The 72,089-nt window shown below is 46.3% G+C and overlaps 1 protein-coding gene across 1 annotated transcript; it reads left to right on the top strand.

Moving 5' to 3' along the window:
• The first annotated feature begins 14,763 nt into the window (after nucleotides 1-14,763).
• Nucleotides 14,764-58,341, top strand: pitpnaa (phosphatidylinositol transfer protein, alpha a). The gene is made up of 12 exons (XM_080211044.1): nucleotides 14,764-14,783; nucleotides 14,923-14,953; nucleotides 30,242-30,387; nucleotides 35,885-35,976; nucleotides 38,850-38,857; nucleotides 47,780-47,854; nucleotides 48,503-48,586; nucleotides 51,665-51,742; nucleotides 52,248-52,358; nucleotides 55,118-55,240; nucleotides 56,674-56,742; nucleotides 57,273-58,341. The coding sequence occupies exons 1-11, from the start codon at nucleotides 14,764-14,766 to the stop codon at nucleotides 56,719-56,721; spliced, it is 816 nt and encodes a 271-aa protein (XP_080067170.1). The 3' UTR covers nucleotides 56,722-56,742; nucleotides 57,273-58,341.
• Nucleotides 58,342-72,089: the final 13,748 nt, after the last annotated feature.

Genomic DNA, 72,089 nt, shown 5'->3' with positions numbered 1-72,089 from the left:
GCAGAAGGTCAGGGGACATGGAGTTGGGGGTAGGGTGTTAGCGTGGATAGAGGATTGGTTGTCAAATAGGAGGCAGAGAGTGGGGGTCAATGGGTGCTATTCGGATTGGCGGTTGGTGACTAGTGGGGTGCCCCAGGGGTCGGTGCTGGGGCCTCAGCTATTTACCATTTATATAGATGATCTGGAGGAGGGAACCGAGTGCAGGGTGTTGAAATTTGCTGATGACACCAAGATTGGGGGAAAGGCAAATTGTGCGGAGGGTGTGGAGAGTCTGCAGAAGGATCTAGATAGGCTGGGCGAATGGGCCAGGAAATGGCAAATGGAATTTAATGTTGGCAAGTGTGAGGTGGTCCACTTTGGTAGGAAGAATGGTAGGAAGGACTATTACTTACGTGGCGAAAAACTGCAGCAGGCGACGGTGCAGATGGACCTCGGGGTCCTTGTGCATGAGTCGCAAAAACCCAGCTTGCAGGTGCAGCAGGTGGTCAGGAAGGCGAATGGGATGCTGGCCTTCATAGCGAGGGGGATTGAATATAAAAGTAGGGAGGTCTTGCTGCAGCTGTATAGGGCATTGGTGAGGCCGCAGCTGGAGTACTGTGTGCAGTTTTGGGCGCCGCACCTGCGCAAGGATATTTTGGCCCTGGAGGGAGTGCAGAGGAGGTTTACTAGGCTGATACCGGAGTTGAGGGGATTGAGCTATGAGGAGAGGCTGAATAAACTATGCTTGTACTCGTTAGAGTTTAGAAGAATGAGGGGAGATCTCATTGAGACGTATAAGATGATGAATGGGTTGGATAGGATAGAGGTGGAGAGACTCTTCCCGCTCAAAAAAGACAGTAGGACTAGGGGGCACAGCCTCAAGATAAAGGGGAGGCGGTTTAGAACGGAGTTGAGGAGGAACTTCTTCACTCAAAGGGTGGTGAATCTCTGGAATTCTCTGCCCGTTGAAGTGGTGGAGGCTGCCTCGCTAAATATTTTTAAGAAGCGGGTTGATGGGTTCTTGATAAGAGAGGGGATTAAGGGTTATGGGGAGAGGGCGGGAAAGTGGAACTGAGCCACAACAGATCAGCCATGATCTTATTGAATGGCGGGGCAGGCTCGAAGGGCTAGATGGCCTACTCCTGCTCCTATTTCTTATGTTCTTATGTTCTTATCTGCTTTCACTACCTGCCCTGGCAACAAGTTCTAGGCACCCACCACTCTCTGTAAAAAAATCTGCCTCGTACATTACATCTCTTTTAAAACTTGCTGCTCGCACCTTAAACCTGTGCCCCCAGTAATTGACTCTTCCACCTTGGGAAAAAGCTTCTGACTATCCACTCTGTCCACACCTCTCATGATCTTGTAGACTTCTATCAGGTCTCCCCTCAACCTCCATCGCTCCAGTGAGAACAAACCAAGTTTCTCCAATCTCTCCTCATACCTAATGCCCTCCATACCAGGCAACATCCTGGTAAATCTTTTCTGTACCCTCTCCAAAGCCGCCTCATCCTTCTGGTAGTGTGGCGACCAGAATTGAACACTATATTCCAAGTGCAGCCTAACTAAGGTTCTATAAAGCATCAACATGACTTGCCAATTTTTAAACTCAATACCCTAGGCGATAAGGCATGCTTGTCTTCATGCCTTCTTGACTACTCCACCTGCATTGCCACTTTCAGTGAACTGTGTATCTGTGTACCCAGATCTCTTTACCTATCAATACTCTTAAGTGTTCTGCCATTTACTGTATATTTCCTATCTGTATTAGACCTTCCAAAATGCATTACCTCACATTCGGATTAAACTCCATCTGCTATCTCTCCGCCCAAGACTCCAACTGATCTATATCCTGCTGTATCCTCATCGCTATCTGCAAATCCACCAACCTTTGTGTCATCTGCAAACTTACTAATCAATCTAGTTACATTTTCCTCCAAATTATTTATGTACATAACAAACAGCAAAGGTCCCAGCACTGATCCCTGAGGAATGCCACTGTCACAGCTCTCCATTCAGAAATGTGCCCTTCCGCTGCTGTCCTCTGTCATCTTTAACTGAGCCAGTTTTGTATCCACGTAGCCAGCTCACCTCTGATTCCATGCGACTTCGCCTTCTACACCAGTCTGCCATGAGGGGCCTTGTCAAAGACCTTACTGAAGTCCACATAGACAACACCCACTACCCTACCCTCATTAATCATCTTCGTGACTTCCTCGAAAAACTCGATCAAGCTCATGAGACACGACCTCCCCTTCATGAAACCATGTTGCCTCTCACTAATACGTCCACTTATTTCTAAGTGGGAATAAATCCTGTCTCGAAGAATCCTCTCCAATAATTTCCCGACCACTGATGTAAGGCTTAGCGGCCTGTAATTACCTGGATTATTCTTGCTACCCTTCTTAAGCAAAGGAGCAACACTGGCCATTCTCCAATCCTCTGGGACCTCCCCTGTAGCCAGTGAGGATACAAAGATTTTTCTCAAGGCACCAGCAACTTCCCCCCCCTCAATATTCTGGGGTATATCCCATCAGGCCCCGGAGACTTGTTCACCTTGCTGTTTCTCAAGAAACTTAATACCACCACCTTTTTGATCTCAGCATGACTCAAACTATCTACCCATCCTTTCCCAGACTCGTTATTCACCAACTCCTTCTCTTTGGTGAATACTGATACAAAGTACTAGTTTAATACCTCACCCATTTCCTCTGACTCCACGTATAGATTTCCTCCCCTGTCCTTGAGTGGACCAACGCTCTCCCCGGCTACCCCCTTGCTTTTTATATATGTGTAAAAAGCCTTGGGATTTTCCTTAATTCTTCTGGCCAATGCTTTCTCATGACCCCTTTTAGCCCTTCTTACTACTTAAATTTCTTTCTACTTTCCTTGTATTCCACACTTGCTTCGTATGTTCCCAGCCTCTTAACCTTGACAAATGCTTCCCTTTCCTTTGGGCTCAAAATATCTCTCGTTATCCAAGATCCCCAAAACTTGCCATACTAATCGTTCATCCTTATGGGAATGTGCCAGCCCTGAATCCCTATCAATTTACACTTGAAAGCCTCCCTCGTGTCGGATGTTGATTTGCCCTCAAACATCTGACCGCAATCTACATTCTTCAGCTCCTGCCTAATATTGTTGTAATTAGACTTTCCCCAATTTAGCACCTTTTAGTCCTGTACCTCAGTGTTATTCAGAGACAGACCTGTCCCCACCAGTACTGTACCCCAGTGTTATACAGAGACAGACCTGTCCCCCAGTGTTATACAGAGACAGACTTGTCAACACCAGTACTGTACCCCAGTGTTATGCAGTGAGACCATCTCCACTCGTACTGTACCCGTGTTATACAGTGAGACAATCCCCACCAGTACTGTACCTCAGTGTTATACAGTGACAGACCTGTCCCCACCAGTACTGTATCCCAGTGTTATACAGTGACAGACTCGTCAACACCAGTACTGCACCCCAGTGTTATACAGTGAGACCATCTCCACTTGTATTGTACCCGTTATACAGTGAGACAATCCCCACCAGTACTGTACCCCAGTGTTATACAGTGACAGACCTGTCCCCATCAGTACTGTATCCCAGTGTTATACAGTGACAGACCTGTCCCCATCAGTACTGTGCCTCAATGTTCATAGATCATAGAATCCCTACTGTGTAGAAGAAAGCCATTCAGCCTATTGAGTCTACACTGACCACAGTCCCATCCTGTAACTCCGCGTATTAACTCTGTTAATCCCCTTACACTAGCGTCAGTTTAGCATGGCCAATCAACCTAACCCCCACATCTTTGAAGTGCAGGACGAAACCACAGCACCCAGAGGTGCTGGGACTGTGCAGCTCCTGCCCTAGACACACCCAGTTTTGGAAGGAACAGTTCTATTATGCTGTTGTGTTTGAGCCCATTCCAGGACAGTGAATAATCCATCCGCCCACTGCTGAACGTCTAACACAACCACAGCAATTTGTTGATCAAACATTGCTGTTCCACAAAGGGACACTCACTTTGTGCTGTTGTTCTTGGTAAACCTTACAGGTGTACACACCGCCTCAGTGTTGTTGCATACTTGTAAAGAAAAGACTTTGCCCCATGTTCTTTGCAGATTGTTTAAAATGTTTTTTTGTACAACTCTTTCCAGAGTGACTTTAATATATTGAAACATCCCAACATGTTTCATGGGAATCAGTTATCAAACTATGTGGAGGCTTTGGAGAGGGCACAAAAGATTTGTCAGGATGTTGCCTGATACGGAGGGCATTAACTATGAGGAGAAGTTGGAGAAACATGATTTGTTTTTACTGGAACAACGGAGGTTGAGGGGTGACCTGATAGAAGTCTACAAGATTGAGAGGCAAGGACAGAGTGGATAGTCAGAAGCTTTTTCCCAGGATGAAAGAGTCAATTTCTAGAGGGGCAAGGTTTAAAGGAGACGTACAAGGCAAGTTTTTTTACACAGAGGATAGTGGATGCTGGAACTCCTTGCCAGGGGAGGTAGTGGAAACAGATATGATAATGACTTTTAAGGGGCATCTGGACAACTACGTGTATAGGATGGGAATAGAGGGCTATGGTCCCTGGAAGGATGGGGAGTTTTACTTCAGTCAGGCAGCATGGTTGGCGCAAGCTTGGAGGGGCCGAAGGGCCTGTTCCTGTGCTGTAATTTTCTTTGTTCTTTGTTGTTAAATGTGACTCTGGGTGATGTTCAGAGATATTAGGACAGGTAACTGGAAGCTTGGTCAAAGAGATCGGTCTTAGATAATTGCAGTTTAGTATCACATCGTCTCTTTTTACTTCTCTCTTTACTTCCTCATTTCCCCCAACCCCCCCGCCACCTCTCCTGGTAAGACTTTAAGCAGAGGCATTGCCCAGCTAACCCCTCGTGGGTACCCAAGGGCGTTCTGTGGATGATGAGTAGTGGAATTCTCCCTGGTGTCCTGGCCAATATTTCTCCCTCTGTCAACATCACAAATCAGCAATGGTCTGGTGGTTGTTGCGTTGCTGTTTGTGGGAGCTTGGATATATGGTAAGGTGCCAACATTTCAAAATGGACCTCATTGGCCGTCAAAGTTTTTTAATATTCATCCAGTGGGACATGGGCATCGCTGGCTGGGCCAGCATTTATTGCCCATCCCTAGTTGCCCTTGGAGGGCAGTTGAGAGTCAGCCACATTGCTGTGGCTCTGGAGTCACATGTAGGCCAGACTGGATTTCCTTCCCTGAAGACGTCAGTAAACCAGATGCGTTTTTACGACAATCATCAATGGTTTCATGGTCATCAGTAGATTCTTAATTCCAGATTTTGTTTTTAATTGAATTCAAATTCCACCAGCTGCTGTGATGGGATTCGAACCTGGGCCCCCAGAACATTAGCTGAGTTTCTGGATTAATAGTCTAGTGATAATATCATGAGGCCATCATGTCCCCTTACTTTGGGAAATGCTGAGATTGTGAAAGGTGAAGTGAACCTTTGTCTTTGAAGGCAGCAATGACCTTCTTCCCCCTCGTGGTACTGACCACACCCAAGTGGAGCTGGTTATCCAGCCACTATACACCAGCTCCTAGTGACCTCTGAGGCTGACTGCGGTGGGCAATGGTTTGCGTGTTTGCTTTAAACCCACATGTACAAGGAAAGCTCTGGATTCTACATTATAATGCTTCATTCAGAAGCTGTTACAGGATTGGTACTCTGCTGTTATGTGCCACTGGTTACAGCGTTGACAGGGAAGACTGAAATTTTGCCAAGGTCTTGATGTTGAGTCATGCACAGAATCTGTGCTGTGAAATTCTTGATGTCTGCTCTCCCCGTTTCTCCTGTATTGGAAGCTAAGTTGTGTTTTCTCAATGTTGCCTGTGTGTTGAAAGAGGTTCTGTTGCTACTTTGATTGCAGCCAGAACATGGTCAATATTAGTATTGATAATATATTATTATATTCCCTACTGCCATTCTAACCCTACCCTGAGACTGAGAGAGATGCAGCACCTCCACACAACCAATCTCTTTGCAAATCCACACCTCTGAGTCACACACAGCATCTTGCTATTAACCCCTGCACTGACAATCTCTGTCCTGTATAATCACTGCTTCACTCATTCCTGTTCTTCCTTTCTCTACCTTGAAATAAAGACAGTTCAAAAGCACATTGAGTTCCAATCTTAACTGCATTTTTCCAACCTGTCATAGAATCCCGACAGTGCAGAAGGAGGCCATTTGGCCCATCGAGTCTGCACCGACCACAGTCCCGCCTAGGTCCTATCCCCATAACCCCATGCGTTTACCCAAGCTAGTCCCCCTGACACTAAGGGGCAATTTCACATGGCCAATCCACCTAACCCACACATCTTTGGACTGTGGGAGGAAACCGGAGCACCCGGAGGAAACCCACGCAGATACGGGAGAATGTGCAAACTCCAGTGACAGTGATCCGAGCTGGGAATTGAACCCATGCCCCAGCGCTGTGAGGCAGCAGTGCTAACCACCATGCCACTCGTGCATAAAGGATTTGATAGTAGAGAGGGTTGGGGCTGGGGAGACTCTCCGTTGGTTGGAGTCATATCTGGTACAAAGGAAGATGGTTGTGGTAGTTGGAGGTCAATTATCTCAGTGCCAGGACATCACTGCAGGAGTCCCTCGGGGTTAGTGTCCTAGACCCAACCATCTTCAGCTGCTTCACCAATGACCTTCCCTCCATCATAAGGTCAGAAGTGGAGACCAGCAACCATATTCAGTACCATTTCGGAGTCTTCAGTTACTGAAGCAGTCTATGTCCAAATGCAGCAAGACCTGGACAATAACTAGCTTCAGTTAATAACTGGCAAGTAATATTCATGCCTCACAAATGCCAGGCAGCTACCATCACCAACAAGAAAGGGTCTAACCATCATCTCTTGGTATTAAATGCCTTTACCATCGCTGAATCCCCCACTATCAACATCCTGGGGGTTCCCATTGACCAGAAACTGAACTAGACTAGCCAAAGAAATATTGTGGTGGCTAGAGCAGGTCAAACGCTGGGAATCCTGTGGAGAGTAACTCACTTCCTGAGTCCCCAAAGCCTGTCCATGAGGCACAGTCAGGAGTATGATGGAATACTCTCCTGTGGCCTGGCTGGGTACAGCTCCCACAGCACTCAAGAAGCTCCACACCATCCAGTAGCTGCTTGCTTGGTACCACATCCAACACCTTCATCCACTCCCTCCATCACCAACATTCAGTACACACTGCTATTACTATCTACAAGATGCACTGCCGCAACTCACCAAGACTCTTTAGGCAGCACCTTCTAAACCCACAGCCACCACCATCTAGAAGAACAAGGGCAGCAGACACAAGGACCTCCAGCAGACCCTTCCAAGTCACTCACCATCCTGACTTGGAAATATACCAGCGTTCCTTCACTGTGGCTGGGTCAAATCCTCAAACTCTCTCCCTAACTGCACTGGGGGTGCACCTACAACACATGGACTGCAGCAGTTCAAGAAGGCAGCTCACTATCACCCTCTCAAGGGCAATTAGGGATGGTCAATAGATGCCAGTCTCGCCAGTGATGCCCACATCCAGTAAATCAAAAACAGGAGCAGGACTTGGCCAATTCAGCCCCTCAAGCCTGCTCTGCCATTCAGCAAAGTCATGTTTGATTTTCTACCGTAATGGCATTTTCTCACACTATCCCCATATCCCTTTATCTTCGATATCTTTAATATCTAGAAAGTTACAATCTGTCTTTAATATGCTCAATGACTGATCCTCCACAACTCTCTGGGATAGAGAATTCCAAAGATCCAGCAACCTGAATAAACAAATTTATTTTTATCTCAGTCCGAAATGGCTGACCACTTATTCTGAAACTGTTCCCTGGTTCTAGACTCCCACAGCCAGGGAAACATTCTTTCTGCATCTACTCTATCAAGCTCCTTAAGAATTTTCTGTGTCTTTGAAATAATCTCTCCATTCTTCTAAACTCTAGAGAATTAGAGGCTCAATCTCCCCAATCCCTCCTCACAGGATAACCCCACCATCCCAGGAATCAGTCTGTGAACCCTTGATGAATTCCTTCTATGGCAAGTATATCCATCCTTAGGTAAGGAGACCAAAACTGTCCACACTGCTCCAGGTGTGGACTCACCAAGGCTCTATACAAATGTAGCAAAACTTCTTTACTCCTGTCCTCAAATCCTGCCATTTGTCATCCTAATTGTTTGCTGTACCTGCATTGTTGGTTTTGTGATTCAGGAACAAAGGCATCTAAGCCTAAAGAGCAAAGAATAGTGCAGCACAGGAACAGACCCTTCAGCCACCAAGTCTGTGCCAACACAGATCCCTCTCTAATATTTTCTTGCTCTTACGTTGTCCATATCCCTCTATTCCCTGCTATTCATGTATCTGTGATGTAGAGATGCATTTCAGGATGACAATGGCCCCTCCTTTCGTGTATCTATCTAGATGCCTCTTGAACGTTGTTGTGGAATCTGCTTCCACCATCTCCTCTGGCAACGTGTTCCAGGCATTCACCACTTTCTGTTTGATAAACTTTTCCCTTGTATCACTTAAAGTTTCCCCATCTCTCACTCAGCCTATGGCCCTGAGTAATTGACCTTTCAACCCTGGGAAAAAGACTCAGACTATCCACTGTATCCAAGCCTGTCATAATCTTGTAAACCTCTATCAGGTCTCCCCTCATCCTCCGACACTGCAATAAAAACAATCCAAGTTTGTTCAACCTTTCTTTGTAGCCCATATTCTCCAATCCAGGCAACACCCTGGTAAATCTCTTCTGCACCCTTTCCAATGCATCAATATCCTTCTGGTGGTGTGGTGACCAGAATTGTACACAATATTCCAAATGCAACCTAACCAAAGTCTTATCCAGCTGCAACATGATTGTCCGATTCCTACACTCAACGCCCTGACTGATGAAGGCCAGCATGCCATATGCCTACTTGACCACTTTGTCCACCTGAGTTGCCACCTTCAGGGAACTGTGGATCTACACGCCTAGATCCCTCTGCATGCCTATATTTCTAAGGGCTCTACCATTTACTGCATAGTTTCCTTCTGCACTAGACCTTCCGAATCGCATCACCTTAATTTATCCAGGTTAAATTCCATTTGCCATCTTTTGGCCTAGGTCTCCAGTCAATTTATATCCTGCTGTATCCTCTGACAATCTTCCTCAGTGTTCACTACTCCCGCAATTTTTGTGTCATCTGCAAATTTACTAATTAGATCATCTACATTTTCCTCAATCATTTGTGTGTGTGTATATATATATATATAAAAAAAACAAGAGGCTCAGCATTGCTCCTTGTGGGACACCACTTGTCACAGACAAGTTAGAAAAGTACTTTTCCACTGCTACTCTTTCTATGCCCAAGCTAGTTTTATATCCATCTTACCAGCTCACCTCGGGTCCCATACGACTTCACCTTCTGTATGCTTATAGGTGAGTGGGCCCCCCACCTGACAAAGGGGCGGAGCCCTGAAAGCTAGTGGCATTTGCTACCAAATAAACCTGTGGGCCTTTAACCTGGTGTTGTGAGACTTCTTAATGTTTGATGGGGACAGTGTAGAGGGAGCTTTACTTTGTATCTAATCCTGTGCAGTACCTGATCTGGGAGTGTTTGATGGGGACAGTGTAGAGGGAGTTTACTCTGTACCTGACCCTGTGCTTTGATTTGATTTATTATTGTCACATGTATTAGTGTACAGTGAAAAGTATTGTTTCTGGCGCGTTATACAGACAAAACATCCCGTTCTTTGAGAAGGAAAGGAGAGAGTGCAGAATGTAATGTTAGAGTCATAGCTAGGGTGTAGAGAAAGATCAATTTAGTGCAAGGCAAGTCCATTTAAAAGCCTGTTGGCAGCTGGGAAGAAGCTGATCTTGAGTCAGTTGGTACATTACCTCATTTTGTATCGTTTTCCCAATGGAAGAAGATGGAAGAGAATGTCCGGGGTGCATGGAGTCCTTGATTATGTTGGCTGCTTTGCCGAGGCAGCAGGAAGTGTAAACAGAGTCAATGGATGGGAGGCTGGTTTGTGTGATGGATTGGGCTACATTCATGACCTTTTGTAGTTTCTTGTGGTCTTGCTCAGAGCAGGAGCCCATACCGAGTGGTGATACAATTGGAAAGAATGCTTTCTATGGGGCATCTGTAAAAATTGTCAGAGCTGTAGCTGACATGCCAAATTTCTTTAATCTTCTGAGAATGTAGAGACATTGGTGAGCTTTCTTAACTATAGTGTCAGCATGGGGGGACCAGGATAGGTTGGTGATCTGGACACATAAAAACATGAAGCTCTCAACAATTTCTATTTCATCCCCATTGATGTAGACAGGGGCATGTCCCCCACTACGTTTCCTGAAGTCGATGACAATCTCATTAATTTTGTTGACATTGAGGGAGAGATCATTGTCATCACACCAGTTCATCAGATTCTCTATCTCATTCCTCTGCTCTGTCTCATCATTGTTTGAGATCTGACCCTGTACCTGTCCTGGGAGGGTTTGATGGGGAAGTGTAGAGGAAGCTTTACTCTGTATCTAACCCCGTGCTGGACCTGTCCTGGGAGTGTTTGATGGGGACAGTGTAGAGGGAGCTTTACTCTGTATCTAACCCTGTGCTGTACGTGTCCTGGGAGTGTTTGATGGGGGACAGTGTGTGTGTGTGCATACACAGTGAAAGCCTGGCTGTTTGAGACATAGGGTCTCTCTTTCAGGTTGAGGAGCTCAGCAATTGAAGGAAGGAGAAATGTTCCAATTGGAGGATTATATTTTGTGTTCTCCAGCCCAGAAAGTCGTGGGTAGTTATGATTGAGTATGTTCTGGACTCAGATTGATGATTTGTGTATTCTGCGAGACTTGGGGAATTGCAGTGAAGATCAGCCCTAATTGGGTTGCACAGTGGTTAACATTGCTGTCTCATAGCACCAAGGACCTAGGTTCAATTCCCAGCTTGGGTGACACTGTGGAATCTGCACATTCTCCCAGTGTCTGCGTGAGTTTCCTCCCACACTCCAAAGATGTGCGGGTTAGGCGCATTGGCCATGCTAAATTGACCCTTTAGTGTTCCAGGAGGGGTAAATATGCAGGGTTGGGGGGGGGGGGAGGGTGAACAGGGCCTGGGTAAGATCTTGATGGGCCAAGTGGCCTCTTTCTGCACTGTAGGGATTCTATAATCGTGTGGAATGGTGGATCAGGCTGGAAGGGCTGAATGGCCTCTCCCCTGCTTGTTGGGTTGGCTGTCAATGAAGTGTTTGATTGGATGGATTTGCTACATCAGCACCAGATCCTGTTTGCGTTTTTGAGTAAATAGAATTTTAGTCTTTTAATCAGATGTTGATGTATGAACAATGGTTAGTTCTACTCTTACTCGCTTGCTGTAGGGAGGAGCTGGGCAGGAAGTGACCAGGATGGTAAAGCGAGTGACTCACAGTCAGCAGAATACTGGCTGCTGTCTGCTGATGGGGTCGAGCCTTGTGACTTTGTGTCCCTGCGACCCACTCCCTGACCCCCAGCTACCTTTCCTGCAACCCCCTGTTTGACCACCCCCCCCAACCCAATCAACCTTGTATCGAATAGCCTTGTACAGTGTCTGAGGGTCACCAGCTGACGGGTTTGCTAAGAGTTACAGGGGCATTTGCAGACTGGTACAAGGACCCATGGAAATCCTGCACCTCACACTCGATGATAATGATGAAGCAGTGTGAAAGAGGTCGGGTTAACAGACCTGATCTTAAAGCTAGAGTGGCTTTCCAGTTATTTAACACAGACTTTTTTGGGGAGGTGATGGCCTCGTGGCAGCATCACTAGACTATTAATTCAGAAACTCAGCCAATGTTCTGGGGACCTAGGTTCGAATCCCACCACAGCAGATGGTGGAATTTGAATTCAATTCAAAAAAAAAATCTGGAATTAAGAATCTGCTAATGACCATGAAACCATTGCCAATTGTCTGAAAAACCCAACTAGTTCATTAATGACCTTTAGGGAAGGAAATCTGCCATCCTTACCTGGTCTGGCCTACATAAGACTCCAGACATACAGCAACGTGGTTGACTCTCAACTGCCCTCTGAACAAGGGCAACTGGGGGTGGGCAATAAATGCCGGCCAGCCAGTGACACCCATGTCCCAAGAACAAATAAAAAAAATTGTTATTATTCTTAGAACAATCTCCACTCCTGCATAGTGCTTCCTCGAGACTGGTGGAGTGTATCACCAGATAGCGGTGCCTGTGTAAAGCTGCTACACAGCAGAGGTGACATTAACACCCGTACTGCAGTAGTATTAAATGTCAGAGTCTCGTGTCATCCAATAGAAACCACTGACTTGGCCCAGGTAAGGATGTGGCCACGTTGTTTTCAATACAAGTTCTAATTTTAGTGGAAAAACTGACACATCCACCTTACATCTTAAAAATACTTCCTTCCCGTGCGTCTGCTAACAAGTATCAGCACTGTTCAATAATCACAGGAAGGAAAAAACACCCAACAAAGAGTTGCATTTCCGGAGGATCTGCATAATTCCAGAGCATTTCAGAGCACTTCTCAGTCAGTGCAGTGTTTTTTGACGTGTAGTCACTGTTGTAATGAAAGGAACACAGCAGCCAATTTGCACAGAACACGATCCCACAAACAGCAATTTGACAAATGGTCAGGTGTTGGCTGAGGGTTAAATATTGGCTGAGCATACAAATAATAACTCCCCTAATCTTGAAAAAATGGAGCCATGAGGACCTTGTATGCCCATCTGTGACAGCAGGAAGGGCCTTGGGTTAATGTCTATCTGATAAAACTGCATTTCCAACCAACTGGCACTCCCTCAGTACTGACCCTCTGGCAATGCCTTGCCATTGGCAGGCCAGTGCTGGGGGTGTACTGGCACTGACCTGTGTTACCCCCAGCGCGGTATGCTCCCTGTACTGTACTGTACTGTGAGCATCAGTCTGGATTATGTGCTCAAATCTCTATAGTAAGGGTTGAACCTTGAGTATGAGTGCTATCCAGTGAAAGCTGGAGCTCCAGCAGCTGGAGAAATCGCTGGCTCTGCCTTCCTTTTACATAGCAAGTTTATAGTCACATGCAAGTCATATGATTATTGAGATCACATGTCCCTAATTTTCTCTTCCTCCTGTCGGAAAAAAGATATAACAGTCTGAAGTCACGTACCAACCAACTCGAGAACAGCTTCTTCCCTCCTGCTGTCAGACTTTTGAATGGACTTACCTTGCATTAAGTTGATCTTTCTTTACACCCTAGCTATGACTGTAACACTACATTCTGCAATCTCTCCTTTCCTTCTCTATGAATGGTATGCTTTGTATAGTGCGCAAGAATCAGTACTTTTCACTGTAGGTTAATACATGTGACAACAATAAATTAAATCAAAATAATGGCAGTGGGGTGAGGTTGTTGGTGGGTGAGTATGAGGGGGTGCTGTGAACACCTTCCAGCAGTTTGGGTTTACCCAAGACGTCTGTCTTCACCCTGATGTGTAGCCTCCGTGTGCTTGTTTGTAACACCTTCCCAATGCTGATAGAGCGATGCACAGGGAGCGAGTTTAAAATCTGTAAGTTCAGAACACGGGTGAAACTCTTGCTCCCAACTAGTGATTGAGTTGTGCCCAGCAAGGTGTGTCTGTATAAGGAGGTCCTCGCTCACTGTACATTAGGGAATGGAAGATTGAGTTCCCATTTCTGTCCACTGTCCCATTACCCTGTGCTGGTAAATCTTCACAGGTTGTGTGGACATGGGTGGTAGTTGGATTGATGGCCTGTGATACTTCCTGCAGTCCAATAGCCTGTTTGATGCTCTCCAGGCTCTCACTTTTGGATAATGCACTGGAGGAGCAGCTGCAGCCTGCAGAGATCCCCCTCCACAGAGGCTGGGTGACTGAATGAGAGTGAGAATGTCCCCTGAAGGTAGGGTGGCTCGGTGGCACAGCTGGTAGCGCTGCTGCCTCACAGCACCAGGGACCTGGGTTCGATTCCCAGCTTGGATCACTGTCTGTGTGGAGTTTGTATATTCTCCTGGTATCTGCGTGGGGTTCCTCCTCCCATAGTCCAACAATGTGCTGATTAGGTGAATTGGTCATGGTAAATTGCCCCTTAGTGTCAGGGGGGACTAGCTAGGCTAAATGCATGAGGTTATGGGGATAGGGCCTGGGTGGGATTGTGGTCGGTGTAGACTCGATGGGCCAATTTGCCACCACCTGCACTATGTGGAATACTGTGATTCTGTTCAGGAAGAGAAGGTTGAAGGGAGTGACCTGATAGAGGGCTTTAAAACAACAGAGTGATTTAACAGAGCAGCAGTAGACAAGATGTTTCCCATTGTGGGAGAGCCCAATACTGGAATCATACAGACAGTGTTGGAATTCTGAAATAAAAGCAGAAAATGTTGGAAACTCTCAGCAGGTCAGACAGAGAGAAATGTTAACATTTCAGGTGTAGACCTTATCAAAACTGACGAACGGCAGATAGTCATGAATCCAATCAGGAATTCAGGAGAATGTGGGACCCGCTCCCACGGGGAGCGGGGGGGAGATGAAAAGTATCGAAATATTTTAAGAGGAAGCTGGATAAATACATCAGGGAGGGAAAGATCTGGGGAAAGGTGCAGTGAGATGGGTCTCATGGAGCAGAAACACTGGCACGGAATGGTAAGGCTGAATATCTGATATACCACCTTGGCCAAGGCTTGCCCCTTTAAGAGAAGGGTGAGGGGATTGCAGGGTTGGCCACGGTGGTGGTTTTGTGACAGATTTTGAGTTGTTAGAATGAAAGATCTGCTGAGGAGGTGAGGATGTGTGTTTGATTGAACAGCTTTCTCCTGATTTAAAACAAACTGTCAGACTGATTGGCAAGGCGGGGGAGGGTGTGAACATTTGGAAAGTGATGTCTTCCCTTTTCAGATCTTTATTTTTTTTCTCTTGCAGTCGAATAGTCCTGCCTGTGTCCGTGGATGAGGTGAGTGATCCTTTCCCTTTGGACTTCTCTTTCTGCAGTTTAACTTCATTAGCTAGAAATCTGTGTCACTCAGTACATCTAACTGGTGAATGGGACTTCAGGTGAACAATCACTGTCTGTGCCCACCAATCTACGTAAGCTCCTGCTCCAGCCATTCTTCCATTTAAAAATTCCCACTTCCACCTGCCATGGCCTTGCCCCTCCCTGTCTGTGGTGGGGTGGCTGAAAGAGTGTAACCACCTCCAGCCCCTACACCCCCTCCCTATCTCTACCTCCAGCCCCTACACCGCCCCCCGTCTCTGTAACCCTCTCCAGTTCCTACACCCCTCCCTATCTCTAACCTCCTCCAGCCCCCACAGCCTCCAAGATCTCTGCACTGCGTCAATTCAGGCCACTTATGCATCTCCACTTTCTGTGCCCCACCATTAGTGGCCCTGTCTCTGATCATCTGAGTCCTTACCTCTGAGATTCCCTCCCTAAACCTCTTTGCTTCTCTCTCTCTCTATCTTGATACCCTTCCTGAAACTTATTTCCTGGGCCAAGCATTTGCTTGTTTCCTCATGACTCCTTGTGAGGCTGAGTGGATATAGTATATGAAGCTCCTTGTACTATATGAATGCGTGCTGGTATTGTCCTGGGTTTTGTTTCTGCTGAGTATGTAGCTGTGCCTTTCGATTCTGCAGTGTAGCTGCTCCACCATTTCTGACTCTAAGCAACACCAAGTTTCACTGAAAATCTGTCACAATGACACTGGGTCCAAGAACCCAGAGAAAGGAACCCTCCTAATACTGAATCATAGAATCCCTACAGTGCAGAAGGAGACCATTGAGCCCATCGAATCTGCACCTACCACAATCCCACACTATTCCCGTAACCCCATATATTTACCCTGCTAATCCCCCTGACACTAAGGGGCAATATAGCATGACCAATCCACCTAACCCACACATCTTTTGGACTGTGGGAGGAAACTGGATCATCTGGAGCAAACATGGGAGAACATGTAAACTTCTCGTAGACAGCTTTAACTAAATAGTGATGCACAATGTTGGACTCCCATTTCTAGTAGTTAAGCTAGAGGGGTTGCACATTTCAGTGCGATACCTAATATGTGTTTGTTTTTGTAAGTGCACTGAACATCAGGTCCATTGCCTCCCTTGTTTATTGATGTCCTGTCAGTTATGCTGCATTTCCTGTCCCACTGAGACAGAATATTTAGCCCTGCAGTTTAAAATCAGTTCATTTACTGGAAAAGGCTATTGGAAGTCTCGAGGTTGAGAAAGACACTCTTTAAAAAGGCAACATTTATTGCTAAATCCATCCTTCAAATCCACGGGACTCTCCACTGATACAGATTGTAATTTGTGAAACCCCAGTGCCTTTCCTTTGGGAGGTAAATGTTTTAAACTCAATATTTCAGGTGTCATTTTGGGGCTGAGTGCTGTTCTAAGTTAACTTGTCACTAATTTGCATTTATGTCTTTTGATTCTACTTTTGAAGTAATATTCACAGCTTGTCTTGTTATAATTTATATAATTCAATGAGGTGCTTTAATCATCTTCCTTACCAACTCTTCACCCCCAATCTTTCCTTAGTTCTTCATTTTTCCCTCTTTGCTAATGTCTAAGGTCACGTACCAACCAACTAGAGAGCAGCTTCTTCCCTGCTGCTGTCAGACTTTTGAATGGATTTACCTTGCATTAAGTTGATTTTTCCCTACACCCTAGCTATGACTGCACTACATTCTGCACTCTCTCCTTTCCTTCTCTATGAACAGTATGCTTTGTTTGTCTATAAAGTAAAAGTTTATTTATTAGCCACAAGTCAGGCTTACATTAACACTGCAATGAAGTTACTGTAAAATTCCCCTCGTCGCCACATTCCAGTGCCTGTTTGGGTCAATGCATCTAACCACTTCTTTCAGACTGTGGGAGGAAACCCATGCAGACACGAGAAAACATGCAAACTTCACACAGATAGTGACCCAAGTCAAGAACCAAAGCTGGGTCCCTAGTGTTATGAGGTAGCAGTGCTAATCACTGTACCATGCGCAAGAAACAATACTTTCACTGTATACTAATACATGTGACAATAATAAATCAAATAATGTATCATTGTGCAGAGATGGGTGGAGAGAGCAGTCAATAAAGTATACAGTAGCCTGAACTTTATTAATAGGGGCACAGAGTACAAGAGCAAGAAGGTTATGCTGAACTTAGACAAGACCCTAGTTAGACCTCGGCTGGACTATTGTGTATAATTCTGGTTATGGCACTATAAGAAGGATGTAAAGTTATTAGAAAAGATTCATAAGAATGGTTCCAAGGATGAGGAGCTTCAGGTAGATTGGAGAGATTGGGGCTGCTGTTCTTGGAGAAAAGATGTTAAGAGGAGATTTGATAGAGATATTCAAAATCATGAGGGGTCTGGGCAAAGTGTACAGAGTGAAACTGTCCCCACTCGTGAAAGGACCAAGAACGAGAAGGCATAGGTTTAACATAATTAGTAAAAGAAGCAAAAGCAGCAAGAGGAGAAACTTTTTCCACAGCGAGTGGTTTGGGTCTGGAATAGGCTACCTGGGAGTGAGGTAGAGGCAGGTTCAACAGAGAATTAGACTGTTATCTGAATAAGAAGAATGTGCTGGGTTACCAGGCAAAGATGGAGGAGAGGCACTAAGTGAATTGCTCATTGGGAGAGCCAACACAGACGCAGTGGGCAGAATGGTCTTATTCTGTTTTGTAACAATTCTGTGATCCTCCTCCAGTAATCAGAAGAGAGGTGATTCATACAGCAGCTATACCTGGTACAGTACAGCACAGAGTCTAGCTTGTTAACTTCAAGCTCTGAGTCCTGTGAACCTCCAGCCAGAGGCTAGCCAGTAATCAGTATGACATTCCAACTGAGCTCAACTCATTCTAAAGACCTCAAACTTATTTATGTAAGCTTTTTTAATTGTTAAGCAACCCTGAAATAGAGACCAGTGCTTTGATGGAAAGCAAATAAAAAAAATTGCCAAAAAAAATCATTTCAACTGTAAGTGCAGGTAGGAGATCAGTGAGTGGACTATTACAAAACTCAAATACCCCAGAGAGAATGAAAGGGACTAATCCGATCCTGGGTTTATCTGATGAGATTACTACTTTCTAATTCTTTCCCAGGGAGCTGCCATTCTATTCCTTGTGTATTACAATTAGAATCACCAATTTAGTATATTGTTGTTCAGCTGAACGCAGTAGCCAGAAACACAAAGCTGGGTTTGTTCGCTGTTTTCCTTGACCTTTTGTATTATAATCTGGAACTCTCACACACTCTCACTGTGGGGGCAGGGGTCTAATAACAATTATAATATCCTGTCCTGTTCTCCTGCTCTCCTTTTTAATCCAAGTTCCCCCTTGTTCGCGTTGCTGATTATTGCTGTGACAGCGTGAAGATGATCATCTTAGACTCATAGAATCCCTACAGCGCAGACGATGGCCATTCGGCCCATCAAGTTTGACCATAATCCCACCCAGGCCCTTTCCCTGCAACCCCATGCATTTACCCTAGCTAATCCCCCTGACACTAAGGGGCAAGTTAGCATGGCCAATCCACGTAACCCGCACAGCTTTGGACTGTGGGAGGAAACTGGAGCACCAGGAAGAAACCCATGCAGACGCAGGGAGAACGTGCAAACTCCACACAGATTGACCCAAGCAGGAATCAAACCTGAGTCCCTGGCACTGAGAGCAGCACTAACCACTGTGCCACCCTGGATTTTTTTTCCAACCATCGATTAACAAAGTCCAGATGTCCAGACACTTGCACAACCCAGCTGGGGGGACCTAACGGTTAATGTTAATCAAATTATTACTTTAAAAAGCTGGCATGTGGATATCTGATTAGAAATGTTACAGTGTCTTATTCCCTCTCATTGTCAGTGGGTAGTGCTGATGGGGTCACCCCAGCACACAGCCCATAATCTGTGCCATCTCTATGTGGAAGGAATGCAGCCTATATAAGAACTCCCATTGTGAACCCATTACTAATCAACCTGTTCCATAACCTGCCCTTGTAAGACTTTCACAATTAATGAGGCTAATGACTGTTGTGTAATCTGCCTCTCCACAATCATTGTATATTTAAGATGTATTTCTCACCACAAGTTGCTTGTCACTGCTGCCTGCAGATACCTTCAGGTGTTTATTTGGAATGAGGGTTAATGAGTTTATTTTTGGAGAAGTCTGGTGCAGGAGGAGCCACTGTGGCTGTCATGTGAGCTCCACTCCATGGACAAGCTCTCCAGTTAGTACCACTCCTCTGCTCTTTCCCCATAGCCCTGCAAATTTTTGCTTTTCAACAGAAACCCAGTTTCTTTATACAGAACCCTTTTGGATGGCTGTGACTCTCTCTGCTTTTTACCAATGACCTTAAATCTGTGTGTGCTAATCACTGAACTTCCTGTCACTAGAAGGGCAGCACAGTGGTTACCATGGCTGCCTCACAGCGCCAGGGACCCAGGTTCAATTCCGGCCTCAGGTCACTGTCTGGGTGGAGTATGCATGTTTTCCCCGTGTCTGCGTGGGTTTCCTCCGTGTGCTCCGGTTTCCTCCCACAGTCCAAAGATGTGCAGGTTAGGTGGATCAGCCGTGGTAAATTGCCCCTTCGTGTGTCAAGATTAAAACTGGCAATATAAATTAAATGATAAACACTAAAGGGTTCACACACAATATCTGAACGAGGCAACTGGAAGATAAGTTGATCAGGCTGTGGGGAAGCATACAGAATCCAGCGCTTTATACCAAGGAGCTGAGTGTAGGTAGGTTAGGGGGATTAGCCATGGTAAATGTGTGGGACTACAGGAATGGAGTTGGGGATGGGAACAGGGTCAGGGTAAGATATTCTGATAGAAGTCGGTGCAGACTCGATGGGCTGGATGGCCTCCTGTGCAGTGTAGGATTCTGAGGGCGGCTTCTCGCTATCTTTTCAAAACCACGCATGATTTTGAACCTCTAAGTGTCCCCATAACAATTTCTACTCTTATGGTAAAATGATCCCACCTTCTCTGGTCTCTCCACGTTAACTGAAGCCCCCAGCCCTGGTGTCATTCTGGAAAGTCTCCCCTGCGCCATCTCCAGACACTCCATTTCCAGGATTGAGCAGTCTTGATAAATCTCACCAGTGTTTTATGAAGGTTTTGTGTGGTTTTTGTGCCCTCAGCTCCTTGGTATAAAGCCCCTGGATTCTGTATGCCTCCCCACAGCCTGCTCAACTTATCTTCCAGCTGCCTTGCTCAGACAAGTGTGTGAACGTTTTAGTGTTTATCATTTGGTTTATATTGCCAGTTTCAATTTCTCCTAAAATATGTCCCCTTTTACCTAGACATATGGATGTTAATTGGTTATATCAGTGAATGTTTAACCATATTAAAAGTAGAAGCACCTATCTTTGTTTCTGCTGTAGCCCTGCACACCATTCGCTCTCACTGAACTCTGCCAAAGCGGCCAAACCAGTCTGTGATAAACAGCACAGTGATTCACTCCCAACTCAGGTGGAACTTTTCCTACCCCCCCACACTTCCTCTCCCGCCCTGTAGGGAGCAGTGAAGAGGAGCTGGGGAAGAGGGATTGGATGAGATACATCACCACCTCTTCACTGTTCGAGAAGGAATCATTTAACCTCTTGTGCCTGGCATCCAATCAGTAGACTGATGTGTATCTCGACTCCAGTTGCTTCCCTTTGCTCCATACTCCTTGAGATTTCTGAAAAGCCCACGGGTCTCCAGTCTTCAACCTCTTATGGTAGCATCTCCACAATGAGTTTGTGTGTGAACGTACCTCCTGATTTCACCCCTGATTAGCTGAGCTTGGTGAAGCTCCACACCAGAGGAGAAGAGAGCAAATGCTGGAAAATCTCAGCAGGTCTGGCAGCATCTGGAAGGGGAGAAAAGAGCTGACGTTTCGAGTCCAGATGACCCTTTGTCAAAGCTGGTCTCAACGTCAGCTCTTTTCTCTCCTTACAGATGCTCCCAGACCTGTTGAGATTTTCCAGCATTTTCAGTTCTAGTTTCAGATTCCAGCATCTGCAGAATTTCCTTTCATCCTCACCAGAGGAAACAATTCCTCTTTATAAGGACTAGGAGTAGGAGTCAGCCCCTCGAGCCTGCTCCGCCATTCAATAAGATCAAAGAACAAAACAGCACAGGAAACAGGCCCTTTGGCCCAATGAGCCCGTGCCGCCATTTTAACATTGTGAGTGCCCTCTTCTACCTATGACCTTTGTCTATGCCTATTGGACTCCACAATAAACCCCATGGCTGATCTTTTTGTGGACTCAGCTCCACTCACCCGCCCACTCATCATAATCCTTAATTCCTTTACTGTTCAAAAATTTATCTATCCTTGCCTTAAAAACATTCAATGAGGGAGCCTCAACTGCTTCACTGGGCCGAGAATTCCACAGAATCACAACTCTTTGTGTGCAGTTGCTCCTCAACTCATCCTAAATCTGCTTCCCTTTATTTTGAAGTCGTGCCCCCTAGTTCTAGTCTCATCTGCCAGTGGAAACAACTTTCTCGCTTCTTTCTTATCTATTCCCTTCATAATCTTATGTTTCTATAAGATGTCCCCTCATTCTTCTGAATTCCAGTGAGTATAGCCCCAGTCTACTCAGTCTCTCCTCATAAAACAACCTCTCAACTCTGGGATCAACCTAGTGAATTTATCCAGTCAGATCCTTGAGGTCAGTTTAAATATTTTGAATAGATCGCCTTTTAATCTTCTATATTCAAATGAAGGCAAGCCTTGTCTATGCAACCTGTCTTCATAACCTCTTAGTCCTGGTATCATGTGCTCCACGTGCTTTACTCCAACGTGTGCCCACAATACTGTAGATGCTGAAGTCTGAAACAAAAACAAAAAATGCTGGAAATACTCAGCCGGTTTGGCAGTGTCTATGGAGAGAGAAACAGAGTCAGTCTATCAAGTTTGTGATCTTTGATCAGAAATTTTGTCAGACAAACTTCTCTAATTTCACTCACTCCCTCCAAAAAAGAAGTGTTACTTGGGGAGCCTTTGAATCTTGAGTTGTGTCTTGGTGAAGTGAAAACCCGATGGTATATTTAATCCAGGGTTATTTTTCCACTTGGTAACCTTTTACCTTTGTCAAACTCGAGTCACGCTACAGTTTCTGGGCTATATAATGCTATTAAGCCCATCCCTTCTGAGTTTGCATGCGTGATATTTAGGATTAGAGCTCTGATTATCTTTCCTCTGTGTGTCACGAGCCTGTAATTACAGAGTCCACTGTATAATATGTCAAAACATCACAGTGCAATAAAACTGTAGAAGTGAGTACATCACAGGCTGTACTTTGATAGCAGCCAGTTACAGCTTTGCCCAGTTTGTAGCTCATATTGCCCAAGTGAAATGCCAGTTTATAGAACAGCCTTCAACTCTTGGGGCATTTTGCAATGGGAGAATACACCCCTCTTGCCCACCTGTACAATAATATTCCAGACTATTGACATCATTCAGATGTTCCTCATGAAATATTTCAGCCAGTCAAGGAGGTGTGTGACAGACATGAAAGTGAAACTTCATGTCACAGATTTTATTCAAATCCTGGGTGTTTCTCTGGCAGATGAGGGAAGGTGTGGAACTGAATCCTAGAATCTTAGATCACAGACTAGGGCTATTCGACCTACCATGGCCCTTCCAGCTCTTTGAAAGGACTCTTCAATTAGCCCAATTGCTCTGTGAATTTTTTGCTAGTTGGTTAACCTGGAGATGCTCTATCGATGTGAGGAGCTAGTTCCAATCCTGCATCTTGTCTTGTTTTGTTTGATAATCGTTAAATGGTCATGAAAGGCCAGGAATCATTGTAACATACTGACTGATTTACACCAGATCCCAGAAACAAGGCCAGTGAGCTGAAAGAGCAGTTGATCTCTTTCTGTTGGTATTGAAGAATGGATATTGAGCGGGATGCAGATGGGGTACCAGAGCTATTGCATACAGTTAGGACAGTATATTCCAACAGCAACAAAAACCATCTCCAAACTCCTTGGCCTAGGGCTTGGCACCTTCCTCTGCGATTGGATCCTGAACTTCCTAATCCACAGACCACAATCAGTAAGGATAGGCAACAACACCTTCTCCACGATCATCCTAAACATCGGTGCCCCCCAAGGCTGTGTTCTTAGCTCCCTACTATACTCCTTATACACCTATAACTGTGCGGCCAAATTCCCCTCCAACTTGATTTTCAAATTTGCTGACAACACCTTCGTAGTGGGTCGGATCTCAAACAATGACGAGACAGAGTACAGGAATGAGAGAGAATCTGGTGAACTGGTGCAACAACAATAATCTCTCCCTCAATGTCAACAAAACGCAGGAGATTGTCATTGACTTCAGGAGGCGTAAAGGAGAACATGCCCCTGTCTACATCAAATGGGATGAAGTGGAAATGATCGGGAGCTTCAACTTTTTAGGTGCCCAGATCACCAACAACCTGTCCTGGTCCCCCCATGCTGATACAATAGTTAAGAAAGCTCACCAACAACTCTACTTTCTCATGAGGCTAAGGAAATTTGGCATGTCTGCTATGAGTCTCTCCAACTTTTACAGATGCATTATAAAAAAGCATCCTTTCCGAATGTATCACAGCTTGGTATGGCTCCTGTTCTGTCCAAGACCAGAAGAAACTACAAAGGGTCGTGAATGAAGCCCAGTCTATCACGCAAACCAGCCTCCATCCATTGACTCTGTCTACACTTCCTGCTGCCTCAGAAAAGGAACCAGCATAATCAAGGACCCCACGTACCCAGGACATTCTCTCTTCCACCTCAGGAAAAAGATGATAAAGCCTAAACGTGTACCAAGCAACTGTTTGGATAAACTGAGGGAGAATTTAGCATAGGCAACACGCATCTTTTAGACTGTGGGAGGAAACCGGAACGCCTGTAGGAAGCTCACACAGACACTGGAAGAATGTGCAGACTCTGCACAGTCAGTGGCCCAAGGTGGGATTTGAACCTGGGTCCTTGGTGCTGGGAGGTAGCAGTGTTAACCCCGCTGTGCCGCCTTGCTACCTAAATCCAGCTGTCCAAAAACTGATTGTTTTGAAGCTCAGCAAGAAGTCTCGCAACGTCAGGTTAAAGTCCAACAGGTTTATTTGGCAGCACTAGCTTTCGGAGCCTCAAGCTCTTTCATCAGGTGAGTGAAGACTTGTGATCACAAACTCAATTTACAAGATAATGGTTGGAATGCAAATCTTTATAGGGAATCAAGTCATAAAGGTACATATCTTTCTGTATCTTTAAGACTTGATTACCTGTAAAGACTCATATTCCAACCATTATTTTGTAAATTGAGTTTGTGTCTTTATATACCCTGTTTGTGAACAGAACTCCCACTTACCTGATGAAGGAGCAGTGCTCCAAAAGCTCTTGGTTTGTGATTCCAAATAAACCTGTTGGACTTTAACCTGATGTTGTGAGACCTCTTACTGTGTCCAACCCAGTCCAACACTGGCATCTTCACATAGTGTTTTAAAGCTGCCATGCATGAAGTTTGGTTATTTTTAGAAGAGTAAAATGATTTAACAGCATGTTCAGCTAGGTACTGCCAGGTATTACCTTGTGTTCGTGTGACCCTTGACCCCGCCTGATCCAGCTGATCTGGTCCAGAAAAGCGGTGAGATCTGAAATCCAGCGCAGACCCAGTCTCAAGGTTGTCAATTTTGAGACATTATTTACCGACAAAAACTGTTGACTTCTTCAGAGCACCGATGCAGTCCAAGTTCACAGGTCCGCAGTCCGCACTTGCTGTTTATATTCAGGCATACGGTCCACATCCCCTGCCCATGTACTGAGGTGCAGTCATTACTGAAGGCACCTTCCTGGTTTTGAACTACCCACCAACTCTGGAATCATCTCCCTGAATCTTTCTGGCTCCCCCTGTTGTGCCTGAAAGCCATCATGCTCATTCTCTTGCCCTGATATCTGATCTTTTACATATGGCCTCTTTTGGGAACGGTATGCTTCCACACTCTCAGATCCAACGTTCCAAATATTTCTATCCAAGTGCCCCAAGATCCACAGACCTCAAACAAAACCCAATCTTTGCAGTCTCTGCCTGTCTATATTTCCCTGTATTCTGCAGTGCCCCAGTCAGTCTCTGTATGCTGTGGTGCCGGGCCTAGCTTTGTACCTTGCTCACTGGTGTAGGTGCAGAATGCAGTGCACCCAGTGAAAAGGTAGCACTTGGGAAAGGTCCAGTTTTTTTTACCACCCTTGAATATACTTTCCATTTGAAACACTGGCTGAGTGTGAGCTTTTGTCACTGTTTGCGTAGACAGTCTGTGATAAGTCATGCTAGGGCAGTGTCACATCTTTACTGCACCCTGCCTCGCCCAGTTTGGGTTATTGCTTGGAGTTGAGAAGAGGGAACCTGTATGTTTCCCTGTCTTGCATTGTCTGTTTTAGCACACAGTATTACAGAATGGTAGAGCCAATGATTCGAGTCACTGACAAAGGATCATCCAGACCTGAAACATTGGCTATATTCTCTGATGCTGTCAGACTTGCTGAAATTTTCCAGCATTCTATTTTTGTTTGTTTCCAGCATCCACAGTAATTTGCCTTAATTTTATTAGATTGGTTGCTGTTTAAGAAATAGTTCCTCCGTATGTCATGTCACCCAGGTTTAATACCCTTGCGTCCAGTTGTGTGAATATAATTCTTTAACAGCACTGAGTGTACAACCCAAGCAGCTCAGAACCAGCTCTTAGAAGCAGAGAGAGACACTGACATTCCTTCAGTTATCAGATCAAACTCCCTCTGCTGCTGAGATTGGGTGTGAAGGCTGAGGGGGAGTGTGAGAGATTTCTGTTTTTCTAGCTTCGGAAAGCATTGTGATTGGCTCACTGATTGATTTACATGAGGTGACAGCTATGCACTGATCAAGCAGAGGTCGTCTTCTGCCCTTGTCAAAATGAGCAAACAGACCCAGGTACAGAGTACAGCCTGTTACAGAGCAGTCATGGGCAATACAGCAGGAGTGCCGCGCTGTCGGAGAGTCAGTGCTGAGGGAGTGCCGCACTGTCGGAGGGTCAGTGCTGAGGGGGTGCTGTCTTTTAAGTGACATGTTAAGATCCTGTGCCACTTGCAGAGGGCCTGAAAGAATCCCAAACAAAAGCAAAAGCGTGCGCGTACTCAGCGGGGCCTAAACTCGAAACATTAATTTATTTTTTCCCCTGGACAAGAATGCTGCCTGGTCTGTGGTGTATTTTGAACCATAGAGGTTTACAGCATGAAACAGGTCCTTTGGCCCAGTTTGTCCATGTTGCCCTTTTTTTAAACCCCTAAGCTAATCCCAATTGCCTGCATTTGGCCCATATCCCTCTATACCCATCTTGTCCTTGTAACTGTCTAAACGCTTTTTAAAAGATAAAATTGTACCCACCTCTACTACCACCTCTGGCAGCTTGTTCCAGACATTCACCCCCTCTGTGTGAAAAAATTGCCCCCCTGGACAGTTTTGTATGTTTCCCCTCTCACCTTAAACCTATGCTGTCTAGTTTTAGACTCCCCAACCTTTGGGAAAAGATATTAACTATCTATCTTGTCTATGCCCCTCATGATGTTATCGACCTCTATAAGGTCAGCCCTCAGCCTGCCACATTCCAAAGGAAAAAGGTCCCAGTATATTCAGCCTCCTTATAACTCAATCCATCAAGTCCCAGTAGCATCCTAGTTTATCTTCTCAACTCTTTCTGGTTTAATAATATTCTTTCTATAATCAGGTGACCAGAATTGCGCACAGTATTCCAAGTGCGGCTTTACCAATGTCTTGTACAACTTCAAGACGTCTCAACTTCTGTATTCAATGTTCTGACCGATGAAACCATGCGTGCAGAATGCCTTCTTCCCCACTCTGTCTACCTGTGACTCCACTTTCAAGGAGCTATGAGCATGTACCCCTAGATCTCTTTATTCTGTAACTCTCCCCAATGCCCTACCATTAACTGAGTAAGTCCTGCCCTGGTTCAACCCACCAAAATGCAACACCTCGCATTTGTCTAAATTAAACTCTATCTGCCATTCCAACACTTCCTCTTCCCATGGGGCTTTTTGAAGAGGGTGGCAATTCCATTCCCCCATGAATCCTCACAAGCACTCATGCTAAACTGACCACCCAAAGCAGATACTCTGTTCCTTTCCTGCTGTTTCTCAGGTTAAAGAGATGTGTATTGTCTCCAGCCAGGACAGTTAGTGAGATTTTGCAAGCCCAGGCAAGTCATGGGGATTACAGATAGTGTGACATGAACACAAGAACCCGCTTGAGGCTGTCCTCGTGTCCCCTGGGCCGTGAGAGTGAAATTTTTATCAATGCATTTGTAAATGTGTCTTCTCAAATGGGAAATAAAGGTAGTCGGCAGTAAATGTACTGCCTGGTATCATACCAGCAGCGTAGATTGAGAAGGAGATTGCGGTTTCAGTTAGAGCAGGAAGGGGCTGATTGAGGGGAATGTTTCAACGGCAGGCCGACAATTCATGTTTACAGAGCGCTGGATTTACTCCAAGGATAGCATTAGTCCTTGGATGCTGCATCCTAATGTCTGTCCCATGGTATGTGTGATCCTTCCCACTCATTGCGATTAAACAGACCAGCACTCAGAGCTACAGGACAATAATAACCTTGCTGCTCTGATAGCTTTAGGGATCTCTGAGTTAGAAATATTCTACGCAATCTGCACCGACTCTCCCTGATCACGTCAAATCCCAGCTTGGGATCAGCTGCCTGTTGTTTAAACAGAGGAGCTGCATCTAGCAATCTGCTGCTGGATACTGTCTGACCTTCCTAATCATTCCTCAGTCTTTTCAAGGTAATGAACTTCAGCATTGTATGTACATATATATGATATTAATTCCTGCCCTGGATCAGATACATCTCCAGTTAAATAGAGTAAAGCTCCCTCTACACTGTCTCCATCAAACAGTCCCAGGGCAGGTACAGCACGGGGTTAGATACAGAGTAAAGCTCCCTCTACACTGTCCCACATCAAACACTCCCAGGACAGGTGCAGCACGGGGCTACGTGGAGTTGGGAGAACTTTATCTCATTGTGGTTGAACCCTAAGCTCAGCATTGTTACTGCTCCAGGGTCACGTTTCTATGGCTCAACAAAGAACTGTACAGCACAGGAACAGGCTCTTCAGCCCACCAAAGCTGCACTGACACATGACACCTTTCTAAACCAAAGATCTTCTGTCTCTCCATGGTCCATATTCCTCTGTTCATTGCTTATTCATGTATCTGTCAGGGTGCCTGAAAATCTTTCTGAAGAAGTCTGCTGATTCCCTGTTTGATTTGAAGGGAATGCAGTGTGCAGATTCCCACTGGGGACTATAGCCCAGCTTGCTGCAGCTGTAGAACTGGGCAGGCAGCGCACTAACCACATACGGGATTGTGAAATGCGGGTGAAATTCAGTCTGTTGTGCAACGAGATATAAATGATACAATCAGTTGCAGCCTCTAACAATGGTTCTATTTAGAAACTGAGCTGCAGTAAGTCACAGGGGTTTAGGGATCAGGTTAATGTTATTAGAAGGTAAAGCCAGGCTTGCAACTGGAGCTGCACTAATCAGAAAAACGGATTTGAAGACAAGTACTCGATGAGCACTATTGTACATAAGTCTGCGTGAGAACGCGAATTCCAGCCAGGCATTAAACCTCACTTCCCCATCAAAAACACATTCTCACTTGTGTACAGGCCAAGTATAATCGCTTTCCCAGCAACTGGACTTGCTGATGCATTGGAGCAGGTGAGGGGATATATTAACTGTGTTTCTGTCCCAGCTGGTTGTACAATGGTGACTTACTGCAGGTTATGAGCAGCTCCTGCTGGCTAACTAATGTCAGCTGTTATTTGAGGGTCTCTCTCAATCAAAAGCTCCAACCCAGAGAGTGGGCACATAATTCAGGCTGGCATTCCCAGTGCCAATCTCAATGCCAGGTTAAAGTCCAACAGGTTTATTTGGAATCATGAGCTTTCGGAGCGCTGCTCCTTCATCAGGTGAGTCGGGCAGCACTCTGAAAGCTTGTGATTCCAAATAAACTTGTTGGACTTTAACCTGGTGTTGTGAGACCTCTTACTGTGCCTATCTCAACACTGGCACCTCCACAGCAACAGTACTGAGGGAGCACTGCACTGTCAGAAATGCCGTCTTTGGGATCAGATGTTAAACTAATTAAATGTTAATGAGTTAATTTAGCTTAATGTCTTCCCTGTCAGCTGGATGTTTTTAAAAAAATTCTGTGGTGTTACTCCAAGTATAGGGGAGATTTCTTCAGTGTTCTGGCCAAAACTTATCTCTCAAATGAAATCCCAGACTGGTTCTCTGGTCATTCTCCTCCACGATCATCCTCAACACTGGTGCCCCACAAGGCTGTGTTCTCAGCCTCCACTATATTCCTTATACACCTATGACTGGCCAAATTCCCCTCCAATTCAATTTTCAAGTTTGCTGACGACACCACCGTAGTGGGTCAGATCTCAAACAACGATAGAGTACAGGAATGAAATAGTGAATCTGGTGAACTGGTGCAGCAATAATAATCCCACCCTCAAAGTCAACAAAACAAAGGAAATTGTCATCGACTTTAGAAAGCGTGAAGGAGAACGTGTCCCTGTCTGCATCAATGGGGATGAAGTAGAAAGGGTCAAGAGTTCAGAAAGCAGCCAGGAAAATTAAGGGCCTCGCGCATCCCGGACATTCTGTCTTCCACCTTCTTCCATCGGGAAAATGGTACATAAGTCTGAGGCCCATACCAGCCGACTTAAGAGCAGCATCTTCCCTGCTGCTGTCAGACTTTTGAATGGACTTTTCTTGCATTGTTGATCTTTCTCTGTACCCAATTATGATTAACACTACAGTCTGCATACTCTCATTTCCGTCTCTATGAACGGTATGCTTTGTCTAGCATGCAAGAAACAATACTTTTCACTGTATGATAATATATGTGATAATAAATCAAATCTGCTGTTTATGGGGAGCTCGTTGTGGCAAATTGGCTGCTGACATTATAACAGTGATAGTTGAGACCCCCTGAGAAAGCAAAAAAACACAATATAGAATTAGATTTTTCCTTGCCTGATGCAGAATGTCTTGTGAATTTAGTTGAGCTGTGGATGTTTCTGGGACGCAGTGATGAGCTCAGGAAGGTGAAGTCAAAGTAGGGATTGCAGAAAGTCACTAAACTCTTACTTTTCCTCCTTTCTCTCCCCCCCCCCCCCCCCCTTACAGTACCAAGTGGCACAATTGTACTCTGTGGCAGAGGCAAGTAAGAATGAGACTGGAGGCGGAGAAGGTGTTGAAGTGTTAAAGAATGAACCATATGAGAAAGATGGCGAGAAGGGACAATACACACACAAGATCTACCATCTCCAGCGGTAAGTGGGATGGCGGGGGGAGGGTAGGTGAGCTCAGTTGAAATCTCAAGTTGTAGGAGCTGAGTTAGGCCATTCGGCCCATCAAGTCGGCTCCACCATTCAATCATGGCTGATGTGTTTGTCCACCCCATTCTCCTGTTTTTCCCCATAACCTTTGATCCCCTTATTAATCAAGAACCTATCTATCTCTGTCTTAAATACACTCAATGACCTAGCCTCCATGGCCTTCTGTGGCAAACAGAGTTCCACAGAGTCACCACCCTCTGGCTGAAGAAATTCCTGTTCACCTCAGTTCTAAAGGGTCGTCACTTTATTCTGAGACTGTGCCCTCAGATCCTAGTCCCTTCTACTAAGTAGCTGGAGAATTTGAATGTGGGATATAAGACCAATCTCCATAATGGTGTCCATGACAACTATCTCCGATTTGTCATAAAAGCCCATCTGGTTCATTAATGTCCTTTAGGGAAGGAAATCTGCCATCCTTACCCAGTCTGGCCTACATGTGACTCCAGAGCCACAGCAATGTGGTTGACTCTGAAATGGCTTAGCAAGCCACTCAGTTGTACTTAAGCAAGCAGCTTATCTTTTAGACATGGGCAGTAAATGCTTAATTTACCTCTGATACCCTGAATAAAGCAAAATGCCCCTTTTTTGAGATGGTGGTTAGAGTGGATGATGCCTCTGTGTGACCTCTACAGTTCGCTGCTGGAGCACTGAATATAACTCTGGGCAGGACCTTCTCGCACAGCATAGCACCAAGGTGGCAGATAGGAGAAGCTTGTGAAGTAGTATTTTAAATGACACCAAGCTCTGGGTTTTACAATCTCAGGTCTTTGATAAGGGAGTCGAGGGCTTTGAGGTGGGTGCGGGAATGACCACAACCAGACCAACGATGACCATCATGAATGGGGGACCAGGCTGGAGGGCCTGAGTGGCCTACTCCTGCTAATAATTGATATGTTCTTATTACAGTTGGAGAAAAGGGAGGTGAGCAGATCTCCACCCAGGGACAGGTGGATCTGACCTGTTTTGAAAGCCCAGTGTCACCAGGCTGCAGTGTTTGTAAGACTTGGGCACAGGGGCAGGAGGAGACCATTCAGTTAGATCATGACTGAACTGTACCTCAACTCCACTTACCCACCCTCTCTACATATTCCTAGATAACCTCAATGAACAAAGGTCTATCCACCTCAGCCTTGGAAATGTGATTGACTGTCCTGCTGCCCCGGGGATTCACCGCCTTTCTGGGAGCGAGGGTTGCAGAGTTCCATGTGGCTTTGTGTGAGGAAGAGCTTCCTGTCAGCACCTTAGAGCAGCTCCACTTTTAACATTCAGCTACCTTGTTCCGGAATCACCCACCCCAGAGGAAATAGTTTCTCATCAGTGTCTCAATTCGATCAACCCTTAGTCTTCTAAACTTGTGAATACAAGCCATGGTTTAATCCTTTCATCCCAGCTATCAACTTGATGAGCCTGTGTGGTAGCTAAAGCTACTACAGCTCATTAGAATGCAGGATTTTTACTTGTGGGGGGAAGTTGAGTGTAGAATGGCTGGGGGGAACTGTGCAGGGAGAGGGGGGGCTGTGAGGGGTAGAATGGCTGTGGGGGGGGGAGCTGTGCGGGGAGAGTGGGGGCTGTGAGGGGTAGAATGGCTGTGGGGGGGGGAGCTGTGCGGGGAGAGTGGGGGCTGTGAGGGGTAGAATGGCTGGGGGTCTCTGCGGGGAGGGTGGGGGTGAGTAGGGACTGAATGGGAGTGTTAAGCAGAAGCTTACGTGTGCAGACTGGATGATTTGACAGGTTCTGTGAGGGGATATGGGGGCGGGTTGTCGATGCTAACAGTGTATTTTAGTGTTATTCTGGAGTAAGTTAGCAAGCCTGTGTGAAGATGTGTTACTGAGCAGAACTGATGTTTGAAATGATTTAATCCTCTGGTTCCTTGGTTCTTATCGGTAATTTTGGTACCTACCAATGACCTCACTATGCATTGCCGATTTATTACCTGCTGATCCACCATGTCGCTGCATCTGACCCTCCTGAGAGGGAGATCAATCATTTCTGATGAGAATTTCATAACACAGAATTTACAGAAAACTGCCCCCCCCCACTCAGCTTAACTAAGACGGTTCCTCAGAGGCCAGAGCTGAGCTTGTATCTCAGCTGCGTGGGGGAGGAGGAGGAAGAGTGGGAGAGATAGAGGATTCCGTAGCTAGGGGAGCGGGCAAGTGTTTCTATGACTGGAGCTGTGACTCCCAGGTGACATATTGGCTCCCTGGTGCCAGGATCATGGATGTCACAGTGCGGCTGCCGGACCTTTTTAGGATGGGCTAACATCCAGAGGGCGTGGTTCACATGAGGAAGAAACAGAGTTGCTGGGGGAAATGCTGTTGATGTATATGGATTTTCAAAAGGCATCTGATGCAGTGCCACGTAACAGACTTGTCAGCAAAATTCCGGCTCTTGGAATGAATGGGACAGTCGGCATTTGGAGAAGAAATTGGCCGAGTGACAGGAAGGAGAGAGCAGTGCTGCCTCTTGAATAATGCAATGCTCCCTCAGAGCTGCCCTGCCCTATCCCTCTAGATATTGCAGCACTCACTCAGCACTGCATTCAGATTGTTGGCCTAGATTCTGGGCTGTGCTATGGAGTGACCCCATGAGCACTACTCACTGACTCCACAATGAGGGACAATGAGGCACTGTGTGTAATGTTTCTAATCAGATATTCCCCTGCCAGTGAGCTTTCGTGATGTACAGGGCATCTGCCGATGTTACAAAGATTGGAAACATTGATTGTGATGGGGATGGTCTTGAACTTCAGAAGGACGGAGACATGGTGGGTTGGGCAGACAAGCGGCAGATAAAGTTCAATGCAGAGAAACATGAGTTGATTGATTTTTGACAGGAAGGATGTGGAGAGACAGGATAAAATAAAGGAAAAAACTCTAAAGGAGGGACCCTGTGTATATGTAAACAAGTCATTGAAGATATTAGAATTCCCTTCTGTTCCTTCCATTGTATCTTCAGGCTCCCTCTTAAATGTGTTTGTTCCCTCAAACCTGACTAACCACATCCTGTTATCACAATAGCACTGTCTAGAATCAATGATGCAAAGTGTTCTGTTTAAAAGAAAAGGTGTACAAATTAAATTCATGACCCAATGTTCTGGGGCATCATAGCAGTGGACTGAAGGCGTCATTTTGACCACCCACTCGTTCGTGCCTTGCTGTGGAAGTGAAAATGTTTTTGCAGAGGAGGGAGGGTAAATTAATGAGATATTAATTTCCCATTACAGCATCCAGTTGCAGCAGCTTACAGGGCAGCAAGAAAGCTACATGGGAGGAACAGTGAGGAAACAAAGGGCTTGGCTGTATTTAGTGCCTATTACATCGCTGGGTGTTCATCATATTTCTCCCATAGAAATTTTAAGTGTAACTAGTTGCTTTGCAGTAACTAAATAAATTAAAACACTGATACAGTATTCAGAGAAAGATGAGTGCGCTATGGAGAAAGGTGGGGTAATATTATTGTTCTCCACTCCAAGGCTTGCGTACAAGAATCAAAGCTGACACCCCACTGTAGCGCTGAGGGAGTTCCGCACTGTCAGAGGATCAGTGCTGAGGGAGCGCCGCACTGTAAGAGGGTCGGTGCTGAGGGAGCGCTGCGCTGTCCAGGGGATCGGCACTGACGGAGCGCCACGTTGAACAGCAAGGCGGGGGGGCGGGTTCAGATTAGGTTAATTGTCCATGTGGAATTGCACTTTGGTGTTGGGGGGATTAGCAGAGTGTTATGGGATAGAATGGGATTATTGTTGGTGCAGGCTCAATGACCTGTTTCCGCACTGTAGGGATTCTATAATTGTTGCAAAGAAAAGCAACCGTAAGAACCGTATACCAGCTAACATTCATCCCTTAACCAACATCCCATGTAATAACTTATCTGGTCATTAATACATCACTGTTTGTGGGATCTTCTGTGTGTATGTTGGGTGTTGACCATTATAACAGTGGTTACCTGTCAGATGTTCTTCATTGGATGTAAAGTGTTTTTGAGATGTTGGTGAATGTGAAAGGCGCTATATAAGTGCACATCCTGGTCCTGCAGTTTGCTATGTGCTGAGTTGGGGAAAGAATATGGGTGACAAGGCCTAGAAGGAAAATTGGTTAAGGTTTGGTCCTTACGCTGCACAATGCTGATGTGGTTTCAGTTTGCGGTCTGTGATGTATTTTATACAGTGCTCGGAAACATTGAGTGGGAACACAATGTGTGCATTCACAGTTGTGTGTGACCCAATGTATGCTTGCTGCATTTGCTGATGACACAAAAATAGGTAGGAAAGTAAATAGTGAGGAGGACACGAGGAGTCTGCAAAGGGGGACGTGGTCTTGGCAGATGGAGTACAATGTGGGAAGTGTAAATTGTTTCAGTTTTGTAGGAAGGATGATAAAGCAGTGTATAATTGAAATGGCGAGAGATCGCAGAACTCTGAGGTACAGAGGGATCTGGGTGTCCTGGCACATGAATCACAAAGTTAGTACACAGGTCCAGCGAGTGGCTAGAAAGGCAAATGAAATAGGATTGGATGTAAAAATAAGGATAAAAGCAAAATTCTGTAGGTGCTGGAAACCTTGGAGGTCATGCAGCATCTGTGAAAATAGTGCTAACATTCAAACTCCAAACATCAACTCTATTCTCCCTCTATACAAGTAGGGGTGTTATGTTTCAGTTGTCCAGGGCATTGGTGAGACTGCCTCTGGAGTACTGCGTACAGTTTTAGTCTAGTTTAGGAGAAGGCTGAGGCAATTTATTTGAGGAAGGTTCACTCGACTGAAGGAGTGGGCGTTTACCTTAAGAGGAAAGGTTGCACAGGCTGGCTCTGTGCCTCTTGGAGTTTAGAAAAATGACAGGTGATCCTGAGGGGACTTGATGGGGTGAATTTTGAAAGGATATTTCCGTTTGTGGGCGAGACTGGAGGCAGGGGATACTGTTTAAAAATAAGGGGTTTTTTTTTTAAGGATGAAATGAGAAAGATTTTTTTTCTGAGGGTGAATCTTTGGAGCTGTCTTCTCTGGAGATTGGATAAAATGATTATTTTTAAGACTGTGGTAGTTAGATTCTTAACTAACAAGGAAAGCAAAGATTATCTGGTTAGGCAGAAAAGTGGGGTTGAAGACACAATCAGATCAGCTGTCATTGAATGGCAGAGTTGGCTCGAGGGACTGAATGGCCTCTTCCTAATTTGCATGTTTGTATGCTTTCTATGATTTCTGGGTGGCGATCATAAGACAAGACACTAAAGACAGCCACATAATTCAGCTTGACCAGTCCACCAAAAGGACCCTCCACCCCATTGTGAAGGGTTCCCACCATCCTCACCATTGGTGCTGTAACCGGCAGCCTGTTCATCTGGTTATTGGTGCAGGAAGGCTGCTAACATCAATGCTGAACTTGTCTTTGAGGGTGAGACTGGAGAAAGAGTATAACCATGTTGTCCTTTCAGCAAGGTGCCCAGGTTTGTGCAGATGTTGGCTCCAGAGGGAGCTCTGAACGTGCACGAGAAGGCTTGGAACGCGTACCCATATTGTCGAACCGGTAAGTCAGAACCCATGCATTGGGCTGGGGCAGGGGAGGCCAATAGACAATTGTACTGATTTCCAAATCTTCTTATTAGAAACTAAAACCGGGTTGAGTTGGGTTGATATAAACCAATCCTGTTACTGGTGATTTCAATTCCTTGTGAATTGGGCCTTCAGTTGTCAATATAATAGGATTCCTCTTTGGAAGATGAGTCAGCTTAAATCACCGCTCTTGACCTATCATCCCACTTATCAGGTCATCTGACTCTCCTCGCAGTTATCCTCAGTCTGTTCAAAGTTCCTCCCCAGCAGTTTTTCCCACTAAGATGTGACGCTCGAAACAGCAAGCTTAATAACAAATAAAATAAATCTAGAAATCTGTCATTCTCCTATCGAAGGAAATTCTGTTTGAGTTAACAGCGAGCCTAAACCAATACCCAGTATAGTTTGAGTGAACTCTGTCCTGCACATTGGCAAACCACTCAGTATCATGGAGTGAAGAAGTCAGACTACCTGCGTGCACACAGCGCAGCACCAGGGGATGGGAAATAAATACTGCCCTTTCCACCAACACCCACATCCCCAGAAGGAATTCTTTTAAAACAAGAAATTAGCTTGGTATCGCTGCCGTCACTTAGCTGAATTTGCAGCTAGTAGTTCTCTTCAATGTTCCCAAAAGGCAAGGCACTTTTAATTCCCCGTTAGGTGCTGCTTCTGACTGCCATCCTGATGTGTACTTACCACCTGCTCACTTCACACCATACGCACGGATCAATTTAATGAGTCTGCTGCAGCAACAGTGTGCATTTATATAGCACCTTTAGCAGAGTAAGAATGTCCCGAGGTGCTTCGCAGGAGCATAATCAAATAATGACGAGCAGCCTTAGAGATATTGAACAGATTGCCAAAAGCTTGGGTTGGGGAGGATGCAGAGGGGGCTGAGTGTCCTGATGGGATGGGCACACGCACACGTCTATATACACACACCTCGGTACGCACACATACATGGAGAATGCTGCCTCTTTAAAAGCACCTCACTATCAGCTGCAGCAACATCCTACTCTGTTGCTGCTCATTTTAAATGCGAGCTTGTTGTTTAAGTGGCGAGATGAGTAAGGGAGATTAATCTCACCTCGTTCCGTTCTCTGAAGTATAATCCACTACAAGTAGAGCAAAGGTAACAAAGATCTTTACTGCTCTTTAATTTATCAGCCTTAGTCCAGTGCTGTTGGAATGTGACATTGTCATGACAGTGCAGTGACACAGGATCCCTGAGCTGTGGATAATACAGTGTCACTTCACAACCATGTAAATATTTCATTGAGCCTACAGACTGACAGGAGCAAACTAGATCAGAACCTGAGAGAAGGCCACTTTCATAAAACGTGTCAGCTGCTTGTTGTTTTGAACGGTGAATTACTTTGCAGTGCAGTAACTAGAATATATACAAATGTAGATGTAGACAGCCTGGTCCCACCAGTAGCTGTGAGACATGTACCTTGCTGTTCATCCCATGCTGCCCTGAGACCTATCATCCACCTGGACGTTTAGGCAGCGGGGGTGTCTCACCCCCAAAAGCAGCACTTCTGACAAAGCAACACTTGTAGAGATGCCAGTGTTGGACTGGGGTAAACACAGTAAGAAGTCTCAACATCAGGTTAAAGTCCAACAGGTTTATTTGGTAGCAAAAGCCACTAGCTGTGACTTTTGTCACCAAATAACTCTGTTGGACTTTAACCTGGTGTTGTGAGACTTCTTACAATGCAACATTTCTCTGGGATTGCTTTGGCATTTTTAGAATTCATTTACAGGATGTGGGTGTCGTTGGCTGGGCCATCATTTATTACCCACCCCCAGTTGCCCTTCACAAGGTGACAGTGAGCTGCTGCAGTCCCTGCTCACCTCACTGCAATGAGGTGCAGTAAGTACCTGCACTGCCAGACAGGTGCTCTGTCACCAAAAGCTCACTCTTTTGTGTGAGGATTCTGACCTCTCACCTTTATCTGCAGTCACATGGGTGAATGTGGCCTTTTCACACAGCACTTACCATCAGAGCCATAACATGTGCAGCCCCTTCCCAGCTCTCTCTGTTGAAGATGGCAGGTTGAGAGTCCAGTTAGCCTGTATCCCTCTGGGTTAGGATGTGAACCAAGGCCCTAGGGTCAAATCTGCTGTGATTCTTGGATAAGAATGAGGCACAAAGGCAGTAAGGGCAGTGCATTATGTAGCACCCTCCTCTTCAATAAAGAATATTAACAAAGAGCTTAATTCCCAACTAACTCAGCGATCTGAGTGTTCAAATCCCATCGAGAGAAGTTGTGAAATTGGATCCAGTCACTTTGGTAATTCCTGGATTGCATCGAGGAAAATGACCTTGAAAGCTGTCAAATTGCCATTTAAAAATTAAAAACAGAAGATCTAGAGGGGGAAGGGAGTCTGTCACTTTGTTCCTGACCCTGGGGACAATGTGGGATAAGCAGTCCGTACCAGGGTCACCTAGATCCTGAAAAATTAAAGAATCAATCTACACCAAAGAGGATATTAATTCTAAAATTAAAGCAAAATATTGTGGAGATTGGAAATAAAAGCACAAGAGACTGGAAAAGCTAACGGGTCTGGCAGCATCTGTGGAGAGAAACAAAGTTAACGCTTTGAGTCCAAAATGATTCCTTGATATGAAAAGTTTTTACGGCACTTTTTGAAGCTGTTAGTTCTAATTTGGGTTTAATTGGTAATGATGTGACATATTGTGAAGTGATTCCGGTTTGTGCTGCTAACCAGATTGCCAACATTGCCTGGTTCATGAGGCGCTGTCTGATGTATCACTATTGCAATGTCCTTACACTTCTTTCTTCTCTCTCCTATGTCACTCTGTGCTGCTGGCTCCAGTCATTACAGTGAGTATCTTTAGAAGAATCAGTCTGTGATGTTATCCAGATCTGTAGGGTGGGGCAGGGCTGGGATTTGATTTTAGTGGTGGGACCTCATGCATATACATCTTTCCTTAAATAAGGATACCAATACAGAACGCAGTACTGCAGATGTGGCCTCATGAATGCTGTGTACAACTGAAGCACAATCTCCCTATTTACATATTCAATTCCTTTCGCAATAAATAGGGATGGGCAATAAATGCTGGCCAGCCAGCCTCACCCGTGTTCCATGAATGAGTAAGAAAAATAACATTCCATTAGCTTACCTAATTGCTTGTGGCTCCTGCCTTTTGTGACTCCCAGATCTCTCTCCATTTAGAGATTAAGTTTTTTTAATCCTTCCTGCTAAAATGAATAATGTCACGTTAGCCCACATTTTACTTTTATTTGCCAGGTTTTTTCCCCCACTCTTTTACTCTTTCTATGTCCCTTTGTAGCATCCTTACATCCTCTTCACAAATTGCTTTCCTACCTTTGCATTGTCAACCAACTTAGCAACCATATTTTCAGCCCCCTCATCCACATCACTTATGTAAAGTGGATGTACCAGCGCTGATCCATGTGGAACCTGTCACATTCTACCATCCAGAAAAAGGCCCATTTATGCATACTCTGTTTCCTGTTAGCTAGCCAATCTTCAATCTATGCCAAAGTCCTACACCCCACACCATCAGCTTTTATTTTCCACAGTAACCATCGATGTGGCACCTTTACGGAATGCTTTCTGGAAATCTAAGTGCAGTACATCTACCAGTTCCCCTTTATCCACAGCACATGTGACTCCTTCAAAGAATTTAATTGGTTAAACATGATTTCCCTTTCACGCAACCATGTTGACTCTACCTGACTGCCTTGAATTTTTCCTAGTGCCCGGCTATAAAGTCTTGAATAATAACTTCTATCATTTTCCTACGATATTAAGCTAACTGTCCTGTATGTTCCTGCTTTCTGTCTCCCTCCCTTTTTGAATAAAGGAGTTATATTCACCATTTTCAAATTTAATGGAACCTTCCATGAATAAAAGGAACTTTGGGAAAAATAGAATCAATGCATAAACTATCTCACTCGCCATCAGAAGCCAGCTCAGTCCCATTTTCCTGAGTTCCTCCCTCCCTCCCATGTCCTGATTGCAGTTATTTCGGAGATGTTATTTGTGCCCTCTACAGTGAAGACCGATACAAGATACCTGTTCAGTTTGTTTGCCAGCTCCTTATTTTGCATTGTTGATTCTCCAAACTCACTCTCGCTCCAGGGTCAACAATCACTTTGTACACATCTCATCCTATTTTCTATTGTCCTTAGCTCTGATGAAGAGTCACCCAGACTCGAAACATTGGCTCTGTTCTCGCTCCACAGATGCTGTCAGACCCGCTGAGATCTTCCAGCATTTTCTGTTTCAAATTCCAGTGTCTGCAGTAGTTTGCTTTTTAAGACATTTTGTTAACTTTTCCTATTTAAATAACTACAGAAACTTTTGCTATTATCTTTATATTGCTGGCCAGCTTTCTTCCATATTCTAATTTTTCTTTCTTTAATCTTTTTGTTATTATTTGTTCTCTCTACTTTGGCCAGTCTCCTGACCTGCTACCCACTTTTGCACAGTTATATACTTTTTCTTTGAGTTTGATACCTTTTTTTAGTTAACTGCAGATGACGGATCCCCTCCTGGAATTTTTCTTAAATATCTGCCACTGGATCGCTATTGATTTATCCATTAACCTCATTTACCATTTACTGTAGCTAATTCTGCTTTCATTCCCACAATTTGCCTTATTTAAGGTTAAAATAGTAGTCTTGGATCCACTCTTCTCTCTCCCAATATAGATTTCAATCTCATTATGATCACTACTACCAAAGGATGCCTTCACAATGAGGTTAATCCTCTCTCATTGCACAAGAGGTTATTGCAGAAGGTCAGGGGACATGGAGTTGGGGGTAGGGTGTTAGCGTGGATAGAGGATTGGTTGTCAAATAGGAGGCAGAGAGTGAGGGTCAATGGGTGCTATTCGGATTGGCGGATGGTGACTAGTGGGGTGCCCCAGGGGTCGGTGCTGGGGCCTCAGCTATTTACCATTTATATAGATGATCTGGAGGAGGGAACCGAGTGCAGGGTGTCGAAATTTGCTGATGACACCAAGATTGGGGGAACGGCAAACTGTGCGGAGGGTGTGGAGAGTCTGCAGAAGGATCTAGATAGGCTGGGCGAATGGGCCAGGAAATGGCAAATGGAATTTAATGTTGGCAAGTGCGAGGTGGTCCACTTTGGTAGGAAGAATGGTAGGAAGGACTATTACTTACGTGGCGAAAAACTGCAGCAGGCGACGGTGCAGAGGGACCTCGGGGTCCTTGTGCATGAATCGCAAAAACCCAGCTTGCAGGTGCAGCAGGTGGTCAGGAAGGCGAATGGGATGCTGGCCTTCATAGCGAGGGGGATTGAATATAAAAGTAGGGAGGTCTTGCTGCAGCTGTATAGGGCATTGGTGAGGCCGCAGCTGGAGTACAGTGTGCAGTTTTGGGCGCCGCACCTGCGCAAGGATATTTTGGCCCTGGAGGGAGTGCAGAGGAGGTTTACTAGGCTGATACCGGAGTTGAGGGGATTCAGCTATGAGGAGAGGCTGAATAAAGTAGGCTTGTACTCGTTAGAGTTTAGAAGAATGAGGGGAGATCTCATTGAGACGTATAAGATGATGAATGGGATGGATAGGATAGAGGTGGAGAGACTCTTCCCGCTCAAAAAAGACAGTAGGACTAGGGGGCACAGCCTCAAGATAAAGGGGAGGCGGTTTAGAACGGAGTTGAGGAGGAACTTCTTCACTCAAAGGGTGGTGAATCTCTGGAATTCTCTGCCCGTTGAAGTGGTGGAGGCTGCCTCGCTAAATATTTTTAAGAAGCGGGTTGATGGGTTTTTGATAAGAGGGATTAAGGGTTATGGGGAGAGGGCGGGAAAGTGGAACTGAGCCACGACAGATCAGCCATGATCTTATTGAATGGCGGGGCAGGCTCGAAGGGCTAGATGGCCTACTCCTGCTCCTATTTCTTATGTTCTTATGTAATATCAGGTCTCGTGTAGTTTGGAGTTGGCTCCTGAACCTGCTGTTCTAAGAAGCTACCTCAAATATTCTATGAATTTCTTGTCTATTGCTGCCTTTGCCCACCTGATTTTTCCAGTCTCTATATAGCTTTCTGCCAAGCTCCTATTATCTCTTTTATACTCTGCTCAAGTGTGTGGCTACAATTATGGGCCTGTATGTCATCCCCACAAGTGGGTTTTTTGCCTTTATCATTTCTAATCTTTACTCAAATTTTTCTCCAACCAGTCTCCTGAACTTAGCTCAACCCCCTCTATTGTGCTAATCATAAGAACATAAGAAATAGGAGCAGGAGTAGGCCATCTGGCCCTTCGAGCCTGCCCTGCCATTCAATAAGATCATGGCTGATCTGTCGTGGCTCAGTTCCACTTTCCCGCCCTCTCCCCATAACCCTTAATCCCCTCTCTTATCAAAAACCCATCAACCCGCTTCTTAAAAATATTTAGCGAGGCAGCCTCCACCACTTCAACGGGCAGAGAATTCCAGATATTCACCACCCTTTGAGTGAAGAAGTTCCTCCTCAACTCCGTTCTAAACCTCCCCCCCTTTATCTTGAGGTTGTGCCCCCTAGTCCTACTGTCTTTTTTGAGCGGGAAGAGTCTCTCCACCTCTATCCTATCTATCCCATTCATCATCTTATACGTCTCAATGAGATCTCCCCTCATTCTTCTAAACTCTAACGAGTACAAGCCTACTTTATTCAGCCTCTCCTCATAGCTCAACCCCCTCAACTCCGGTATCATCCTAGTAAACCTCCTCTGCACTCCCTCCAAGGCCAAAATATCCTTGCGCAGGTGCGGCGCCCAAAACTGCACACAGTACTCCAGCTGCGGCCTCACCAATGCCCTATACAGCCACAGCAAGACCTCCCTACTTTTATATTCAATCCCCCTTACTATGAAGGCCAGCATCCCATTCGCCTTCCTGACCACCTGCTGCACCTGCAGGCTGGGTTTTTGCGACTCATGCACAAGGACCCCGAGGTCCCTCTGCACCGTCGCCTGCTGCAGTTTTTCGCCCCGTAAGTAATAGTCCTTCCTACCATTCTTCCTACCAAAGTGGACCACCTCACACTTGCCAACATTAAATTCCATTTGCCATTTCCTGGCCCATTTGCCCAGCCTATCTAGATCCTTCTGCAGACTCTCCACACCCTCCGCACAATTTGCCTTTCCCCCAATCTTGGTGTCATCAGCAAATTTCGACACCCTACACTCGGTTCCCTCCTCCAGATCATCTATATAAATGGTAAATAGCTGAGGCCCCAGCACCGACCCCTGGGGCACCCCACTAGTCACCAAACATTAATTAATAGAGCCACCTCTCCATCTTTTCCTAACGTCCTGTCCTTCCTAAATGTCACACACCCTACAATATTCAGGTCCCCATCTCTGTCACCCTGTAGCTATGTTTCTGGAATGGTTATCAGATCATATTTATTTGTTTCTATCTGCGCTGTTGGTTCACCTGTTTTGTTTTGAATGCTCTGTGTGTTCCGATACAGGGCCTTTAATTTTGTCCTTTTGTTTTCTAATTTGCTTGTAGCTTTGTGCTCCCTGGCTCTTCCAGACACAGTCTGTCAGTTTTCCACATTAATATCGTTCTCTCTTCCCTTGCCTCTGCACTTTGATGTACCAGATCTGTGTATATTTGATCCCTTGCCCCACCACTAGGTATTTTAAAAACCTCTTTACTTCCCTAGATCACAAGTCCCAGTGCGTTTCAGGTTAAAATGTCCTAACAGTACATGTTTTCCCCAGTACTGGTTTCAGTGTCCCAGAACCCACTTTTCCCACACCAGACTTTGAGCCAAACATTCTAATCTTCTTTTCCCTGCGCCAATTTGCAAGAAACCTGGGTAATAATCCAGCAATTATCCTTGAGGTTCTGTTTAACAGAGGGGGTTTTCACAGTAACTTCATTACCGTGTGAAGGTAAGCCTACTTGTGAGCAATCAATAAACTTTTTTTAATTTGATGCCAAGCTCTGCAGAACATGCTGCTTTGTCCTGCCTATGTTACTGAGACCTACATTGACCATGGTACCCTAATCCTCCCCTCCTACTGTTAACTTCCCCAACACAACCATCTGGAACCTTGCTGTTTATAACAGAAAAGAGTCAGTCCCCCTCGCAGTACAGTCCCCTACTGTAACTCCATGCCTTTTTGCTCCCCCTACTTGAATGACTTCCTGCACCACAGTGTACATGGCCAGTCAGCGCATCCCCCGCACCGCCACCACCATCTAAACAAGCTGAGAGAACCTCTAACCTGTTCATTAGTTGCAGAGGCTGACACTCCTGCAATCCTGCTCCCTGGGTCCCCTTAACTGGCCCAGCTGTAGTCACACCCTCCTTTCCCTGACCGTTTTCCAGATCAGAAGACTGTATCCTAAAGGGTGTACTGTCTCCTGGTACAAAGTGTCCAAGTTACTTTCCCCCTCCCTGATGTGTTGCAGTGTCTGCAGCTCAACCTCCAGCTTGTTGACTCTGAGCCAGAACTCCTCGAGCTGCAGATATTTGCTCTGGGTCACACACTGATATCCTGTAGCTCCCACATACTGCAGCTTTCACATGCCACCAGGTCTCCAATCCTTGTGTGCGTTAATTAACTACTAAATTATTTATTTATTCAATTATTTAGTCTGTAATGCATTTTAACAATCCTATTGCAAATTCCTGTACTATTTGAAACCTTAGGAATAGATCTTAATCAGTTGCCAGATAGTCACCAGGCAGCCAGCTTCTTCCCCCGTAGCAGAGCGAGAACCAATTTAAGTGAACAAGTTAATGAAAGAACAGGAGCATCTCCTTCCTCTTCTCCTCAACTCCCTCAATTCACCAAACTCTCAGATTATAGTCAGGGATGGCATGGTGGCACAGTGGTCAGCACTGCTGCCTCACAGCGCCAAGGAACCGGGTTCAATTCCCAGTTCGGGTCACTGTGTGTGTGGAGTTTACACATTCTCCCTGTGTCTGCGTGAGTTTCCTCCGGGTCCTCCAGTTTCCTCCTGCTGGCCGTGCTAACTTCTCCCTCGGTGTACCCGAACAGGCACCAGAGTGTGGCGACCAGGGGATTTTCACAATAACTTTGTTGCAATGTTAATGTAAGCTACTTGTGACTAATGAATAAACTTTAACTAATGCCAGGTCTCTGAGATGAGTGAATCTAAATGCTCTGTAAAAGCACAGCTGAACTCTAGTGGAAAAAAGCCAGTTCAGGCCAGCTCCCTTTATAAATTACCTACAGCTACCGCTGCCAAATTCCTGCCTTAGTCCCTTGGATGAGATGCAATTAAAATTGATTAGACATTTTGTGGGAATGGTTGTGAAGGGGAAGATAGAAGCAGATCACCGTGGCTGAGGAATGAAGTGAGAGATTTTACAAATATAATCCATGCCTAGACTTCCATCAGATTACATAGAACACACAGTGTAAAAATAGACCATTCGGTCCACCCTGTCCGTGCTAGCATTTTAAACTCCACTTGAGCCTCCTCACATTTTATTTTATCTAAATCTATCATTATAGCACCTAGAACATAGAACATTACAGCGCAGAACAGGCCCTTCGGCCCACGATGTTGCACCGACCAGTTAAAAAACAATGACCCTCTAACCTAAACCAAACCCTTTCCATCCATAAACCTATCCACGGATCTCTTAAACGCCCCCAAACTAGGCGCATTTACAACTGCAGCAGGCAGGGCATTCCAATCCCTCACCACCCTCTGGGTAAAGAACCTACCCCTGACATCCGTCCTATAACTACCACCCCTTAATTTATCCCCTATCCTCCTATTTATCTAATGTCGTCTTAAATGTATCTGCACTATTCACCTCACCCATTCTAAGTGATAGGCACCAGACAGTTTCACACTGCTGGGAGGAGGAAGAATCATAGAATCTCTATGGTGCAGAAAGAGGCCATTCAGCCCATTGAATCTGCACTGGCCACAATCCCACCCGGGCCCCTATTGCCATAACCCCATGCATTTACCCTAGCTAGTCCCCCTGACACTAAGAGGCAAGTTAGCATGGCTAATCCACCTAAACTGCACATCTTTGGGCTGTGGGAGGAAACTGGAGCACCCGGAGGAAACCCACACAGACATGGGGAAAATGTGCAATCTCCACACAGACGGTGACCCAAGTCGGGAATCGAACCCAGGTTCCTGGCGCTGTGAAGCAGCAGTGCTAACCACTGTGCTACTGTGCTGCTCCTTGATTAGTCGGGGGGGGGGGGGGGTGGTCATAAGGCCAGTCAAGAGGAGGATTTTAGCTACAGCAGGCTGGAGTGGGGAATCTGAGTCTATCACCAGCTGCCTCTTCACTGTTTTGCTCTCTATCATATCCTTGTTTAAAAATACAGCTCCCACATTTGAGATGGGGACGAGGAGAATTTTTCTCAAGGGGATGAGTCTCTGGAATTCTCTTCCTCAAAAGGCAGCGGAAGCAGAGTCTTTGAATATTTTTAAGGCAGAGCCAGATAGATTCTTGATTAACAAGCAGGGTAAAAGGTTACTGGGGGTCAGAGGTATGAGTTGAGGTTACAGTCAGGTCAGCCATGATATTGAATGGGCTTGGGGCCAGTGGCCCACTCCTACTCCTGTGTTTGACTATCAGCTAACGTAACTAAACCATGCGTATCAAAATAGTCACGCCATAAAAACTCTGCTAACGGTACCAGTTGATTCCTTTAGATTGAAGCTATTGAGTCCCCAGGAGCTTTGCCTCCAGGGAGGCATCACCAAGCTAGCTGTGCCAGAGTCTGAAAGGTGAGCACTTTAAACCCTCCCCCCAGCAGGCAGCAGTTTTATTCTGGAGCCTCCCAGTTTCCTTCAGAATTTCCAACCCCCCAACTTTGTCGAATCTCCGGTGAGGAAACCGGACCAAAGAGAAACCCAGAGTTTGGCTAGGATAGGATAATCAGTCCTGAACTGGACCGACTGCCTTCCCCATGACAGGCACAAAGAAACTCCCAATTCACTTTAGCATGTAGTAAAACCAGCACCCTAACTTTGAGATTATTTTTCTAAGTATTGTTACTATTATGATGTAGACATGCTGGTGTTAGAATGGAGTGAGCACATTAAGTAGTTTCACAACAGGTTTATTTGGTAGCACGAGCTTTCGGAGCACTGCTCTTTCATCATCTCATGACGGGGCAGTGCTCAGAAAGCTCGGGCTACCAAATAAACCTGTTGGACTTTAACCTGGTGTTGTGAGACTACTTTCAATATATTATGTTTAGGAAAACTATAATAGATCCGTCTCGCTGCATGAGAAGCTTGTTCCAGAGTATCTAAATCCCTGTTTATAGGGCATTCAACATTGCAATTTTATAGATGAGTGTTTCTCAATGAGGGGGTTTGGGAATCAGGCAGAAGACCTTGGGGTTGGAGGGCCTCCAGCCACAGGTGGGTTGGGGATAATGATGAGCAGCCGTCTCTCCCTTTGGGACTTCCATTCTTGGTTCGGGAAGCTGCTGATCCAAACTCGAACATCTCTGCTCCTCCCCGGTGACAGGGAGGCACACAGCCCCTAGACCGTTGGATACTCCACTGCTATTCCCATGAAGTGGCTGCTTGTGTGGAGTCCTGGTGGAATATTATTAACTGAAACTGGACAGGGAACAGAGGATTTGAGTTTTGAGGGGGGAGTGTGAAACCAGGAGGAGTTGTCATTTCACTCCAGGTGCAGCCAATTCCTCCTCAGTCAGAAGAGCAGAGTTTTCCTGCATGCTGACTGTTAATTATAACCTGGAGACAATATTCACTTTCACTTTTCACCCAACAGAACGAGTACATGAAGGATGACTTCCTACTCAAAATCGAAACTTGGCACAAGCCTGACATGGGAAATGTAGAAAATGTGAGTAACAGACCCATCCCCGCCAGTACTGTACCCCAGTGTTATACAGGGACAGACCCGTCCCCACCAGTACTGTACCCCAGTGTTATACAGGGACAGACCCATCTCCACCAGTACTGTACCCCAGTGTTATACAGGGACAGACCCATCCCCGCCAGTACTGTACCCCAGTGTTATACAGGGACAGACCCATCCCCACCAGTACTGTACCCCAGTGTTATACAGGGACAGACCTGCCCCCACCAGTACTGTACCCCAGTGTTATGCAGGGACAGACCCGTCCCCGCCAGTACTGTACCCCAGTGTTATACAGTGACAGACCTGCCCCCGCCAGTACTGTACCCCAGTGTTATACAGTGACAGACCCGTCCCCGCCAGTACTGTACCCCAGTGTTATACAGGGACAGACCCAACCCCACCAGTACTGTACCCCAGTGTTATACAGTGACAGACCCGTCCCCACCAGTACTGTACCCCAGTGTTGTACAGGGACAGACCCGTCCCCGCCAGTACTGTACCCCAGTGTTATACAGTGACAGACCCGTCCCCACCAGTACTGTACCCCAGTGTTATACAGAGACAGACCCGTCCCCACCAGTACTGTATCTATTTGACTTTCATCCTAACGTGTGCTTTCCCTCTTGTCAGATCCATGGTCTGGAACCAAACACGTGGAAGAATGTTGAAGTAGTTCACATAGACATTGCTGATCGGAGCCAGATTCATGCTCGGGTGAGTTCATTGTAACTGAAATTTACAGCAAGCTCTCCAATCCTAAAGGAACCTGAAGACAGCAGGATATTGTGTTTGAATGTTCTCAGCACAGATAAAGGAGAAAACAAAACTCTTGTATTTTGTTCGCATGTTTAAAACAGTCCCGGTTTGTCTAAATATCTGGACACTGACAAAACAGTTGTCTTGTAGGATAGTGAGGTTGTACAGTGTCCTGGGCTGAAATCCAGGCTTGACACAGCAGAGAGGTTTTGCTGGTTTGTTCTCTCATCCCCGCCCTCAGCCACTCCAGGATGGGTTGAGTTTCGCTCTGTTTATTCCCCAGTCCAGGAGGCCCAGCACCTTGCACCCGTCCATCAACTCTCACTTCTTCGGTTCCCACTTTCTGCATCTGAGCCTGAGTTCAGCCTCTCCGGATCTTTGACTGGCTGACACAGAGACCCAGCAACCCTGGGTGCTGACTCCCACTTGGACATGAAGCTGAATCTGTTGTTTTGCTCGGTGCAGGTTGAGCGGCTGAGTGATTCCAGATTTCCAGCCCCTGCAGGGTTTTGCTTTCCGAGACCCAATCCCGTGCTGTATATTTCTTGTCAGCAGGTGGCACTGTTGGACTCTTGGTAGTTGCCATGTGGCCCATGCCACCAGACTTCTGATTGGACCTAACTCTCATTAACTGATCTGTACATTCTGCATTCTCTCCTTTCCTTCTCTATGAACAGTGTGCTTTGTCTGTATAGTGCACAGGGAACAATACTTCTCACTGTATAGTAATACTAATCGCGCCACACAAATGCCAGGCAATGACCATCACCAATAAGAGACACTCCAACCACTGCCCCTTGACATTTAACAGTGTAACCGTCACAGAGACCCCCACTGTCATCACCACACAAACACAGTGGCTGCAAGAGGAAATCAGAGGCTGGGAATCCTGCAGCAACTCACTCACCTCCTGACTCCCCAAAGCCTATCCACCATCTTCACAAGTCAGGAGTGTGATGGGATACTCTCCACTGGCCCGGATGGGTGCAGCTCCAACAGCAGTCAAGAAGGCTGACACCATCCAAGACAAAACACCACATTTGATTGGCACCACATCTGCTAACATCCACTCCATCTGCCACCGACGCTCAGTAGCAGCAGTGTGAACCATCTACAAGATGCACTGCAACAATTCACCAAAGATCCTTAGACAGCACCTTCCAAACCCATGACCATTCCATGTAGAAGGACAAGAACAGCAGATACCTGGGAGTGCCACCACCTGCAAGTTCCCCTCCAAGTCACTCACCATCCTGACTTGGAAATATACCATTGTTCCTTTGCAGTCGTTGGGTGAAAATCCTGGAATTTCCTCCCTAATGGCATTGTGGGTCAACTCACAGTTGCAGCGATTCAAGAAGGCAGCTCACCACCACCACCTCGAGGGGCAACGAGGGATGGGCAATAAATGCTGGCCTAGCCAGCGATGCCAATGTTTCACAAAAGAAAAAGTGACAATCACTCAAATCGAATCATGTGGTATGTTAGCACTCTTTGTGAATAGCAGTTTGATATTACTCGATAAACCTTTTTTGTTCAGACTTGCATGAGGTTGCTGTGAAGATTGAACTGTAAGAGCTGGCTGTGATCTGAACTGAACTCTAGAACACTGCAGTGTTCCAATCAACCTGTGCAAAGAGTGTGATAGGTGGAATCCTGCAGGGGCTATGCTGGGCCCTCAACTTTACAGTTTCTATCAATAACTTTAGTAAAAGGGGGAAGGCACGGCAGCTAAAAGACACAAAGGTAGGAAAGTATGTTGTGAAGTAGACGTAAGGAGGCTGCAGGTGGATATGGATCTGAGTGAGTGGGCAAACATCCAGCAGATGGAGTTTAATGTGGGAAAATGTGGAGCTGTTCACATTGGCAGGAAGAATAAAAAAGCAGAATATTACATAACCAGAGAACCAATGCAGCATTCCAAAGTGCAGAGGGATCTGGGTATCCAAGTGCATGAATCACAAGAAGTTAGTATGTTAGCTTGTAACCGAGAAGGCTAATGAATGGACCCTTTATTATGAGAGGAATTGAACATAAAAGTAAGGAAGTTATGTTTCAGTTACTCGGTATTGGTGAGACCACATCTTGAATTCTGTGTGCCATTTTGGTCTGTTTAAGGAGGGGTGTAAATGTGTTGGAGGCGGTTAGGAGGAGGTTTACTAGATTGATACCTGGAATGGGCAGGCTGTCTGAGAGGAAAGGTCGGACAGGCTGGGCTTGTTTCCACTGGAGTTTAGAAGAGTGAGTGGGGGGCACTTGATTGAAGTTTATAAGATGCTGAACAGTCCTGACAGGGTGGATGTGGAGAGGATGTTTCCTTCTGTGGGTGCACCCTGAACCAGGGGGCACTGTTTAAAATTAGGGAGCACCCTTTCAGAACAGAGGTGGGGAGAACTTTTGAGGAACTGTGGGGCTCTCTGCCTCATAAGGTGGTGGCGGCTGATCATTGAATATTGCTCTGCCAGCCTGAGCTCAGATATTCTCTTTTTAAGGATGAACCAGCTTTTGAGGAAGAGGGGATCTTGAGGTTGTTGGCCCCCAATGCCATTTTGAAGAATTAAATGTTTAAAATTTACACGTGTCAGCAAAGTTCCCACATTCAGGCCCATCTTTCAGTAAACACTGGGGACAGAATTGAATACTGTCCACCATCACGGGTCCAGCTGCAGCCTCTTTAAAAAGCTTGTGGCCAGATTGACAGAGTCTATAGTCCACACACTCCAATATCTTCATGTCTGTAATATTAATCATTCATTGATTCTAATTCTGGAGGTGGTGTATCTCAATGTAAAATAATGCAGTCAGGATCACAAGAACTAGGAGCAGGAGTCGGCCATCTGGCCCCTCGATCCTGCTCCACCATTCAATAAGATCACGGCTGATCTTTTCATGGACTCGGCTCCACTTACCCACCCGCTCACCATAACCCTTAATTCCTTTACTGTTCAAAAATGTATCTATCCTTACCTTAAAAACATTCAATGAGGTAGCCTCAACCGCTTCACTGTCTAACCATCTCCCTGTCATCAATTCCAGGATTACAAGCAAGAGGAAGATCCCGCAATCTACAAATCCGTCAAGACAGGCCGTGGAAAGCTTGGCCCTAATTGGAAGGTACAGACCATGTGATCAATTGACCTATTATCAAACGTTGGCTCAAATGTGTACTCATGATTTTTATAATAAATATTCAAACAATACAGCAAAGCAGAAGGGTTAAATACAGAGTGAAGCTCCCTCTACACTGTCCCCATCAAACACTCCCAGGACAGGTACAGCACGGGGTTAGATACAGAGTAAAGCTCCCTCTACACTGTCCCCATCAAACACTCCCAGGACAGGTACAGCACGGGGTTAGATACAGAGTAAAGCTCCCTCTACACTGTCCCCCATCAAACACTCCCAGGACAGGTTAATTACAAAAATCTTTTCTGCACTGAACTTGTCCTCTCAAAGGCCCTCAGTAATGTTGAAACTCTATGTATCAGGAAGATTCACCAATCTCATCTCAGGGCTACGAGTGATCTTGCCAGCAGCACCCAATCCTCAGATTGAATCCTTTAAAAGCTGCAGTGGAACAGGTCCCCTGGATAGCTCATCTCTCTCCATTCTGTTGCAGAAAGAACTGGCAAAGCGAAAAGATTGGCCACACATGTGCGCTTACAAACTTGTGACCGTGAAGTTTAAGTGGTGGGGCCTTCAGAGTAAAGTGGAGAGCTTCATCCAGAAGGTGAGTGAGTCAGCAGGAAGACAGAGCAAAGAGATACGCACTGAGCTAATACCCGCTGGAGAGGGAGAAGTCAGAGTGAGGAGGTGAAGTTATCCAGCACTGATACACAATTCAAGTGCTTCAGTTACGATGAATAACAATCTGTGTAACAATCTGCACTGTGGAGGCACGTTGCCAGGAGATGTTTAGTTCGTTATGTCTCTTATGAGAATGAGGCCATTCAGTCGATTGTGCCTGTGCCAGCTCTTTCAAAGAGCAATCCAATTATTTCACTGACTTTTGTTTCAGATTGATAGACCGTAAGATACAGGAGCAGAATTGGGCCACTCGGCCCATCAAGTCTGCTCCGCCATTCAATCATGGCTGATACTTTTCTCATCCCCATTCTCCTGCCTTTTCCCCATAACCCCGATCCCCTTACTAATCAAGAGCCTATTTATCTCTGTCTTAAAGACACTCAATGACCCGGCCTCCACAGCCTTCTGTGGCAAAGAGTTCCACAGATCCACCACACTCTGGCTGAAGAAATTCCTCCTCATCTCCCTTTTAAAGGAGCATCCCCTCACTCTGAGGTTGTACCCTCTGGTTCTAGTCTCTTACTAGTGGAAACATTCTCTCCATGTCCATTTTATCCAGACCTGTTAGTATTCTGTAAGTTTCAATTAGATCCTCCCCATTTTTCTTAACTCCATTGAGTACAGACCTAGAGTCTCTAACCGCTCCTCGTATGACAAACCCTTTATTCCTGGGATCATTCTTCTGGACCCTCTGGCCCCCCCCTCCAAGGCCAGCATATCCACACTTGGGTATGGAGCTGAAAACTATTCATAATACTCCAAATGGGATGCTGTCCAGTTCCCTTTTGAAACTTCTTACCAGCACATTCTGCTTGGTAAAAGAACATAACATAAGAAATAGGAGCAGGAGTAGGCCATCTAGCCCTTCGAGCCTGCCCCGCCATTCAATAAGATCATGGCTGATCTGAAGTGGATCAGTTCCACTTTCCCGCTTTCTCCCCATTACCCTTAATTCCCTTGTCTATCAGAAACCTATCTACCCGTGACTTAAATATATTTAGCGAGGTAGCCTCCACCACTTCAATGCTTCAAAAGATTCTCCTTCTCTTCCTCTGATCCTTTTTCTGTATCTTTGCTGGTTATTGAGAATTTCTGCTGATTTACTTTGTCAGAGCCTTGCACAGTTTTGAACACTTTGTCAAATCTCCCTTAATCCTCTGTGCTTTCCTCTGAATGAGGAACGAATATTGGCCATGACACCAGCATTAAGCATCTCTAACAGTGCAGCACCCCCTCAGTATCAGCTGCTGAGGTGGATTACTCTGAGTTCATGTAAAACTCTGCCCATGTCCTACCTCTCACCATGTCCTGTTTTCGCTCTCTCACATCAGCTCCTGGCTGAGCAATGTCTTGATTTCAAAATTCCTATCCTTGTGTTCATGTCCCTCCAAGGCGCACACACCCCCTCCCTTCCATCTTTGTTACCTCCACATAAACAGATTATGAAGGAAATAAATAAGATAGAAGCAGGGAAGTTGTTTCCATTGGTGGGTGAAACTAGAACTAGGGGGCATGGCCTCAAAATAAGGGGGAGCAGATTAAGGATTTAGTTGAGGAGGAACTTCTTCACACAAAGGGTTGTGAATCTGTGGAATTCCCTGCCCAGTGAAGCAGTTGAGGCTCCCTCATTGAATGTTTTTAAGGCAAAGATGGATAAATTTTTGAACAGTAAAGGAATTAAGGGTTATGGTGAGTGGGAGGGTAAGTGGAGCTGAGCCCATGAAAAGATCAGCCATGATCTTATTGAATGGTGGAGCAGGTGGGAGGAGCCAGATGGCCGACTCCTGCTTCTAGTTCTTATGTTCTTGTGTTCTCCTCCAGACTTTCAACCTTCAGACCTCTGCTCTAATTCAATATCGTGAGAATTCGCTGATTGTGATCACTGCATTGTTGCTGCCTGAGCCCCAAGCTCTGCAACTCCCTATGTTTCTCCACCTCGCTTTCCTCCTCTCTGCTCCTTCAAACCCATCTCTTCCACTAAGCATTTGATCATCTTCCCTAATACTTCCTTATGTGCTCTGGTGTCAGATTTTGTCCAGTGCTCCTGTGAATAATCTGATTTAAACAGTTGCGGCATTAATTGGATAGCTCCCCAGAAAGAGGCAGCCTGGACAGTGAGTTGAATGGTTTTCTCTTGAGTTTGTTGATTTGATTTATTGTTGTCACACGTATTAATATACAGTGAAAAGTATTATTTCCGGCACACTACACAGACAAAGCATACCATTCATAGAGAAGGAAAGCAGAGCATGCAGAATGTAGTGTTACAGTCATAGCCAGGGTGTAGAGAAAGATCAACTTAATGCAAGGTAGGTCCATTCAAAAGTCTGACAGCAGCAGGGAAGAAGCTGTTCTTGAGTCGGTTTGTATGTGACCTCAGATTTTTGTATCATTTTCCTGACAGAAGAAGGTGGAAGAGAGAATGTCTGGGGTGCGTGGGGCTTGGTGGAAGGAAGGGAATTGGAAGTAAAATGAAGCAGTGATTCCCCATGAGCCCAGTGCAGGTTCCCAGAGTCTGGGATTGTGATCACTGTGCAGTGTGGGGACCGAGCTCTGTTATTAGCTCATGTCTCTGCTGGGGCTGGACTCTGACTTGGAGGAAGAGCGTTGACTTCAGATTGAAGAATAATCTTGTCCAGTTGTTGCTTCTGATGTTAAATTTTTTTGTCTGTTTGAGTGCAGCAAGAAAAGCGTTTATTCACAGTATTCCATCGGCAGTTGTTCTGTTGGATGGACAGGTGGATCGGACTCACTATGGATGATATTCGCCGTATGGAGGAGCAGACAAAGAAGGAGCTGGATGAGGTGGGTTGAGCCAGAGCTTAGATCGATAGTGGACCTCTGGGAGCCACTACCTCTGGCACAGCCTGTCAGAGTGTCTGTTACTCAGAAACCCAAACCATGTTGGGTTGGTGGAATTTAACTTGGCTTCATTCCCCTACCTGCTGGAGCCACTACCACCACCCTGGCAAGTGGTGACAGCCTGGAGGTCTGACGACTCAGTCCCATCTGTATGTCCTGGGCCTGGAGGGTGGAATGTGCCAGAATGTCTGCTGCTGTCGCTTCTAAAATTGGAACATTTTGGATCCGTTGTCAGCGATTGAGAATAAGTGGGGCCATGTTGACTGCCCTGTCCTCTTCAATCACACAACTCCCCACCCATGCTGTGTAGCAGAGTCAATCCCTTTCCCACACTGTGGCCTCTCTTATGCTTTCTTTCCCACATTTGTTTATTTAGCTCCCTTAATCTGTGCCTTTTCCAAAAGGCTCAGGGAGTTGGTATTTCTGATAAAGGACCTATTATTGCTGATATAGGTGCACTATGATGGGATGAATGGGCTCTGGTAATCTGATATTTCAATTCCCACTTTTCCTTGAAGTCCAGGATCTTGTGCTGGGAGTTGGGGTCTGTGGTATGCACAGAGAGGAGCGGGGGGGCACTTACTGGGTCTATTTCCAATTTCTCTTGAACTCAGACTGATTGAGTATCTGCATCCTCCTGCTCCTTGCAGTAATGTTCTGTCACAGCCTGACTCCCCCATCAGTGACACAATCCACCACTTAATGTCATTAGAATCATACTGCTGTCTGTTCCCCACCCCACACCCACAGTGAGGCAGAGCCATTAACTATTCATCCCCTCATTCATTCTCAACTTGCTAATCACAAACTGAACAGGTCAGCAGAGGCTGGGATGTGCAGAAGGTAAGCAGGATATTGGAGGTTTGCTACAGTTTGGGGACAGTATTGTGTGTTTTGGAGTCTAAAAAGTTTTAAGTTTAGTTATTAGTCACAAGTAGGTTTGCATTAACACTGCAATGAAGTTACTGTGAAAATCCCCTGGTACTCACAGACCAGCACCTGTTGGGGTACCCTGAGAGAGAATTTAGCATGGCCAATGCACCCTAATCAGCATGTTTTTGGACTGTGGGAGGAAACCAGAGCACCTGGAAGAAACCCATGCAGACATGGGGAGAACATGCAGTCTCTACACAGTGACCCAAGCCAGAAATCGAAGCCGAATCCCTAGCATCGTGAAGCAGCAGTGCTAACCACCGTGCTGCCCTGCAACCATTGAGGGGGCGAAGGGACAGGGTCGAAGGAATGGCATCAGGGTTGAGGGGGCAGGGTCTGGGTGGAGGGGAAGGGGCTAGCATCTAGGGGCTGGGGTCAGGATCGAGGGTGTGTTGGGGTTTATTGTGATTTGTATAATGACTATTCCATGACCTTCTCTACAGATGATACTGAATGGTCCAGTAAGGGGACTGACTGCAACTGATGACTAGCCGCAGTTTCCTGTTAATGCTGTAAGTAATTGTTAAACTCTTGGATCTAAAAGCAAGTGTGTATTTGCAAAGTGATATAGCACACGTATTTAGCAGGGAATCTGAAGTTACGATAACATGAAAGATTCAGTTACACTAGATTAAATAAGGTATATTTCAATTAAAGGGTTACAACGAGAGTGGCTGTGTGAAACTGTCCCCCAGTGAGAGTCAGCACCTTGAGGAACTGTATCCCAGTGAGAGTCAGCTTCAGGGACTGTCTCCCACTGAGAGTCAGCACCTCCCTGGTCTTGAATTCACCTCTACCCTTTCCCCATAACCCTTTAACCCTTTTTCATTGGGAATATATCCATCTCCCTCTTGAAACCATTCAATGATTCAGACTCCACCGTGCTATGGGGCAGCGAGTTCCACACATCCACCACCCTCTGAGAGAAGTAGTTCCCTGTCATCTGTGTTAAACCTTGCGCCTCTCCTCCTGTAGGGAAGGAGTTAGGGAGGGAGAAACTGTGTTTGACACATTTTGATGAATGTTGTTCTCTGTTGAAAAGCTTCTTGAAGTCTGCGTCCAAGGCTCCAACACCGCAGCCAATGAAAGATGTCTCAGCTCACCGAATAAACCATCCCCATCACCACATTTATAGGATGATTCCTAACTAATCTTCAGACGTTTCTAGAAGAAATTGATTGTGAGCGGACAAAGAAATTTAAAACACAAAGCACTAAGTTTTATCCCGTACAGAATATATTGAGTGTTAGAATTTGCTGTGTGCTGTCAATAATCTGCTGTGTGTCTGGACCAAAACCTGATTGTGGTTTCTAGATGATGACCAATCTGATCTTTCCCAGCCAGTGGCCATGATGCATCCAGTATTTCCGCATTTCCATTCCTGTATTGGTAACCTATTAACTGTTGTTAATTTATTTGTGTATCATTAACTTATTTGGTTATCTTAAGTGCAATAAAATGCTCCAGAGTTGCCGCTGTCTGGAGCATGCCTGCATTCTCAGTTCCCCAGAAGCACAGGCAAATTGGTGAGGAGATGAAGTGTGGGGGGGGGGGAGGTGGGACAGGGGGTGCTTAAAGGAGACGCTATCAGAACCTCTGCACCCATCCCGTCAGGTGGCGGGGAGGGGAGGGGGTCAGTGTGGGGCAGGGTCTGGTAACGTCAGTGTTGGGGAGGGAGCTGAAAGGTGACCCTGGGCCGTCTGTCAATGTAACAGCGGCTTTAACCCCATTTCAGTCCCCCCACTGTCATGGTAGACAGACGGTTCAGAGGAGGATGTGATTGCCTCTTATTTACGGGCTTCAGTGTGTTGCTGGTATCTGGATGTAAGTTACCCAGACCCAGGTTCTTATCTCAGGGCTGAGATTCAATCATGTATCTCCCCCTCTAGACGATTCCCCCCACCCCCACCTCACTGCACCCCCGGCTTCATCTCTACTAAGTGGTTATTTCATGAGATCTGTCACATTCTCTCCCTCTGCCTCTCTCAATCCGTCCCGTACTCTTTCTCATTGTCACCTGGTTTCATTTTATTTTTCACTTCTCCAAGAAAATGTCACTTATTTTTTTAATTGTTTCACTCACGCAATAATAAAAGAAAGTCCAATAGCAACCCGAATCGTATCTCTGTGTGTTGTTTATCTCTGTGTATGTGTGTGGGCGCACGTGTCTGTGTGCCATGTAACTTCAGACCAGCAGTACGCAGTGGGATGGATAGGATAGAGGTGGAGAGACTCTTCCCGCTCAGAAAGGATAGCAGGACTAAGGGGCACAGCCTCAAGATAAAGGGGGGGCGGTTTAGAACAGAGTTGAGGAGGAACTTCTTCACTCAAAGGGTGGTGAATCTCTGGAACTCTCTGCCCGTTGAAGTGGTGGAGGCTGCCTCGCTAAATATTTTTAAGACGCGGGTTGATGGGTTTTTGATGAGAGGGGATTAAGGGTTATGGGGAGAGGGCGGGAATGTGGAACTGAGCCACGACAGATCAGCCATGATCTTATTGAATGGCGGGGCAGGCTCGAAGGGCTAGATGGCCTACTCCTGCTCCTATTTCTTATGTTCTTATGTTCTTCCCAATGGAGTGAGTGACCTGTCTCCAGCTCCCAGCATTGCAGCTGTGGGATAAACGGCTGGAGCATTAACATATCCAATGGTTTACAAAGACCACTGTAGCTCCATAACCTCTATCCTGAACAATTAAATCTGTCCGTCTGGAAAACTCCCTACAGATATTGAAGGGAGAGAGTTCCAGATCCTGGGTGGATGTGGGGGGGGGGGGGTGGTATAAGTGTTTCCTGATTTCACCCCCGGTGCTTGTTTTGACTTTTTTTTAATTCTTTCATGGCATCACTGGCTGGAGTCACATTTATTGCCCATCCTTAATTGCCCCTGAACAGAGTGGTTTGCTAAGGTTTTTTAACCACGTTGCTGTGGATCTGGAGTCACATGTAAACAAGGCTGTGACCTTTCCATTTTCCTCAACACTCTACCTCATCCCCAGGGAGCTCACCACAGAGTGAAGCTACTCTACAGGATAGGTGGAAAACTATTCAACCTCCACCATCTCCATTCCAGAACCAAGATCACCCTAACCTCTCATCGAGCTGCAGCGCGCGCTGGCCCCTCTGCCTGTGTGGGTGCGCACTGGCCCCGAACTCCCAGCTATCAGTGATACATTAACAGAGGCAGATGAAAGAATGAGCCTTCAGTGAAATATATAGAAGACAAAGGTTCTGAGCCCGCTCCCCTGTCCAGCGAGCCACTGGACAACGTGAATCATTTCCCATCCTTTGGGAGGCTCCTGTCAGCCAGAGCGCCTGCTGCTCAAGAAACTGAACATGGTCTCCAGTGTGACAGCAAAGCCTTCAACCCTCTGAGGAAGTATGTTTGATGACGAGGACCCCAGCAGCACAAAGTTCAGGGTCCACAGAGCCACTGTGATACCTGCCCTGCAGTACGTGTCAGCGACATGGGCAATGTTCTCCAGACCACTGGATTGAAGGTATGGTTACTAAATTTGCCAACGACACTCAGGTATGAAAGTAAATCGTGAGAAGGCTGTAAGGAGCTACAAGGTGATGTGGATATGTTTCGTGAATGGGCAAAAATCTGGCAAATGTAGTGAAATGTGGTAAATGTGAAACTGTCCATTTTGTCAGGAAGATTTAAAAAAGCAAATGATATATAAATGGAGAGATTACAGAGCTTGGAGACGCGGAGGGATCTAGGTGTCCTAGTGCATGAATCAGAACATCATGAGTGAGGGTAACTCTCTCACCCTGACACTGAGGTGAGGCTAAATCACTCCAATCTAATCCTACGCTCCCTCAGAAAGAACAATATATTCTGCTTTTCGATTTAATGTTCTTCCTTTCTTTGCCTGAACTCGCTCCAATAAGCGATAACAGTGTTCTATGATGCATTAGGATGATGGGAAAATGGTAGCGTTTTATATCACAGCTACTGTGTTGTTTGAACCATGTCTGGGCAGGAAATAAGAACAGGATGTACTTTAAGAGTCAAAGGACTGGGGTAAACACAGTAAAAAGTCTGACAACACCAGGTTTAAGTCCAACCGATTTATTTGATAGTAAACTCACTAGCTTTTGGGTCAGTCCCTTCGTCAGGTGAATGGAGAGTTCTGGCCTCAGACAGAGCATATAAAGCACAGACAGTTTACAGATTACTGATTAGAATGCGAGTCTTTACAACTAACCTGCTGTTCAAGTCTTAAAGTGGCCGACAATGTGAGTGGAAGGAGCACTGATCACAGTTTAAAGAGATGTGTATTGTCTCCAGACAGTACAGTAAGTGAGGTTTTGCAAACCCAGGCAAGTCACGGGGGTTACAGATAGTGCGACATGAACCCAAGATCCCTGTTGAGACCGTCCTCATGTGTGCGGAACTTGGCTATCAGTTTCTGCTCAGTGACTCTGCGCTGTCGTGTGTCGTGAAGGCCGCCTTGGAGAATGCTCACCCGAAGGTCAGAGGCTGAATGCCCGTGACCACTGAAGTGTTCGCCAACAGGAAGGGAACAGTCTTGCCTGGTGATTGTCGAGCGATGTTCATTCATTCATTGTCGTAGCGTCTGCATGGTCTCCCCAATGTACCATGCTTCGGGACATCCTTTCCTGCAGCGTATCAGGTAGACAATGTTGGCCGAGTTGCAAGAGTATTTACCATGTACCTGGTGGATGGTATTCTCACGTGTGATGATGTCATCTGTGTCGATGATCCGGCATGTCTTGTAGAGGTTGCTGTGGCAGGGTTGTGTGGTGTTGTGGTCACTGTTCTCCTGAAGACTGGGTAGTTTGCTGCGAACAATGGTCTGTTTGAGGATGTGTCGTTGTCTGAAAGCAGGAAGTGCGGGGTGTGGGGATAGCCCTGGCGAGATATTCGTCTTCATCAATGATATGTTGAAGACTCCGGAGAAGATGTCGTAGCTTCTCCGTTCCGGGGAAGTACTGGATGACGAAGGGTACTCTGTCCACCGTGTCCCATGTTTGTCTTCTGAGGAGATCGGTGCAGTTTTTCGCTGTGGCGCATTGGAACTGTCGATCTATGAGTTGAGCCATATCCTGTTCTTATGAGGGCATCTTTCAGCGTCTGGAGGTGTCTGTCACGATCCTCCTCATCTGAGCAGATCCTGTGTATACGAAGGGCTTGTCCGTAGGGAATGGCTTCTTTAACATGTTTAGGGTGGAAGCTGGAGAAGTGGAGCATTGTGAGGGTGTCTGTGGGCTTGCGGTACAGTGAGGTGCTGAGGTGACCGTCCTTGATGGAGATGCGTGTGTCCAAGAATGTAACCGATTCTGGGGAATAGTCCATGGTGAGTCTGGTGGGGTGGAACTTGTTGATGTCATCATATTGCTGTTTCAGTGTTCACCATGAGTCCAAAGGAAGAAAATGTCATCGATGTATCTAGTGTATAGCATCGGTTGAAGATTCTGTGCAGTGAAGAAGTCTTGTTCGAACCTGTGCATGAAGATGTTGACATATTGAGGCGCGAATTTGGTCCCCATGGCCGTTCCGTGTGTCTGGATGAAAAACTGGTTGTTGAAGGTGAAGACATTGTGGACCAGGATAAAGCGGATGAGTTGTAAAATTGCATCTGGAAACTGGCAGTTGTCGGCATTGAGTACTGTGGCAGTCGCAGCAATGCCATCGTCGTGGGGGATGTTGGTGTAGAGCACCGAGACAAGGAGCGTCCCTGGTTCAACTGCTCCATGTGTGCTGAGTTTCTGTAGGAAGCCCACAGTGCCGTGACAAAAGCTGGGGGTTCTTTGTACAGTGGGTTTCAGGATGCCCTCGGCGTAGCCAGAGAGGTTCTCACACAGTCCCGTTGCCTGATACGATGGGACGGCCGGGTGTGTTTGCCTTGAATATCTTTGGGAGGCAGTAGAGATCTCCAATGCAGGGAGTACGTGGAATGAGAGCACAGAGGGTGCTCTGAAGGTCCAGATCAAAGGTCTTGATCAGGTTGTTGAGTTGATGTGTGTTCTTTGGTCGGATCTGCGGGTAACTGTCTGTAGTGTTCCTCATTGTTTAGTTGTCGGTACACTTCTTCACAGTAATCCGTTCTGTTCAGTATGACGATGGCCCCTCCTTTGTCTGCTGGTTTGATGACAATGTTGCGGTTGGTCTTGAGAGCGTGAATGGCGTGTTGGCGAACCCTTCAGTGGTCACGGGCATTTGGCCTCTGACCTTCGGGTAAGCATTCTCCAAGGCGGCCTTCACGACACACGACAGCGCAGAGTCACTGAGCAGAGACTGATAGCCAAGTTCCACACACGTGACGGTCTCAACAGGGATCTTGGGTTCATGTGGCACTATCTGTAACCCCTGTGACTTGCCTGAGTTTGCAAAACCTCACTGGAGACAATACACATCTCTTTAACCTGTGATCAGTGCTCCTTCCACTCACATTGTCGGCCACTTTAAGACTTGAACAGCAGGTTAGGTGTAAAGATTCGCATTCTAATCAGTAATCTGTAAACTGTCTGTGCTTTATATGCTCTGTCTGAGGCCAGAACACTCCATTCACCTGACGAAGGGACTAACCTGAAAGCTAGTGAGTTTACTATCAAATAAATCAGTTGGACTTAAACCTGGTGTTGTCAGACTTTTTACTGTGTTTACCCCAGTCCAACACCAGCATCTCCACAACATGACTACGTTAGGAAGCAGTGCAGACATGCAGAGGAAGTACTGAAGAAGCAACAGCATGAGGGAGAGAGGAGAGAGAGAGAGAGAACTTTTTCAGAAAGCAGCTCAGCTAAATGAAGCACTGAACGCAACAGCCAGTTTGAGCAAAAGATCATTTTCTTTGCTGAAGACCATTCCCAGATCCTGATCCCATTGTACGATGGTAACACTGACCAGTTTTGACCCATTGGTCTAGGGGTGCTGTTAGAGAAATGAGTGGGTCTCAGTAGAATTCAGGATTATGGGGAAAATAGATGCTTTTGTATTTATAAAGTCTGAGAGGGGCTTTAGGATCACAGAATCACTATAGTGCAGAAAGAGCCCATTCGGCCCATCGAGTTCTACACTGAGCACAATCCCAACCAAGCCCTATTCCCATAACCCCACATATTTACCCTGCTAATCCCCCGACACTAAGGGGCAATTTAGCATAGCCAATCAACTTAACCCGCACATCTTTGGACCGTGGGAGGAAACCAGAGCACCCAGAGAAAACCCACACAGACATGGGAAGAACGTGCAAACTCCACACAGTCAGTGACCCGAGCTGGGAATCGAACCCACGTCCCTAGCGCTTTGAGGCAGCAGTGCCAAGAGCTTACAATTAATTTTCCATAGTATAAGATTGTATCTTTCAATTGTTTTATTACTCAACAAGTACTTTATTGTTGTTTAAACAGAGATTAGAGTTCTCACTCTTGTTACAAATGTTTCCTGTTGATGCTTATTGCTTTTGAACATTCAGGTTGGAACACTCACATAAAATCAGCGAATGCAAGAATGATCTCTAATCTTCCCAACCTCATAAATATTTTCAAAGAACCTAGACTTAGTCAAGTGTTCTGCCGATATGGAGGTTTCTTTAGACACTGGAAGTTTTGTCATCATTCCCTTATCCTTTCTGAAGCATAACCACAATGTCTCCAAGTAGTCCCGGATGTTATAAAGGATGATAATTGGTTAGAAATGAGGGTGTGTTACCTTACTCAATAGGTAGTTGTTGGGGTTGGACGGTGAGGGTTCAGGCAAGAATTTATTTCTTGACGCAACATTTTGGGAGATAATGGATATAATCAGTAGCAGCATTCCTGGAATGATATCCGATTCCCAAATGGGAACTGTAGAATTTCACAGCACAGGTGGAGCTATTTGATCCATCATTGTCACTGCACACCTATCAGAAAGAACTATTCACCTCATCCCATTTCCCATACTTCTCTTTTTATTTCAGTCTGGATTGTATATTGGAGGTTATTCCCACCATTGTTTCTGGGTGGGAACATTCCCTGTCCCAACAATCACTCCACTCATATCAGTCATTACTGCAGCTTCCAGTGTCCTTTGGTTGAGAAAATTATTGCAACAGACAACCCAGTACCTGCTGTAAGAATGCTTCATTTGATGTGATGTGATTTGATTTATTATTGTCACATGTATTCTCATACAGTGAAAAGTATTGTTTCTTGCACGCTATACAAAGCATACCATTTATAGAGAAGGAAACGAGAGTGCAGAATGTAGTACAGTCATAGCTAGGGTGTAGAGAAACATCAACTTAATGCGAGGTAGGTCCATTCAAAAGCCTGACAGCAGCAGGGAAGAAGCTGTTCTTGAGTCGGTTGGTACGTGATCTCAGACTTTTGTATCTCTTTCCTGACGGAAGAAGGTGGAAGAGAGAATATCCGGGGTGCGTGGGGTCCTTAATTACGCTGGCTGCTTTGCCGAGGCAGCGGGAAGTGTAGACAGTCAATGGATGGGAGGCTGGTTTGTGTGATGGATTGGGCTACATCCATAACCATTTGTAGTTTCTTGCGGTCTTGGGCAGAGCGGGAGCCCAGACCAAGCTGTGAGACAACCCGAAAGAATACTTTCTATGAGTCAGGCCTACCAGCAGCCTTGGTTGGTGGAGGAGTCAGAACAATCTGTCACATTCAACACTCAGACGGGTTTGTTCAATATAACCCTCTGGATTCTGCAGTGCATTCTGGCGAGTTTGGATAATCTGTTGCTGGGATTCCTCGTGTAGCAATTTGCTCGGACAGCATTCTGATCACAGGGAACCTGGATCAGGATAGGAGAGATTTCCAGAGGCAGGGCTGTATCTGAACTGAAGCAAGTGCATCCTCCAGGCACGTAACGTGGAGTATTTGGGTCACAGAATCACCGTGCGGGGTCTGTCCCTGGTGGAAGACAAAGTCCGAGCTGTTGAGGAAGCTCCGAACCTCCAGGAGTGAGTCTGAGCTCAGGTCATTCATAAATTACTCCAGGAAGTTTCTCCCCGGCCTCTCAGCAGAGTATCTACTACTTCCCAAAGAAAGTGAGGGCCAGCACTAAACAGAGCATTTCAAGGCTGTGAAAGTACTGCTATAATCAGCTAATCTGGTTTAATTTGATCCAGAAAGAAAACTCATTCTTCCCCACGATGCCTCACCCTGCAGTGTTTAGGGTAGAACTCTCTCTCATCCCATGGAGAACGGGATCAGAAAAACCTGGTTTTGCTGGCAGCTGAGAAGGGTCATTTGCAGTTAGACAAGGAAGATCCAGTCATTATCATTGCTGTCATACGGTTCCATCAATACCCCCGATGGTCATTGATTCACTGTATGTACCACAGCCATTGATGAGGCTTTTTAGTGAATCCAAGTTTGGGTGGCACAGTGGTTAGCACTGCTGCTTCACAGTGCCAGGGACCCGGTTCAATTCCAGCCTCAAGTAACTGTCTGTGTGGAGTTTACACGTTCTCCCCACGACTGCATGCGTTTCCTCCTGGTGCTCCAGTTTCCTCCCACACTCCAAAGATGTGCTGGTTAGGTGCGTTGGCTGTGCTGAATTGCCCTTTAGTGTCAGGGGGATTAGCAGGGTTACGGGGATAGGGTGGGATTGTGGTCAGTGCAGACTCGATAGGCCGAATGGCCTCCTTTTGCACTGTATGATTCGAAGTTCATTCCTCCCATAGCCTTAGTGAGAATGCAGTACTGGGCTCTCGCACTGTCAGCCTACCAACATAACGTGGTGTACAGGACAGGAAAGGACAATGCAAACACAGATATGTAGAATCATCTCCATTCACCAGACATGCCAACCAAGACATTCTTTCCTCCAGAGACAATTTTCTTGTTTGAGAGACTTTCAAATTCTCCAGTGAATGCCAGACAGATTAACCAGGACCCTGTTCAATCCCAGGTGAAGAGATTCTGTATACAGGGATGGCCAACACTTATAGGGAATGATGCATCGAGACCAGATGCAAAAGGGGAAGGTGAGCTGAGTGTGCAGGATGGTTGTATCCCCTGGGGTCCAGAGTGGTCACTCTCTCCTCCCCACCCCCACCCCCGGTCATTCACAAATCCTGGGTGAGGTCCATGATGCTCACCTGTGTACCCCTCAGTGAAAGGTTTTGCCAGGTGAGACCTTTGGCCTAATATGAATCAGAAGATGAAATCCTGTTGTGTGTTCGCTGAACCAAAAGATGGCGCCACCATAGAGCCATATAGTTTACAGCACGGAAACAGGCCTTTCGGCCCAACTTCTCCGTGCCGCCCCTTTTTTAAACCCCTAAGCTAATCCAAATTGCCCGCATTTGGCCCATATCCCTCTATACCCATCTTACCCATGTAACTTTCTAAATGCTTTTTTAAAAGATAAAATTGTACCCACCTCTCTACTACTACCTCTGGCAGCTTGTTCCAGACACTCACCACCACCTTCACTCTGTCCACCTCCACTTTCAAGGAGCTATGAACCTGTACTCCTAGATCTCTTTGTTCTGTAACTTCCCAACGCCCTACCATTAACTGAGTAAGTGCTGCCCTGGTTCAATCAACCAAAATGCATCACCTCGCATTTGTCTGAATTAAACTCCATCTGCCATTTGTCAGCCCACTGGCCCAAATTGCCATTATACCTGTGGGAGGGGCCTGATGGTCTGTGGTCTCAACTTCATGGCTGCAATTTTCCCAGAGAAGATCTAAGCACTGAATTTGCAGGAAAACTGAAGTGGCTTTTTCAGTGGGAGTTCGGACTCGAATCTCTGTGCGAAGCAGGGGCCACAATCAGGAATTTCATTAAAAGCTTGGAAGGGGCGGGACGACAGTTCTGGAACTCTGCACATGCGTAGTGGCTCCGATCTGTCATCCTCCTAATCACTGGCCAGCCTGGGACCCTCACAGCACTGCCCCTCCCGACACTCCCATGGCCCAATCGCAGCCCCCATGAACCATTCCAGGGTCAGCCCCACCCCCCATCCCAGAATGCCTGATCCCCAGCACCCTCTCTCCACCCCCCCCACCCCCACATTTCTCTGCCTCCCCCACAGACCCCTCCCAGCACAACCGCTTGGCTGACCACTGCCCTCCCCAAGCTGCTCTGATCGCTGGCCTCCGACCAATCCCAATGCAGAGTGGCAGTGGCACCCCACCCCCATGTCTAGGCTTCACCCTCTAGCCCCCCCCGGCACTGCCCGATGCCTGGTGGGCAATGCCAAGGTGCCCCTGGGTGTGGTACTTTGCCCCTTGGGCAGAGCTGGGGGCACAGATTGGCACTGCCAGTGTGCCTATGCCCTGGGGCACCTCCCCCAACCCCCCACCGCCCAACTCCCTGGGGGGCCTTTTATTGACTCCAGCAGGGTCTCCCGCTAGTTCCGGGAGTTAGTCTGAACTCCGCTGGGGTGGGAGATGCTATTGGACCCGGAGAATTCAGCCCCCGGCCCACATTCAAATTAGATTAACAACAGATGCAAAATACTTACCATGTGGTCCTGCTGGTTTCCAGCATGGCCCCAACTGTGCCCAATAACTGGTACAGGGAGATGCACACGCAACAGAAATGTATGAGCAAATCCTACGAATCAGCCAACACGCGATTCTCCCAGCCCACCGTGCGAAAAAATTAGCGCATCGGGATGGGAGAATCACACCCCCAGGGTCTTTTATCGATCATATGTTTCTAGTTATTGTGCATTGTAAGTGGTTAGGAGTACACATCTTGAGTAACATTATAGCTCCCATTGCCAAGTTTTTGCATCTCATGGTTTGCTGGATTCTTCTGAAAATTGTGTAACACTTCTGAGTGATTTATTCCAGGAATTTTATGCAAAGGAATGGAAATCAGCATCTGTGTACCGTGCCTTTCGTGAGGCACCAAATAGTACTGTGGCACAGTGGTTAGCACTGCTACCTCACAGCACCAGGGACCTGGGTTCGTTCCCTGGCTTGAGTCACTGTCTGTGTGGAGTTTGTACATTCTCCCCGTGTCTGCATGAGTTTCTTCCGGGTGCTCCGGTTTCCTCCCACAGTCCAAAAGACGTGCTGGTTAGCTGCATCGGCCATGCTAAATTCTCCCTCAGTGTACCCAAACAGGCACCAGTGTGTGGCAACTAGGGGATTTGCACAGTAACTTCATTGCAGTGTTAATGTAAGGTTACTTGTGACACTAATAAATAAACTTTACTTTTTACTTAGTCACCCGGGTCCTGTGGAAAGCTACTGTCAGCTTCAATGTCCTTATTCTGTTTGGTTTATATTCTTGTAAATAAAGAACTTTAATCTTCCAAAGACATTTGTCCAGCTTTCCAATGTCCCGCAGTGGAGCTGTATCAGCCACATTTCCCAGGAAGAGTCTCTGCTGCTTGTTGTGGGTTTTCCGGAAGCGGTTTCTGCATTTTGATTGGTTCGAAATGTTAACACTGGGGAATGTCTGGCATGGAGAGAACGGGAGAGGGGTCGGGGGATGCGGGGAGGGGGTTGGGGATTTTGGGGAGGGGTTGGGTTGGGGATTTTGGGGGGTGGGGGGGGTTGGGGTGCTGGAGGGATTTTGGGATATGGGGGGGGGGGGGGTTGGGGTGCCGGAGGGATTTTGGGATATGGGAGGGGGTTGGGGATGTGGGGAGGGGTTGGGTTGGGGATTTTGGGGGGGGGGGCGGGGTAGTGGTTGGGGTGCCGGAGGGATTTTGGGATATGGGAGGGGGTTTGGGGTGCGGGAGGGATTTTGGGATATGGGAGGGGGTTGGGGATGTGGGGAGGGGTTGGGTTGGGGATTTTGGGGGTTGGGGTGCTGGAGGGATTTTGGGATGTGGGGAGGGGTTGGGTTGGGGATTTTGGGGGGGGGTGGTTGGGGTGTGGGAGGGATTTTGGGGTGTGGGAGGGGGTTGGGGTGCGGGAGGGATTTTGGGATGTGGGAGGGATTTAGTTTCTGAGCTCCCTGAGGCCGGGGTTTGGTGACATTCTCCGGCCCTCACCTCACAGCGTTCCTCAGCTGCGGATGAACTGAGTCTGTTCATTTCCTGAAACTGCTCCAGTCCCGATTGTAGGAAAGAGGTAAGTGTTCTAGAAGATTCTTTCAGAACCTTCGCCTCTGAAACCCTTTTCCAGAAAGCAGTCATCTTGCCAAATGCGCTCAGAGTTGTCATGGAAACAAAGCAGCCAATTTACAGACAGTAAGCTCTCCCCAGGCAGCAGTGACCCTCCCATTTCCTATGATGATGACTGAGGGATAAGGACCAGGAGCCCAGGGTAAACTCTCTGCTCCAATTCCAAATAATCAGAATCTCGAGTATCGCTGAAAAGAAGTCAAAACTTTTACTCTTGCAATCATCAGGACACATTACAAGAATACAGGATAAAAGAACAATTTATAGTGTACGAGAAGAGAGCGTTGATTGCTTGGTAGAGGTGTTGCCATTGGAGAATGCACCTATTGATAGTGAATAACAGTTCACTGCCAAGCATTGTTTGAAATTTAAACCATGTAGTTTGACCCTGTGGTCAGGGTATTGCTCTGAGTAATAAGCCAATGAATGGCTGTTGCTTGTTTTGTTTAGCTGAAACAGGTGCAATATGTCTACCTGTCTTTTCTGTCTGCAGATAACTTTCTGATAGAGTACTGCCCTTTGTGTCACAGACAACACCCTCTGTGCTTTATCTGTGACATCTGAGTCATGGGACTGTGGAGAATGTATCTCTGTTGCTCATTGTGTATCTTGCTCCCTGAAGACAAAGATTTTCATAGAATCATTACTGTTACTAGAGAGGCGGTGCTCGACAGACTGGAGGGGCTGATTGTGGACAAGTCCCCAGGACCGGATGGAATGCATCCGAGGGTCCTGAAAGAAATGGCGGAGGTGATAGTGGATGCCTTGGTGGTTATTTTCCAGACGTCGCTGGATTCCGGGGAAGTGCCAGAGGATTGGAAAACGGCTAATGTTACACTGTTGTTTAAGAAGGGTGCCAGGCAAAAGGCGGGGAATTATAGGCCGGTTAGTTTAACGTCTGTGGTAGGTAAAATGTTAGAATCCGTCATTAAGGAGGAAATTGCGAGGCATCTTGAAGGGAACTGCTTGATAGAGCGGACACAGCACGGTTTCATTAAAGGGAAGTCGTGTCTGACAAATTTACTGGAGTTCTATGAGGATGTGTCTAGGGCGGTGGATAGAGGAGAGCCGGTGGATGTGGTCTTTCTGGATTTTCAGAAGGCGTTTGACAAAGTACCTCACAAGAGGTTATTGCAGAAGGTCGAGGGACATGGAGTTGGGGGTAGGGCGTTAGCGTGGATAGAGGATTGGTTGTCAAATAGGAGGCAGAGAGTGGGGGTCAACGGGTGCTATTCGGATTGGCGGATGGTGACTAGTGGAGTGCCCCAGGGGTCGGTGCTGGGGCCTCAGCTTTTTACCATTTATATAGATGATCTGGAGGAGGGAACCGAGTGTAGGGTGTCGAAATTTGCTGATGACACCAAGATTGGGGGAACGGCAAATTGTGCGGAGGGTGTGGAGAGTCTGCAGAAGGATCTAGATAGGCTGGGCGAATGGGCCAGGAAATGGCAAATGGAATTTAATGTTGGCAAGTGTGAGGTGGTCCACTTTGGTAGGAATAATGGTAGGAAGGACTATTACTTAACGTGGCGAAAAACTGCAGCAGAGGGACCTTGGGGTCCTTGTGCATGAGTCACAAAAACCCAGCTTGCAGGTGCAGCAGGTGGTCAGGAAGGCGAATGGGATGCTGGCCTTCATAGCGAGGGGGATTGAATATAAAAGTAGGGAGGTCTTGCTGCAGCTGTATAGGGCATTGGTGAGGCCGCAGCTGGAGTACTGTGTGCAGTTTTGGGTGCCGCACCTGCGCAAAGATATTTTGGCCTTGGAGGGAGTGCAGAGGAGGTTTACTAGGCTGATACCGGAGTTGAGGGGGTTGAGCTATGAGGAGAGGCTGAATAAACTAGGCTTGTACTCGTTAGAGTTTAGAAGAATGAGGGGAGATCTCATTGAGATGTATAAGATGATGAATGGGATGGATAGGATAGAGGTGGAGAGACTCTTCTCGCTCAGAAAGGACAGTAGGACTAGGGGGCATAGCCTCAAGATAAAGGGGGGGCAGTTTAGAATGGAGTTGAGGAGGAACTTCTTCACTCAAAGGGTGGTGAATCTCTGGAATTCTCTGCCCGTTGAAGTGGTGGAGGCTGCCTCGCTAAATATTTTTAAGACGCGGGTTGATGGGTTTTTGATGAGAGAGGGGATTAAGGGTTATGGGGAGAGGGCGGGAATGTGAAACTGAGCCACGACAGATCAGCCATGATCTTATTGAATGGCGGGGCAGGCTCAAAGGGCTAGATGGCCTACTCCTGCTCCTATTTCTTATGTTCTTATCCCTACAGTGCAGAAGGAGGCCATTTGGCTCATCAAGCCTGCACTGACCACAATCCCACCCAGTCTTATCCCACTAACTCCACACATTTACCCTGCCAATCCTTCTGACACTAAAGGGCAATTTACGTGGTCAGTCAACCTAATCCATACATCTTTGGACTCTGCTTTGAAAGGCTAGCCATGGCATGAATCAATTCCAGTTTCCTGGACTACCCGGATCCACTACAGTTTCCCTACTGCTGCAACAGGTCCACAGCAGCCACCATCTCACTGGCCCTGCAGTCAAGCCTGGAATGCCTAGATAACAAGGACACTTATGTCAGACTCCTCTTTATTGACTACAGCTCAGCCTTCAACACCATTATTCCCACAAAACTCATCTCCAAACTCTGTGGCCTGGGCCTCAGCACCTCCCTCTGTGACTGGATTCTGAACTTCTTAACTCACAGACCATAATCAGTTAGGATAGGCAACAACACCTCCTCTACGATCATCCTCAACCCCAATGCCCCCCAAGGCTGTG

This window comes from Carcharhinus amblyrhynchos, chromosome 23 (genome assembly GCF_965287045.1).
Source record: "Carcharhinus amblyrhynchos chromosome 23, sCarAmb.v2.hapA, whole genome shotgun sequence".
NCBI classification, from domain to species: Eukaryota; Metazoa; Chordata; class Chondrichthyes; order Carcharhiniformes; family Carcharhinidae; genus Carcharhinus; species Carcharhinus amblyrhynchos.
Note: the sequence above shows the minus strand (reverse complement) of the source record. Positions and strands in the feature narration are given on the sequence as shown.

Coding starts and splice junctions, on each gene's coding strand:
- pitpnaa (XM_080211044.1), top strand. CDS start 14,764: ATGAAAGATCTGCTGAGGAG. Junction 51,743..52,247: donor AGCTTGGCCCTAATTGGAAG/GTACAGACCATG, acceptor ATTCTGTTGCAG/AAAGAACTGGCAAAGCGAAA. Junction 52,359..55,117: donor TGGAGAGCTTCATCCAGAAG/GTGAGTGAGTCA, acceptor GTTTGAGTGCAG/CAAGAAAAGCGTTTATTCAC.